The sequence below is a fragment of the Somniosus microcephalus genome, chromosome 2 (assembly GCF_052327205.1).
Source record: "Somniosus microcephalus isolate GS21.2 chromosome 2, FLI_Smic_1.0, whole genome shotgun sequence".
NCBI classification, from domain to species: domain Eukaryota; kingdom Metazoa; phylum Chordata; class Chondrichthyes; order Squaliformes; family Somniosidae; genus Somniosus; species Somniosus microcephalus.
In genome coordinates this window covers 271824386-271896474 of record NC_140988.1, presented here as the reverse complement: position 1 = coordinate 271896474, position 72089 = coordinate 271824386, and the positions used below count along the sequence as shown (strand labels likewise).

The window sequence follows — 72089 nt, the reverse complement described above, 5'->3', positions numbered from 1 at the left end:
GGAGGAAAATGCACACCTCACCCAAGAAGCTAGCGAGGGCAAAGGCCACGCGAGGCACAAGATAGAGTTCCTAAGGTGCCAAATTTACAGTTCAAAGAGTAACGAGATGAGACTGCGGGAAGAGAATGCCCGCCTCACCTCAGAAGTAACAGAGCAGGAGGAAAAGGTTAGGGAGGTAAAGGCAGCTTATAAGCTGGCCTGCGACCAAAGGTTTAGTGGAGCAGATCATACCCCATGTAACAGAAAGATAGAGAGTTTGGGTATGGAGTTATTAAGGACTAAAGGGATGGTATGTCTCATAAGTCCAAAGGGAAGTCTGTCGGACAGTACCAGCAGCCCAAATCAAACTGCCCCACAGGCAGCACCCAGAACAGAGCTGGCTAGGGAATTAGAGATCCCAAGACCGCAGCCCACAGCTCCGAGTTTTGAGGAGCTCTGGCAGCAGTAAAGGGGTGGACAGTGGGGTGGTAGGAGAACGCCAGCAGGTCCCGCTAGGCAGGCGGGGACCAGGACCAGTGTACCCCCTCCGACAACGGAGGTACGGTCCGCCTGTGAATGATAATGACCATGCGGCTGTTCAGCATACCTATCTGGTACCCTATGATACCCAACAGCTCAGAGGCCTGGTGAAACATATTCCCCTGCTCTCCGAAAAGGGAGACCCCTCAATGCATTTCCAAGAGATAGAACAGGCAGCCTGTGTTAACGGCTGTGATGATGAAGAGAAAGCCAAAATGTTGCTTTTCTCTGTAGATAGTAAGCTCTATCAGACCCTTTCAGATGAGGCTAAGAGAGGGCAGAAGGGTTTTGAGGACCTAAAGGAGGAAATACTGGAAGCCATGGGTGCGAATGACGGCAGTCCGTTCGATCGCATAGGGAAAACACTGCAGAAGGAAGGGGAGACCCCACAGGCATTTGCAGACAGGCTGTGGCCAGTCTACAACAGCGCGTGTACAGGGGGACAAGATAGGGCGCACCTGAACCAGCGGCAGCGGACCCAATGGCTTCGTTGCCTGGTGTCCAATTGCCTGCCCCAGATAAAAGCGAAGGCTGATACTTGGTTTGACCACCGAGACCCCCTAGCAACTGATGAGACTGTAATCCGGCAGCTCACGGTAGCATATAGGAACGGTAGGAATAGTGGGACCCCCCAGCAAAAGGGTAAGGTCCACGAGGTTAAACCTGGGGCTCAATACAAGAAAGAGTGGCGCCAGGAGGGGAGCCGTCCCTCCCAGAACAAGGTCACTTGTTACAGGTGCGGGGAGGATGGCCACTGGTGCAGGGATTGTGAAAAGCCTGGGAGAGACGGTAAAGCCAGGACCCCCGCAGCCCCAACTCAGAAGGCAGAGACAGAAACTCCTCCCGATACAGTCGAGTCCGTCATGGAGTCGATAAAATCTTTCCTCAGGGCCAATCAGGGAAAGGTAGCAGCCATCAGTGGTGCTGCAGCCCCCTCGCCCACCTCTGCCTCCCCACAATAACTGGAGCCCGTGCAGCCTGTCCGTCTGTGTAATCTCCGGTACGATGAATGGAAGAGACCGCTCATACAGATGGAGGTAGAGAAGGTTACAGGGACTTATCTATTGGATACGGGGGCATCATGCACCGTGATCCATACAGATAATCCCACCACCTCACCTCTGTCTAACGGGGTTCCATACATACTATCGGGATTCACCGGTCAGGAGCAGGCGGGGGTATACTCCAGACGCCTCTCAGTAATTTATGGGCAGGCAGCAGACAGCATGGGGAAGCAGCATCGGAATAACTGGCTGCTGCTTGAGCCTAGCAAGAGCCACCAGTGGGAGATAGGAGACCTAGTGATGGTAAGAAACTATGCCCGGGTGGGAAGTTTAGAGCCACTCTACATGGGACCCTATAGTATAGTTGATAGGGCCAGCCCCATGGTCTATGCAGTAAAACTACCCCGGTGCACAAAGTGGCTCCACGCCAACCAATGTAAATTGTATAAATCTGACCATACAAGTTCAAGTTCACAGGCTGTAAAGACAGGCGCTGTGGCTTGTTTCAAGAGGAAAGTTGTCCGGCCTACCAATTGGGACACTTCCTCGCCCTAGTGGGACCTAAGTTTTGGCCAAAGTTTAAATTTGAACCAGTTATTTAGTTCAGAAACAGAGAAACCGCAGCCTGAGAGTAGAAATCTGCAGGCTGCTGCAAGTTCATTCACAGAAAATTGCTTGGGGTCTCCAGGGAGGAGCCGCCCTGTGAAGAGACTGCCCGCGCATGCGTAGTCGCTGGTCTGGAGACAGGAATTCCCCAGTCTTTTGAACGGCCTGTTCGTACAGGCGCAGTTCCCCAGCCTGTGACCACAGCGGCTCCTCTTCAATTTTCCCGCCCAGGCACAGTCGCCTGTTTGAACACAGAGGTTTCACAGCCTCTGCCGTGGGATTCCGGGGAGGAGGTTCATGCAGGCGCAGTCGCCTGTTTAAAGGGACAAGCTTCCCAGCCCGCTTCTAGAGTGGTTCCCCCTATGGTGTGGGACTCTGGGGAGGAAGGGATAGCAATTCCTCTTGCAGGGGACATATGGAAGGAGCTGGTACCAGGTTTTGGACCTGGAGAGGAAGATTTTCAGCCACCAGCAGCGGGTGGTGAGGGGATACCTGCCCCCAGTACAGGAATGGGTAGGGAAAAGGAGACAAACCCGGATTACTGGCAGGCTGCCAGGTATATTAAACAGTGCGGGCTGTTTGCATCAGGGGGAGAAGGTTCCCAGCCAGCTAGGGCTGTGACACAGGCTCAGGGTCCGTCAGCCAAAGTTTCCCCCACAGAGACGCCCCTCAGAAGGTCTCAGCGGGTCCGCAAGCCCAAGATAAGATGGTCACCAGAGTACCCGCCACAAAGAGCAATCTCCCGAGCCCGGGAGGAAACAGATCACAGAGGTCCCCAACTAGCAGCCACAAGCTGCCAGGGACCAGAAGCAGGAGGTAGTCCAGCTTCGCTGCAGGCAGCAGTAATCTGCGACAGTGACACCAGAGATTAGCCTGGCCGTCCGGAGATGGGCGGCATTTGTATTATAGCTTTGTGTTAAGTTACCAATGTTAATAACTTGCTTTTACGGTGTTTAAATTTTAAGTTTAAAATGTAACTAGTAGTTTTGAGTTTAAGTTTAAAGTTTAAGTTTACAAGTGTGCCAAATGCTTGTATTTTGGTCCGAGGTCGAGGGACCCGACCCTGTCTCCACCTAAGGCAGCAGGTCAGTGAGAGACCTGGCTGCATGTCCTTTTAAGTTATTTTGCAGGAGAGTGGACAAAGGAGCAGCCCTGTTCGCCCAGCCCGAGCTGGGCATCGAATGAAGATATGGTTATACAGAATGTTGGGGATCACCTCGCCACTGGACAAATCCAGGAGGAGACCCCGCAGTGACCTTCGGGAGAAACCGGACAGGGTCTGGAGGAACCTGCCTACTCATCCTACGTGGAAGAGATGGCCCCAGCTGAACCTAGCACTATCCTGACCGAATTTCGCTTGCGGGAGACCTCGCTATTGAGGAGTCATGGTGGGGAAGCGCGGGCGCCTTGTCAGATAGGGACGTGTTCCCTGGGAGTGGGTGGTGATGGCCCGGGAAAGATTGTAAAGGGGAGGGGGAGATCCAAGAGTTGCGTGGGTGCATTCGGGGAAGGGAGGAACTCACCCGGGGCCCACGGGCAAGGTTAGAGTGTAAGTGTGGCTGGGAAGAATGAGTGGGTGGCCGGATCTGGGATCCAAGTTTGAGTGTGGGGCCAGTGAGAGCCGCCACACAGGCACCCATCATTTTCTGCAGCCAGTCGAGGGAAGACGGGAGGGGGAGGGACTGGGAATCGCGATCCCATACTCTCCGGCCTCGGTCTGTGAAACATGAGGGGTACCCCGCCTCCACAAAGGGACAAGGGAACGGCTCGGGGCTGACGGATCAGACTTCTGTAAAATCCATTCTGTATGTTTTAAAAGTTCAAGACCATTAAAGGGGGGGGTGGAAGGAACTTTTACTGCCCGGGTGGGAGGAGCAATACCCACTCGAATTTCACGACCCATCATTGGCACGTGATGGTTGGGGTTTATTTCAGCATTTTGTTTCAAATGTTTAATGAAGATTTTTGTATTTTGTTTTACAGTTCTAAGCGGTGCAGAGGCGTAGGACCCTCTCCGTGCTTGGGATCATTTTGATTCCATTGTACAACCAAGATTGCAACATTTTGTAATATGTTATAATGTAACAAGTGGTGCAGGGGTATCAGACCCCTTATTGTAACATTTTGTAATTGATATATCTGTAGATGCCTACCGTACCACGGGTTTTCTCGGATTTGAGGGGAATAGATGGGTCGGGGGATCAGTGATAGGTAGCTATAGGTAAATACAGGGGATGATTGTTTGTGGGGGGTCAGAAAATTTTGCTCACTTCTTCAAGAGGATACTACAAGCAAGTTGGAAGTATCCAAGGGGGGAATGTAAGGGTCGCAAAATCCCCTCAGCCCCTGAAGATTGGGAAATATTAATCCACATCGTGGACGAAGACTTGTGTGATTTAAATTGTCTCTGGGTTGGACAATGTTTTAAAACATACCCAGAACCACAAAAGACTGCGTTAAAAAGCTCGTAAGCTAGGCAGCACTTGGACACTGGAATCAAAGAACTTTGTGAAAATCGCACACTTTAAGATTGCACATTTTATTAAAAGATGTATTCTTGAGTTTTGGACTGTTAAAATTGGCTGAACAGACCTCATGGAAACAGAATTTCAAAAGGGCAGACAGGCTGTTAGCATATGAATGGAGCCCGAGCTGTCAGTCACCCTGTGGTATTGGGCGGGTCCGGTAACCTACTAGCTGCTTGTTTGCACTCGGGAGTAGCCCATTTGAATCTGCCAATCAAAGGCAGTTCGGGAAGTTAGATAATCGATTTGTTTACAGAAACTGCTACTTTGTGTACACAAGGAAGTAACCACTTGAGACTGCAGTCTCAGTTGACCACAGAACAATGACTTTCTGTTTACAATACCTACAAGGCTATTTACTCAAGCAATCAAGGAAATAGCTTTATTCGATGGCCCATCACAGACAATCAAGAACACATTCAAACCACTGCAGCTTTATTCAAAAGGCCTCACAGACAATGGACACATTTAAACTGCAACTTTATCCAAACCCATCCCAGACAAGTGGACAGTTTGGATCTCTTTTGTTTTAGTCCAGAAACATCAGATCTGGGCGGGCCCCAAAAAAGGGGTATAAAAGATAGCTTCCCAGAAGCATCACTCTCTCTTCTCTTTTACTCTTTGGACTGCAGGTGAGCAAGGCTTCTGACCCACTAGCAAGACAATCTAGTGAGAAGTAAAGGGGTGGTAATTTAAGGGAACTATTGCTAAGATTGTAAAATTAACATTGTAGCCATTTATCCCTCATTTTGCCATCTGCCTTCCCCTGTTAAGCAATTTTACTGTGATTACTTTGATCATGTGGTGTAGTTTTTTTAGTTAATAAAGTTTGACTTTCTTGCATCCAGACCATTTGTCCGTTTTTAATATATCATTAATTATAAGTTCCTCCAGTCAGAACTGGAGGGGGGAGTTTAGTGATTTGAAACCGCTGATTTGAATTGGTCACAGTGCAGTGGCAAAAGGCTGCCTGAGCAGGTAAATTACCGTAAACCAGGTAAAAGGATGCCCCCCTACAGGAGCGCCAAGCTGTTAGTCACCCACCTGAAGATGCACAGGCCAGAAGGCGCCAGCGCGTGACAACATTGCTGCCCAGGATGCAAGGGACACACTCATCCTGGCCATATTTGTTTAGCCTGCACAATCAAACACTATAGTCTCGCACCTTCTTACCAGAGCATTGACAATGGACAAGAACCTGTGGAATCCTATCACTCTGACCATCATTCTGACAATCGCAAGGCGCCCTAAGCTCTCAATGTGAAAGCCCCATTTGCAAAATGACACAGGCCACAACTTCAATAGTTTGCCATCAAAACACTTTATAATACAATCACAATGATGGCTGGTCCAAAAACAAAACATCACAGCAACCAAGTGACTACCCTTATGACTACTTGTGCTTTATCTTCCTCTTACGCATGCTCCTACGTGGTGCTTCCCCTGTGGCTTCAGCAGATGTGGAAGCCCCTTGCTCACTCTCTTGCTGCTCCTGTCTTGAAGCCTTTGGCAGGCGTCCTCTGGGTTGGCAAACCTGTGCAGACTCGCCACAGCCTGCTGCTTCTGCGGCTGAGATGCCCATCTCAGTTGGGTGAGGACTCTGGTGGGTTTCTGACTGAAGGCTTTGCTGTGGCTTGGTTGTGTGAGTGCTTGGAGAGGAGCCCCCACTTCCTTGTTGTCTGCCACCAACATCCCTCTCATGGGTCAGCCCCACTTCAGAGCTAGCAAGTGGCTTGACAGCACCTTGCTGCACTGCAGGAGGGCCATGAGGACCCGTTTCTGCACTGGAAGTCCTACTCCAGAGGACTTGCATGAAGTTCTGGTTTGTTTGCTCAATAGCTGACCATCGCTCCTCAAGAGATGTGTCATTCTATTCTGAACAATGACCATATTTTCAATACCCTGGCGACTAAGATCCTCCATGAATGTAGCCATCCTCTCAGCTGGTGCTGGGTGTGCTGAATTCTGCTGACGCTGCGCCCTCAGAGGTTGCAGCTTCCTCTGAGGAGTCTGGAGGCTCAGGCTGTTCTTCCTGGATAGTGGGGAAGGGGGCTTCCGATGGACCTGTGGGGGGTAAAGGAAAGAGTCAGAGATGTGAGGCCAAGGTTACATGCACATTGAATATTGCAGATGATCATAAGTCAATCTGTTAGAGCATCAGAATCATTATCAGTGACCCATGCTGTGTCTATGAGAGATATTCCAAACTATTCTGTCACCAACTTGCTGTGATACACCCATCTGTCCATCCCTGACTTGGGTATCTTCCTCGATCCCAGCAATTTCCAGGGCTGCCTCCTCCCAGGGGGTGAGCTGGGCTACTGAGGGTGGCCTTCCTCCTGTCCTCGCTCTTTCCCTCTTATTGTGGGCTCTCTTTTCCTGCAATGAGGGACACAAGTGGAGTTTGAGTGAGAATGAAGGAGTGCGTGTAGAGAATCCATAGCATAGATGCTTAGAAGGATACAAAGGACCCTCCCTGTGTGTTGAAAGTTGCTGTTTTCATGGCATCATAGTGATAGGGAGTGTGAGGGCATGGTCGAATAGTTAAGTGAATGTGACCATAGAGAGAGAGGGACTGGGTAAGGGTGCAGGGATGTAAGTGTCAAGTGGCATATGGAGGAAGAGGTTGGCATAGCAGAGTGCTGGTGAACAGAAGCGATGGGGATCAGATTGAGGGTGATGGGAAAGTCATACTCACTTTTCCTGTGCGGAGAAGGTCATGAAACCTCTTCCTGCATTGCAGCAAGGTTCTGTGGCTCAGCGAAATGGAGTTCACCTCCTGGGCCACTTGTAGCCATACAGCTTTTGTCTGCTGGGCTGGCTTTTTTCTCCCTGAGGAAGGGAACAGAACCTCCTTCCTGGATCTCGCTCCGTGCACCAGAGCTTGGAGGGAGGGCTCATCAAATCGAGGAGCCCAGTTTTGCTTGATCGTTGACATTTTCCACAATTCAACTCCTTCATACAATTTGCAGAGCCTTTGCAGTCTCCAGAAGAAGCAATGCTGCTTGCAGGCCTTAAATCCAACAGCATTGCTGACATCATTGGAGGTGACTTTCTGTATGAAAAGACTTATTGGGCCAAGGGTTCCTACACACAGGAAATCAATTGCCCAATTAGGGGAAATCCCACTTTTTCAACACTTCACTCAGGAGTCGGGGTCCTGACACGATTTCCACCAGACACGTCCCAGCCCGCCCACACTGACAAAATCCAACTCTATGGCCTAGAAATTCACTTTGGGCCCGCCAGCTGGCATGCGCCCAAAAGTTAGCGCTGAGCGCGGAGCCAGTTGCGACCGTCAGATATTCAGTTTTTGCGCCCCAAGTCGGAACCGGGCGCTATTCCAGGGTGTGCCCGCCCCCGCTTGGGGCGCTGAAACTGAATTTCAGTGCTCTAGGTGCCACTGCGCCACCCGCTGCGGAGCGGCAGGCTGCGGTACTGCAGGCCTCCTCCTTCTCTTAAGGGGGAGGTGCCTGCAACGGGGAGATCGCCGCTGGATAGTGCCGGCAAATGAGCCCGGCACCACGGAGAAGTGCCGGGTTCGCGGAAAGCAGCCGGCAATGCCGCGGGGGGGGAGGTGGAGGAGGCCGGGGAAGGAGGTGCGGGCAGGCGGCCGCCGAAAAAGCGGCCGGCCGCACCTCCACCTTAAAGCGCCCCACTAAGGCTACAGTACGGCCCCGTTTTCTGATCGCTGTTTGCGGCCGCTGCGGAAGAGGCGGCCGCAACTAAATATGGGGGTCGGGCCGGTATCGGGGCGGAACCGGGGCACTGCGCACACCGATGACGTCATCGGTGCCGGCGCAGCGCTAACGGCTACCGCTGCCATTACCGCTGCGCTGAATATCAGCGCAAACTCCTCTATTGGCGCAGAAGCCCTCTTTGGGCGGTAACTGGCCGCAAAGCTGGCGGCGCCTTACTGAATTTCTAGGCCTATATGTTTATAAAATATTTTAGGATTCAATTTAATGTTGCCTGCTAATCTTTTCTTGTAACTGTTCTTTGCCTTCCATATTCACTTTTTCAATTCCCTCCTGTACGTTCCACAATCTTTCTGGTTATTAACTGAATCTTGCTCCTGACATTTGTCATAAACCTTTTACTGTTTTATTTTAAGTTTTATTTCTTTTGTCATCCAGGGTGCATTAGTTTTGGATGCTCTACCTTTTCCCTTCAAAGGAGTATGTCTAGTTTGTACCTGAATTATCTCTTCCCTGAATGCCTTCCATTGCTCCGTTACTGCTTTACCCAACAATCACCTTTTCCAATTAAATTTAAATGTAAAAAATTCCTTCATAAATCACTAAAATTAGCTCTTCCCCAGTTGAGCATAGAAACATAGAAAAAACATAGAAACATAGAAAAATAGGAGCAGGAGTAGGCCATTCGGCCCTTCGAGCCAGCTCCGCCATTCAATATGATCATGGCTGATCCTCTATCTCATTTTTACCTTTGATATTTTCTGGTCTCTTTCCATAATTACTCTAAACCAAATTACGGTGTGGTCACCGTTAGCTAGATGATCTCTTACTGTAACACACTCCACTTCCCCTACTTCATTTCCCAGAACCAGATGCAACACTGCTTCCTTCCTTGTTGGAGTGGAGACATATTGATCGAGAAAGTTCTCCTATACACATACAGAAATTCCTCTCCTTCTCTATCCCTAACATTATGTTTTCCTATTCTATATTAGGGTAATTAAAGTCTCCTAATATTACTACTCTATTTTTGTTACACACCTTTGAAATTTACCAACAACTTTGCTCATCTGTCTCCTTCACACTGTTTGAAGCTGTATAAAAAATTCCCAGCAATGTAACAGCTCCTTCTGTTCTTTAGCTCAAGCCAAATAGATTCAGGGGGAGAAATTCATTGTCATCCCGTTTGGGGGCGGTAACCTTTGAAAGCTGGGAAACGTAGGTGCTAATGATTCCCAGCTTTCACAAAATTGGGTTTAGCGCTCCAGGAATGAAGTGGAGCGCAAAAGGATGCAGGCGTGCCATGCAGCGCTGCCGTGTTCTGGGGCTCCTTCACTCCCTTAAAGGGGAGGGCCATCACTGCAGGCTCTGCATTGGGACTAGTTAGCTGGTCCCCGACGGCGGCCGCGATCCAGCTCAATCAGCCCCATGCACTCCAGTAGAGTGCCAGGCTGATCGATCGTGGCCCAGGAGAAGCAAAAAAAATTGACCAAAACCATTTCAGAAAGTTATCCACTTGCCTCGGCAACCTCCCCTTTAAGTATCACCCCCGAAGCGCCCAGGCTCCTGCAGCTGAGCAACACCTCCTTCAGCTGTTGGTGTTTTCGCCCGGTGATGCTGCAGGGGGCAGAACCAAAGTTCGGGTCCGGGGCGCTACTAGGGCGATGCGCACGGTGATGACGTCACGATCTCCAGGCAAAGGAGATCGTGGTGCAATACCGTACTGCCGCCGCAAACCTCCCGCTGAATATAATGGGAGTCGATCTTCTTACCCCACCCGGTCGGTAAGTGCTTAGCGCCCTCCAGAGGTGCTAACAGGAGGTGCTAAGGTGCCCAATTTCTCCCCCTCAGTCCTAGAACCATCTAGTATATCCTTTCTATTTAGAACTGTAACATCATCCTTAATCAACACTGCCACGCCCCATCCTCATTTTCCTTCTCTAGCATTCCTGAATACTTGGTAACCAGGAATATTAAGAACCCATTTCTGGCCTTATTTGAGCCACGTCGCTGTTAATGCAACCACGCCATAATCCCATGTGGCACTATGGATATTGACGTACATACAATTTAACGTCTCCTTTGTCACTTTTGTTATTTTCCTCAATCTGCTTCCTGCAATTTTTGAGATATTTCTAATTTTACTGCTATTTATATCTTTCTGTCCTCTGATCTCATTGCTGCTCCTTTCTGCTATTTTCTGGTTCCCCACCCTTGCTAAATAAGTTGAAACCCTCCCCAACAGTACTAGTTAATCTTTCAGCGAGAACATTGGCCCCGGTTCTGTTCTGGTGCAACCCGTCCATCTTGTACAGGTGCCCCTTCCCCCCAGAACCAGTCCCAATGCCCCAAGAATCTGAAACAATCCCTCCTGCACCACTTCTCCAGCCACGCATTTACCTGCACTATCTTCCTGTTTTTATACTCACTAGCACGTGGCACTGGGAGTAATCCTAAGATTACTACCTTTGAGGTCCTGTGTTTGTAGCTCCTGAAACTGCCTGAAGGACCTCAACACTTTTTCTACCCAAGTCATTGGTTAAAACATGCGCCACGACTTCTGGCTATTCCCCTTCCCCTCGCAGAATGTCCTGCACCTGTTTGGTGATCTCCTGTACCCTGGCACCAGGGAGGCAACATAACATTCGGGAATCATGTTTAAGGTTACAGAAATGTCAGTCTATGCCCCTAAGTATCAAATCCCCTATGACTACTGCATTTTACGCTCTTTCCCACCAACCCCCCTCCCCCCGGCGTGCAGTCAAATCTCTTGCGGTGCCATGGGTTTGATTCTTACTACATTCCTCCAAGGAGTCGTCACCCTCCTCGGTATTCAAAACTGAAAACCGGTTAGCGAGTGCTGCTAGTTTGGGGGATTCCTGCACTATCTGTGTCATCCTCCTACCAATAAATAAAAAACAGAAAACGCTGGAAATACACAACAGATCAGTCTCTGTAAAAAGAAAAGACAGGTAAATGTTTCAGGTGTGGGTCCTTTATCAGAACTGATTCTGATGGAGGGTGCACACTTCAAAACATTAACTTGTCTTTTGTCTTTACAGATCCTGACTGAGCTGCTGGTGTTTCCAGCAATTTTAGGTGTTTTTTCTTTTTTGGTTCGATCAGAAATATAACTGGAATACCAAAATTAACTGCAAATATTGAAATACATTGAGGACTGAAGGCATTAGACACAAGAGTATTTCCTAGTAAAACCAAAAAAAATTGCATGCATTTTCTGATCAGCAAGGATATTACAAAGTAATATTTGATATCTTGGTGTCAGACAACCTTAATCAACATATAAACTAAGACAAACAAGAATGAAATGGATGAAAAGACCTAAATATAAATGCAACTTTCTTTGTTGTAGGCAATATTTATGTCTTCTATATAGCATAGTCCTTGGACAGCAAGAACTTTGCATGATATGACAAATTGTGTGCTACGATCAGTTTCTAATGAGAGAGTGGGTGTAATGTTGTTTTAAGAGCTATATCATTCATGACATAAAATTTTTTGATAAGACTGTTAAAAAAGTAACCGTTTAACGACATAAGAACACAAAATGTCATTTCAGTCCAAAAATGGCAAATACCACATCCTCCTCTAAAGACTACAAGAGCTGCTCTTAGACTAAACTTCTGCATTTGGACAAAATGATCAGCATGCTTCAGGTGGCGTTGGTTGTTTCAGTAATCAGTGTCTTAGCTGACCAGGGCTGTAAGTATATGATAAACTGGGTTTGTAACTTTACTAAAATGAGTGCTCTTTGTGATAATTATATGTTTTTTTCCTCCTATAGATGACTGCATGGAAATCATCGGGGGTCGTGATGTTAAACCTTATTCAAGACCTTACATGGTGTCGATCCAGTCTAACAACAAGCATTTATGTGGAGGAACTTTGATCCAAGCAAAATGGGTTCTGACTGCAGCACACTGTCAAAAGTAAGATATTTCATTCATTCTAATCTCTTTTGATTTACTTTCCTGGACAAATTAGAGGGAGTGTAACAATTTTTCAGGCTGTAAATTAGTAGTGTAATTCCAGTGTGGTGTCAAACTGGGTTTACAAATTTAATGGCAGAGACTAGAACTTTGCACATGTGCATAAAGATGCTTGGACAGAGCTCTCATTTGGATCTGATAGTCCAAATCACTCCCAGGAATGTGAACAAGGTACAGCCAGCTGTGAATGGATATTGGGGCCTCTAATCTGAAATCAGTGGTCACAGGATAACTGCACCTTCTGATAACATGGGTTTCTCTTTTTTATGTCAGGTCATCTTTAACTAGCATTTCCATTCTCTTATCTGTTTATATTCAAGTTTTTCAGATACTATGTGTAACAGGATTTCACTGCTATTGTAATTATAACCATACCATTTATGTTTGCAATTCCTGATTATACAGTCATTCCATTCTGTTTCTAAAAATTATATAAGAACATAAGAAATTCCTCCAATGCATGTATATCCCTCTTCAAATAAGGAGACCAAAACTGTATGCAGTACTCCAAGTGTAGTCTCACTAACGCCCCGTACAATTGTAGCAAGACTTCCCTACTTTTATACTCCATTCCCATTGCAATAAAGTCCAACATTCCATTTGCCTTCCTAATTACTTGCTGTACCTACATGTTAACTTTTTGTGTTTCATGTACAAGGATTCCCAGATCCCTCTGTACTGCAGCATTTTATAATCTCTCTCCATTTAAATAATAATTTGCTTTTTTATTTTTCCTACCAAAGTGGATAACCTCACATTTTCCCACATTATACTCCATCTGCCAAATTTTTGCCCACTCACTTAACCTATCTATATCTCTTTGCAGATTCTTTGTGTCCTCTTCACAACTTGTTTTCCCACCTATCTTTGTATATACCTAGGTACCTATTATGGTTAGAGGAAGTAATTTGGAAAAAATGCAAGAACGCATGGGATAGCTGCTGGGCAAATGGCAAAAATTGCAGGAAGTTACCTAGGATATTTTGCTTTATACATTTGAATCAGCCAATCAGATTCTCCACTCACTGGCATTTTAATTTTAATTACAGACAATGTTACGGTACTTGTGTTCTGCCTCTCATTACCACTTAACATTGAAGGACGTTTCCAGCTGGTTACTGTAAAGCTAATCTTTATAATGGGAAATGTCTTCTCTTCTTAGGCAGTCCCTCAGAACCAAGGATGACTTGCTTCCACATTAAAAATGAGTTCGCAGGTGACTGATGAGTCCAACGCGGGACCTACAGTCTCTGTCACAGGTGGGGCAGACGGTGGTTGAAGGGGCGGGTGGGTGGGGTGCTTGGGTTGACGTGCACTCTTTGCGCTGCCTGCGCTTGGCTTCCGCTTGCTCCCGGCGAAGAGACTTGAGGTGTTCGGCGCCTTCCCTGATGCTTCTCCTCCACTTTATGCGGTCTTGGGCCAGGGATTCCCAGGTGTCGGTGGGGATGTTACACTTTTTCAAGGAGGCTTTGAGGGTGCGCAGCTGTGCTCTATTCACTGGTACTTTAAAACAGGTTGGTGATTAAAATCAAAGCAGCTGCAAGTGGAGGAATGGATGTGGCAGTCGTTTTGGAAGGTGAAAATCATGGGGATTTGTCAGGGGAAATCATGCTGCAACAAATTGCCCGCCCTAATAATGACACTCAATTGTGTCATTTAAACTAATAAAGGAGGTAGGGGGGAAAGGACTCCAACAGAAATAATAACAGTGAACTTAGCTTAAAAGTAAGAAAAAGGGATGAGAGCAAAGTTCAGATCCTAAATAGTGTTAAAGATAATATAAATACTTCAGGTTCAGAAAACAATATAGAAAATAACAAAGAAATAACTGATAAAATGCAACAGGAGTGATGAAAAACAAGAAGTGTGATCAGTTAAAAAGTATGAGGAAAAACAACATCTTGGCAAAAGGGCAGGGTAGGGTCTGTTGCCCAATAAAGAGTTCTATATACAAATGCACGTAGCAAAAGTAACAAACCAAGTGAATTAGAAGCGCAAATTCAGCTTACAGGGTACAACCTAGTGGCCATCACTGAGACCTGACTACCAGCTGGGTATGACTGGGAGATAAATATTCCAGGTTATAAGGTCTTTAGAAAGGACAGGGAAATTGGAAAAGGAGGAGCCGTAACAGTGTTGATAAAATACACTATTACAGCATCAGAAAGAGGCGTTATCAATGAGGGTTTGCAGGCTGTAGAAGATCTCTTGGTAAAATTGAGGAATAGAAAAAATGCAAGATGTTGATGGGAGTTGTCTACAGAACTCCTGATAGCAGTGATGAAGTAGCAGGATGCATAAATACAGAGATCAGAGATGTTTCTTGCAAAAGCAGAGTGGTTATAATGGGAGACTTTAATTTTCACATAGACTGGGAGAAGCAGAACAGTTTGAGTCCCAAAGGTAGTGAATTATTTGAGTATATTCGAGGCAGTTTGCTGGAACAATATGTTCTTGACCAAACAAGAGAACAGGCCATACTAGATTTCATGATGAGTAATGAGCCAGAATTAGTCAACAGTCTAATGGTAAGGGAACACCGAGCTAACAGTGAGCATAATATGATTTAATTCGATATTAAGTTTGAGAGGGAGAAGGGTGAATCACAAACCAAGGTTTTAAATTTAGGTCAGGCTGACTATGAAGGGATGAGACAGAAATTGATCACAGTAAACCGGGCAGAACTGTTAACAGGTAAAACTACAGATGAACAGTGGGAGGTGTTCAAAGAAGTATCTGTTACAATACAAGACCTGTACATACCTCTAAAGGGCAAGAGCTCTGCCTTGGTCAACAAAAGTGGTGAGTGATAATATAAAACTAAACGAAATGCAAAGAATAGTGGAGATCCCGTGGACTGGGAGAGATATAAATACCAGAAAAGAGATATAAAGAAAGTAGTAGGAGCTGCAAAAAGGGGATACAAGAAAAAACTTGCGAGGCATATGAAAGATAACACTAAAAGTTTTTACGAGTTTAGTAAAAAGTTTTTAACAAGTGCAGTACCCACCACTTAAAACATCCACGTTTAAAATGGGCAGTCACTTACATCGGCCAAAAAGCGAAGACCATTAACCATATACATTAACATCAATTTCAAAGTTGCCGGTTATAGTGTCTTAGGGCCTCCGTTTATTTCGTCTAGAAACAACTGTGTTCACTCACCAGATTGCACCACAATTATAAGTACCTGTAAATAGCATCTCTTTGAAGTGCATCTAGCATAGGAACATAGGAAAATAGGAACAGGAGTAGGCCATTCAGCCCCGCGAGCCTGTTCCGGCATTTATTGAGATCATGGCTGATCTGCAACCTAACTCCATATATCTGCCTTTGCCCCGTATCCCTTAATACCTTTGGTTAACAAAAAGCTATTAATCTCAGATTTAAAATTAACAATTGATCTAGCATCAATTGCCATTTGCAGAAGAGAGTTCCAAACTTCTACCACCCTTTGTGTGTAGAAGTGTTTCCTAATTTCACTCCTGAAAGGTCTGGTTCTAATTTTTAGACTATGCCCCCTAGTCCTAGAATCCCCAACCAGCAGAAATAGTTTCTATCTAGCCTATCTGTTCCCCTTAATACCTTGAAAACTTCGAGCAGATCACCCCTTAACCTTCTAAATTCTAGGGAATACAACCCTAATTTGTATAACCTCTCCTCGTAACTTAATCCTTGGAGCCCGGGTATCATTCTGGTAAACCTACACTGCACTCCCTCCAAGGCCAATATACCCTTTCTAAGGTGTGGTGCCCAGAATTGCTCATAGTACTCCAAGTGTGGTCTAACCAGGGTTTTGTACAGCTGCAGCATAACTTCTACCCACTTGTATTCTAGTCCTCTAGATATAAAGGTCAGCATTCCATTAGCCTTTTTGATTATTTCCTGTACCTGTTCACGACATTTTAATGATCTATGTACCTGGACCCCCAAGTCTCTTTGGACCTCCACTGTTTTTAGCTTTTCACCATTTAGAAAGTACCCTGTTTTATCCTTTTTAGGTCCAAAGTGGATGACCTCACAGATGCTTACATTGAAATCCATTTGCCACAGTTCTGCCCATTCACTTAATCTATCAATATCCCTTTGTAATTTTATGCTTTCATCTACACTGCCTACAATGCCGCCTATCTTTGTATCATTGGCAAATTTGGATATATGACTTTCTATGCCATCATCTAAGTCGTTAATAAATACTGTGAATAGTTGAGGCCCCAACATAGATCCCTGTGGGACACCACTAGTCACATCCTACCAATTAGAGTACCTACCCATTATCCCTACTTTCTGTTTCCTGCCACTCAGCCAATTTCTTAATCAGGTCAATAATTTGCCCTTAATTCTGTGGGCTTCAACCTTAGTTAACAATCTCTTATGTGGGACTTTATCAAATGCCTTCTGGAAGTTCATATAAATAACATCCATAGACATTCCCCTGTCCAATACTTTAGTCACTTCCTCAAAAAATTCAATCAGGTTTGTGAGATATGACCTACCTTTCACAAATCCATGCTGGCTTTCTGTGATCAATTAAAAATTTTTGAGGTGTTCAGTCACCCTATCCTTAATTATAGACTATAGCAATTTCCAAACAACAGATGTTAGGCTAACTGGTTTATAATTCCTTGGTTTCCCTCTCTCACCATTCTTAAATGGCGAAGTGACATGCGCAATTTTCCAATCTAAAGGACCAGTTCCTGAATTGAGAGAACTTTGGAAGATTATAGTTAGGGCATCTCCAATGTGCTCACCTACTTCCTTTAAAACCCTGGGATGGAAACCACCTGGTCCTGGGGATTTGTCACTCTTCAGTGCCATTTTCTTCATCACTGTTACTTTACTTACGTTAATTTTAATGAGTCCCAGGCCTAGAAATTCAGTTGGTTGCGCCAGCAGTTAGCGCCTTAAGAGAAGTGAATTTCGGGCGCTATGCGTGTAGCGCCCGGGCGCAGCGCAGTTTGCGCCTCGCCCCAAATTAAGTTGACCCTTAGCGCCGGCGCAAAGTTTAGCGCCCGCCCGGCTGCGCGCGCAGAAAATGACGTCACATCCTCGTGCAACGCCCTTTGTGCGCCCCGATTCCAAACTTCAGTCGGACCGCCCCATTGTGCGGCTGGCGTCCAGAGCGTTTGTAAAATGGAACGCAACACAGCCGACACGGGCCCCAGGGAGCGCAAATTAAAGGGCACTCCTCCTGCACTATAAAAGGCACTCCGCATGTGTTGTGTGGAAGGGTCCAGTGTGTTGTTGTGAACGGTGTATTTCTGTTTCCGGCCACCACCACCACCACCACCACCACCACCTCCTCCTCCTCCTCCTCCTCCTCCTCCTCCTCCTCCTCCTCTTCCTCCTCCTCCTCCTCCTCCTCCCCCTCCTCCTCCTCCTCCTCCTCCTCCTCCTCCCCCTCCTCCACCTCCTCCTCCTCCTCCTCCTCCTCCTCTTCCTCCTCTTCCTCCTCCTCCTCCTCCTCCCCCTCCTCCACCTCCTCCTCCTCCTCCTCCTCCTCCTCTTCCTCTTCCTCTTCCTCCTCCTCCTCTTTTCCCCCCCAGACTCGGCCTTTGAAAAAAACACATGCACCCTTCCCCTTTAAGAGCTCACTGGCACCAGAGTGTCTGCCGTCAATCACCAGCTCCCCGCACCTGCGCTGCGTCCGAGCTCGGGTGTTGCGCTCCGGCCTGACGGCTTAGCGCCTGAAGATAGTCGTGCAACGCCTGTTTTAGCGCTCCAGCAACCTCTTAGGGCGAAGCGACTGAATTTCCGCAAAGGGGGCGCAACTTTGGGGCGGGCGCTAACATCGGGCGGGCGCTAACATTAGCGCCCCAAAACTGGCTATACTGAATTTCTAGGCCCCTGTCCCTGATTCACCATTAGTTTCCTTGAAGCAAGAACAATCAGAAGTAAATACAGCTGTAGCACCTCTTTAAAGTGCCTCTGGCACTGAAAGCAACAATCATAAATACCTGTAAATAACATCTCTTTAAGATGCCTCTTGCACTGAAGCAAGAACAATCATAAGTAAATACAATACAGTAAATCGACCCACAGGTATATCCACTAGTAGAGTACTGACAAAGCACAGTGCCATTTTACCGGCCATCGTGTATAGCGGGCAAATAGTGTTCGTACAAACACGTCCGCTTTAAATGGTGGGGACTGTATATTAAGAGGAAGAGGGTGGCTTTGGTATTATGGGCCCCTTAAAGACAGATGCAGGTGTTATTGTAATTGAAAATAAGGAAATGGCAGACTTGCTAAATATTTATTTTGTATTGGTCTTCACAGTAGAGGAGGAGGTTAAAATACCAGAGATATGAGGAAAACTAAAAAGGAATCAAGGGGAGGAAGTTACTAGATTTAATATAAGTAAAAAATGGTGATGGAGAAAATAATGAGACTGAAGGTTGAAAAATCTCCAGGACCTGATGGTTTCCACCTCAGGAAATTAAAAGAAGTCGGTGAGGAGATTACAGATGCGCTAGTCATGATCTTCCAGAACTCTCTTGATTCAGGAATTGTCCCCTTGAAATGGAAATTTGCCAATGTCACTCCATTATTTAAGAAGGGTGGGAGAGAGAAATCAGGAAATTATAGACCTATTAGTCTAACATCAGTTGTGGGGAAGTTACTAGAATCTGTTATTAGGGACAGAGTGACTGAGCACTTGGACAAATATGGACTGATCAGAGAGAACCAGCGTGGTAAAAAGTAAGTCATGTCTAACAAACCTAGTTGAATTTTTGAGAAGGTCACTAACTTGGTAGATAAAGAATATTGAAAGATTAAGTGAATGGGAAACACTGTGGCAGATGGAGTTCAGTGTGGGGAAGTATGAGGTTTCCACTTTGGACCTATAAAGATAGATCAGAGTATTTTCTAAATGGTAAGAAGTTAGGAATTGTGGAGGAGCAAAGAGATTACTAATAACTGGTGGACAGGTTCAAAAAATAATTTAAACGGCTAATGGAGTGTTAGCCTTTAGCTCAAGGGGGCTGAAATACAATGGGATGGAAGTTTGCTATGGTTGGATAAAGCTCTGGTCAGACCATGTTCAGTTCTAGGCACTGCACCTCAGGAAGGATATATTGGCCTTGGAAAGGGTGCAGCGCAGATCAACCAGAGTTATACCGGGCTAAAACTGTTAAATTATGATGACAGGTTAATAAGAACATAAGAAATCGAAACAGGAGTAGGCCATTTGGCCCTTTGAGCCTGCTCCGCCAATCAATATGATCATGGCTCATCTTCTACCTCATCTCCACTTTCCTGCACTATCCCCATATCACTTGATTCCCTTAATATTCAAAAGGTTGCATAGATTAAGCTTGTATTCTCTTGAGTATAGAAGATTAATGGGTGATCTATTTGAGATTTTTAAGATGATTAATGGATATGATAGGTAAGATGGAGAGAAACTAGTTCCTCTGGTAGGAGAGTCCAGAACAAGGGGGCATAACCTTAAAATTCGAGCTAGCCCGTTCAAGGGTGATGTCATGGAGGAATTTCTTTGCACAAAGGTTAGTGGAAATCTGGAATACTCTCCCCAAAAAGCTATTGAGGCTATGTCAATTGAAAATTTCAAAACTGAGATTGATAGATTTTTGTTAGGCATGATCTAATTGAATGGCGGAACAGACTCAAGGGGTTAAATGGCCTACTCCTGTTCCTATGTTCTGAAGCATGACATTTTTCATTGGCTGTATTGTGCTTTGACATTTCTCAATCACATTATTTTATCTAGTTTGCTCCAATCTTCTCCTGAAGGTGCTAACTCTCGCTGGAGTACAGTTCCTCAGGCCACCAGTACCTGGACCAAGTGTCCATTCTTCATGTGTGATAGTTGGTGTGGGTGAGCTATTTCATCTTGGAGGACACCTTTTAACTCTCCCACAAAGGCATTGCATCCGTTCCTTTCTTTCTCTGCGACACTTCCTTGGATGTTTTTCTACATTAAAAGTGCTATTTAAATATAAGTTGTTGTTGATTCACCAAGTAATGTTATTCTTTTCAAAATCTGCAGGTTGGGCAAGAAAAAGGAATACACAGTGATTCTTGGAGCTCACTCACTCAAAAATACGGATAAGTTAGGACAGAAAATTCTTGTTAAAAGTTTTTTTCCATACCCTGAATTCAAGAATACAGAAGACAATGACATCATGCTTCTTGAGGTAATTATTGTTCAATAAAGTATCTGTAACTATCTTCAATGTGTGGGAACTGGTAACCTACTACACTTAAAAAGAAGGGGGTAGAATTTTTGTGGGGTTCTCCCGCTGTAACTTTGGCAGACAATTGGTGAAAAACCCAAGTGAAAACAAATAGTCTTGATGTCGTTCATATATGTATTCATTTGCCTACATATTTAATTTTTATCTCTTACCATGTGATGTTCCAGGCAACTGATACTCACACTCACATCCAAAGTGGCCACTAGGGCCTTGAACTACCGGGCTGCAGGTACCTGTTGGAGCTACACATGAGCAACAACTTGTATCTCCTGAGTGGCCTTTCCACCTTTTGCACTTGTACTTGAATAAAACAATTGGCACAATGAATAAAGTTGATTATTTGCACGTTTTTTGTGCTTGTCTGCAGCCAGTATCTAAACATGGGTTTTATTGGAAGTATAGTGAACAGTGAGGAGGATAGTGATAGACTTCAAGAGGACATAGGCAGGCTGGTGGAATGGATGGACATGTGGCAGATGAAATTTAACGCAGAAAAGTGTGAAGTGATACATTTTGGTAGGAAGAATGAAGAGAGGAAATATAAACTAAAGGGTATAATCCTAAAGGGGGTGCATGAACAGAGAGACCTAGGGGTATATGTGCACAAATCAGTGAAGGTGGCAGGGCAGGTTGAAAAAGCAGTTGAAAAAGTTTACGGGATCCTGGGCTTCATGAATAGAAGTATAGAGTACAAAAGTGTGGAAGTTATGATGAACATGTATAAAACACTGGTTTGGCCTCAACTGGAGTATTGTGCCCAATTCTGAGCACGGCACTTTAGGAAGGATGTGAAGGCCTTAGAGAGGGATTTACAAGAATGATTCCAGGGATGAGGGACTTCAGTTACGTGGATAGACTGGAGAAGCTGGGGTTGTTCTCCTTAGAGCAGAGAAGATTGAGAGGAGATTTGATAGAGGTGTTCAAAATCATGAGGGGTCTGGACAGAGTAGATAGAGAGAAACTGTTCCCATTGGCAGAAGGGTCGAAATCCACAGGACACAGATTTAAGGTGATTGGCAGAAGAACCAAAGGTGACATGTTGAAAAACCTTTTTACTCAGCAAGTGGTTAGGATCTGAAATGCACTGCCTGAAAGGGTGGTGGAGGCAGATTCAATCACAGCTTTCAAAAGGGAGTTGGATAAGTATCTGAAGGAAAGAAATTTGCAGGGCTATGGGGAAAGCTCGGGGAAGTGGGACTAGCTGAAGTGCTCTTGCAGAGAGCTGGCACGGGCTTGACGGGCCGAATGGCCTTCTTCCGTGCTGTAACCATTCTATGATTCTATATCCTTACATGTATACTCTGAGAAGCAAGTGGAGACAGTAACATTTTCCTTATTTGTTACAGTTAGCACAAGCTGCAAATATTAAGAGCAAGGGTATAGAAATCCTCCAACTGCCAACTTCAACAAAAGACCTTAAATCTGGAGTAAAGTGCAGTATCATTGGATGGGGACAAACCAGTCCCAGGAATCCAACACTATCTGACACCTTGAAAGAGGCAGATGTAACTGTGATTGACCGGAAAACCTGCAATAGTGAAAAATATTACAACAGGGATCCAGTTATAACGGACAACATGATCTGTGCAGGTGACAAAAAGGGCAAAAAAGATTCCTGCCAGGTAAGTTACACACTATCATTTGAAGGATTTTTATAAATAGCAAATGTATTCTGCACTGGGACACAGCTGGGATATTTAATCAGTATGACAAAGACCAAGCACATCTCTGTATAAGAAAAAATGAACTAAGAACTTGCATTTATATGACGCCTTTTACAATCTCAGGATGTCCCAAAGCACTTTACAATTAAGTATTTTTGAAGTGTAGTCACTATTGTAATGTAGGAAATGCGGCAGCCAATTTGCACACAGCAAGATCCCAAAATAGCAATGTAATAATGACCAGATCATCTGTTTTAGTGATGTTGTTGAAGGACAAATATTGGGCAGGACACCGGGGTGAATTCCCCAGCTCTTCTTCAATTAGTGTCATGAGATCTTTTAGGAGGGCAGATATAATTAACTTGTTTGTAAGACATGAAGCACATGGATGGTCTTAAATGTGCATTTACTATTTAACCAATCAAGAATCACTGTACTCAAATTTTCTATTGTCTTACTCCGTCTCTGGAAGCGCGTGAGTGTAAACCTTCATTATTTTCACCCCAGCCTATATCCACTTCCCAGGATCAGCAGCATTAAAATATTTTGGGTAGGAGCTGACACCATTTGTGGTGCCAATGAGACCAGGGTGGGTAAATGCGATTAGAACTATTTGCTCGCACAGAGGGTAACTACTGACATGGACTGGTTGGGCCGAATGGCTTGTTTCTGTGTTGTAAACTTCTACATATTTCTAAGTAAGTGATTTAATAAAAATAGTGTACAGTCCTAAATTTGTCATTAACTTAGTACATTCTGTGGGTTCTTAAATATTTTATCAAAGTATTTTACGCATAACTTTTTAATTCTTTTGCCGCAGGGTGACAGCGGAGGCCCTTTAATGTGCAAAACAAAGACCCTGAGCCGGAAGAAGGTGATTGTTGGTATTTCTTCAGCTGGAAAGGGTTGTGCAGAGCCCAAATATCCTGGCATTTACACCCGGATAACAGATAAATATCTCTCCTGGATCAAGAACAAAATTGGAGTTGTAAATTTTAATGAGATAAAGGAACAAATCTAACAGAAAGAGGTTGTGCTTTTGCTTGTTTGATGCTATTTAAATTGTAGTTTGCTTGTAGTTTGAACGAATCAAAGGGAACCTGGAATATAAAATATATGTTACTGAAACAGCTTGGTCACTTGAAATGTTAAAGAATGCTTATTTTTAGTGCTACATGTGAAAAGTCACTCATTATCCTCAGGTATAACAGTGGTTTGTGCTTTTGAAGGCCCTGGTCATATAGCTTTCCTGTTCAATTTTTAGCAGATTTTATAACTATTGTCCCTCTCCTACACAATTATTGGCCCGTAATTTGCGGTCAGCGGCGAAGCAAAGACGTTCGCCGCTGGCCCCGAAGAAAGCTGCCCACAAAAATCTCCCGATCTCTGTGGCGAGAAGTTTGGCTTTTTTGACATGCAGTTGAGATCAGTGCAGTGTAGTGAGAATCCCATAGCTCGGGCTGCTGTGATGTCAACAAGCTGTCTAAGCAGCCAATCACAATGCAGAATTCACACAGACAGGGAACCAGGAAGTGAAAAAACTCCTTTTATTCTGACTTTTTAAAAATATTATAGAAAGCAAAACAAAGATTGGGGCTCTCACACAGGAAAAAGATAAACCTGATAGATATGAACAAACTTTTAAAAAATATATATTTTTAAAGTTTCTTAAAAATTGTAATTTTTAATATAATGGAGAAATTTGATACTCCACAAAATTTAAATTAGTTTTTCAGGGCCATAACATTTGTTTAGCAGTCAGTACGCTGTTAAAATGCCAGTTACACCTAATCCAACAAGGTCTAACTTTCAATGGGGCATTTAACAGTGCTAGTTTTAGTCAGTTTCACTGATTTCCATGATTACACTGATTGTCGGCTGTGGGAGGCGGAGGGGTTGGCAGGGGTACAGTGGAGCCAGTGTCGGAGCAGTGAATGACTGATCGCAACTTCAGGATTTCCGCGTTAGGATGCACAGGCACTAAATCCTGAAGTTGCGGTCAATTTCAAAGGGGTGATAACAGCGAATGCTGTTCGTTCGCTGTTATTACCCGCTGCAAATTCTGGGCTATTGTCTATATTATATCAATATTATTTTTATTTGGTCCAGCTTGTAGACAAGTCCATGGACATTGTTGATTTAATTTCCTCTGGTGATGTCCCCCGGACGTGCTATGAGCAGTGTGGCTTCATCAGTCATTGCTGCCAAAGAGACAGAGAAATTGAAAGCATTTGCTGAGCAGCACTCAACATAAACTGTCATTGATGCATGTCAGATCCCATCGCTCCTGATTGTGCAGCTGGTTAGAGATGTACGTGCCCAGGAAAGGGACAATCATGGCTGAATCTTGCTAACAAAACAAGAAACTGTTACACCATGGAGATAAACGGGCTTTATGTTTTTGCTACTTTTATTGCAAACTCATTCATTATTAATCCTTTTTGTGCAGTTATAGAATCTTATTTTTGTCAATTAAAGACATTCATTTATATTTGGATATGTGACAATTTAACTGCTACACAGTGTGAAAATTGACAATGATGCTGGAAACCTGTGTATAATTTTCTTTGTTTATTTGGCCACAGGGCTGTATTTACATTCTCATCTTATTTGGAACACACTTTAAACTGTTGCTATATCTTTTTTACAGAAAGGTAACAATGTTCATTGTAAAGATTTAATTGTAATTTGCAGGAAAACAATGATATGCTTTGATGATTACTGCATAATAACAGTTAAAAGCCTCTGCTGAATACTATTTTTGCTATGGTTCGAATTATTAAGAGACCTCCTCGTGAAATTCTGGGAGAAATAAACATGAAGAACAAATTAGGGACGATTTTGACTCAGTGCGCCGGGTGGGAATGGGGAGGTGATGCCCCTAGAATCGCAGCCCTGCTCTTATTGCACCGTTCCTGCTCCGCTCCCACCCGTCGCCATTTTGCCCAGGACCTTTCCCAGGGCCACCCAGGCACCAGCCTGGATCAGGCAGGGGCCTCCTTAAATTGTGAGGCTGACTTTTCTCTGAGATTCTCCCACTCCATAACTTCTGCGGAAAGCCATTTACACGCATAGAAACATAGAAACATAGAAGATAGGAGCAGGAGTAGGCCATTCGGCTCCTCGAGCCTGTTCCGCCATTTAATGAGATCATGGCTGATCATCCAAATTCAGTACCCTGTCCCTGCTTTCTCCCCATATCCCTTGATCCCTTTAGCCTTAAGAAATATATCTAACTCCTTCTTGAATATATTTAATGAATTGGCCTCAACTGCCTTCTGTGGTAGAGAATTCCACAGGTTCACCACTCTCTGGGTGAAGGAATTCCTCCTCATCTCAGTCCTAAATGGCTTACCCCTTATCCTTAGACTGTGACCTCTGGTTCTGGACTCCCCCGCCATCGGGAACATCCTTCCTGCATCTAGTCTGTCTAGTCCTGTTAGAATTTTATAAGTTTCAATGAGATCCCCTCTCATTCTTCTAAACTCCAGCGAGTACAAGCCCAATCGACCCAATCTCTCCTCATACGTCATTCCTGCCATCCCAGGTATCAGTCTGGTGAATCTTCGCTGCACTCCCTCCATGGCAAGAACATCCTTCCTCAGGTAGGGTGACCAAAACTGCACACAATACTCAAGGTGTGGTCTCACCAAGGCCCTGTACAACTGCAGCAAGACATCCTTGCTCTTTTATAATGGACTCTAGCATTTTCCCCACTACCGATGTCAGACTTACCGATGTCAGACTATAATTCCCCGTTTTCTCTCTACCACCTTTTTTAAATAGTGGGGTTACATTAGCTACCCTCCAATCCATGGGGACTGTTCCAGAGTCTATAGAATTTTAGAAGATGACCAGCAATGCATCTACTATTTCTAGAGCCACTTCCTTAAGAGCCCTAGGATGTAGATTATCAGGCCCTGGGGATTTATCGGCCTTCAATCCCGTTAATTTCCTTAACACCATTTCCCTACAAATACTGATTTCATTCAGTTCCTCCCTCTCATTAGACCCTATGTTCCCCGACATCTCTGGGAGGTTATTTGTATCCTCCTTTGTGAAGACAGAACCAATGTATGTATTTATAATTGGTCAGCCATTTCTTTGTTCCCCATTATAAATTCTCCTGATTCTGACTGTAAGGGACCTACGCTTGACTTCACCAATCTTTTTCTCTTCACATATCTATAGAAGCTTTTACAGTCAGTTTTTATATTCCCTGAAAGCTTACGCTCTTACTCTATTTGCCCCCTCTTAATTAATCCCTTTTTCCTCCTTTGCTGAATCCTAAACTGCTCCCAATCCTCAGATTTGCTGCTTTTTCTGGCCAATTTATATGTCCTCTCCTTGGATCTTATGCTATCCCTAATTTCCCTTATTAGCCATGGTTATTAGCATAAACGGGGTTTCTGCTGCACTCCCGCCGAAGTTTTGGTGGTGGAGCAGGAGAAGCTCCAAGGAAATTCACCAATGCAAATTAGGGTCCTATGACGTACATAGGACCCCAAATACAATTTTGAGGTACAAGTGTGCACAGTGCACAGGCCGCCCATTTGTACCAGGTGATGAGCAGCCTAATCAACTTTTCTTAAACAGACCACTAGAGGGCATTCACAAATATCTAAATATTTTTTTGGTGTGGTTAGGAGGAGCATGAGTCCGCCACCTGGACCCACAAAATGATTCATGCCACCCAATTCTATCCCAGGCCCCTCTGGGATCGGCACCCACCCCAGGCTCTGACTGTCGGTCAATTTTCCGAACTTCCAGCATCGGCGACCTGCAGTGGGGCTCCCATTTGACACCTTCAGTTCAGCAGTGGGATAGACATGAGGCCCGGGCCTCTAAATGGCTCGAACCTTCTGCAGCCAAGAATGAGCAGGTGGCTACGCTGGTAGTTAAAATCGGCCCTAAAGGGGGTGCTCAATGATTTCTGAAAGTTCTTAACCCTTTCACAATTATCAACGGGATGGGATTTTTGACCATATGTTAAAAAAACTATCCTCAAATGTTTTACTTTTTCCAACTACTGCCCTATTTCTAGCCTGTTCCTTCTTTTTTACCCTGGTGCCCAGCTCTCCCATTCATCCTTATTTGAATTCTTCTAATCTGGTTTCTAATCTGGTTTCTAACCTGTTAATAACACTGAGACTGTCCTGGTGAGTGTCACCAATAACATTTTGTAATCCTTTCTGGTCTTGCATGTCCTAACTTGCGCCAAGTCCCGTTTACCCATCACCACTTTGCTCGCTGACCTACATTGGCTCCCGGTTAAGCAACGCCTTGATTTTAAAATTCTCATCCCTATTTACAAATCCCTCCATGGCCTCGTCCCTCCCTATCTCTGTAACCTCCTCCAGCTCTACAATCCTCTGAGATATCTGCGCTCCTCCAATTCTGGCCTCTTGAACATCCCCTATTTTAATCGCTCCACCATTTGTGGTCGTGCCTTCAGCTGCCAAGGCCTTAAGCTCTGGAATTCCCTGCCTAAACCTCTCTGCCTCTCTAACTCTCTTTCTTCCTTTAAGGTGCTCCTTAAAACCTACCTCTTTGACCAAGCTTTTGGTCATCTTCCCTAATATCTCCTTATGTGGCTTGGTGTCAAATTTTGTTTGATAACGCTCCTGTGAAGCGCCTTGGGATGTTTTACTATGTTAATGGCGCTATATAAATACAAAAGCAAAATACTGCAGATGCTGGAAATCTGAAATAAAAACTGAAAATGCTGGAAATACTCAGCCGGTCAGGCAGCATCTGTGGAGAGAGAAACAGAGTTAATGCCCGGATTTTTGCCGGCGCTCAGAGGGCGGGTTCGGAGGCAGGTGCACTGTCAAAATCGAAAAGATTGACAACAGGTCGGGATCCCGCTGTCAACCCGCCTCCATGTCAGTTTCCCAACTGTCGAGTCTGTCTGCGCTTTACAGACCCGACACCAAGCAGCGGGTGAGCCAATTCAGATACTTTTGAGCTTGTTACTTAAACACCATTTTACCATGTACTTACCATTTTACCAGCTTTTTCCACGAGGTTCCCGGTGCTCGTTGATCAGGGCAGATAAGTAGGTTGGGCTGTCAATGACTCTCCAGTACTCTGAATAGTTGACAACTGCAAAAGTGTTATAAAAGCAACCATTTCACAGCTGTTTACTTTCCAATCTGAGAAGCTGGTGCCTTCAGCATTTGGAATACTCTTTCCAGCTTTATACAGTTTGGAAGTGTTTGGAGTAAGCTCTCTATCCACTGTCACCTCCTTGGAGCAACCTCTCTCACATTGACAGATCGCTTCTGTCATCTCAACTTCGCCTGCCATCTATTCTAGCAGCATCGGTACCCTTGAAAAAATCTCACCTTGGTCCTCAGAATCCCACCACAATCAGCCCCAACACCAGCATCACCAGGCACACCAGCATCACCAACAACAACACCAACCTTTTCCGCAATCCCCTGATGCTGCACAGAACATGGCATCAGCACCTGACAACATTGCAGCCCAGGAGGCCAGGGATGGCCCTCAGCATGGCCAGATTTACTTCACTTGATGCTGTACACCCTGGCTGCCACATGATGCAACAGGTTGGCACCACCTCACACCAGCACCATAAAGCATCCCTACAATGCCTAAGCCATTCCTTTCACACTCATCACCATTGCGGGTGTACCGTTATGTCTCACCATTTAATGCAACTCACTAAGCCACTTCCAAAGGTGCACACAAATCTGTCCAAGAAGGCAAAATGTGGAATATAAAGGTTTCAATGTTTGGCAACACATCAACAGAAACTTTACATGAACATTGGCGAAAACACCCAAGTCCCTACCCTTGTGTGTTGTTAGTTGGTATGATTGGACAAGGATGAGGGTGAGTGTGTGGGGTGGCTAGTGAGATGGGGAAGTGATGATGTAGATAGAGAGGGATGGGTGGAGGTGCAAGGTATGTTGGTGTGAGTAAGGATGTGCAGGAGTAGGGTTGGGAAGGCAGAGTGATGAGGATGTGATGAGTGGCACAGCAGGATGAGGTTGAGTGTAGCGTTGCAGTAACATTTTGTGATCTATTGAGATTATTGAAATGTTTGCGCCACTGCAGCCTGGTCCTCTTGATGACATCCCTGCTTGTGACCTCATCTGCAATGTGCAACCAGGCTGTGTTGATCTCCCATGGAGGGAGTCATGGGTATAGCCTGGGTGCAGCCGTGCAACTTTGTGCAGTGCTTGTCAGTGTTTGCAGCACCTCAATGCTGCAGGACACTGACAGCACAACTGTCAAAATGAATGTGGACATGGTCCCTTTAAGGAAACCGGCTGATGGCACGTCATCAAATGACGTCATCAGACCCGCTTCCTTTTACTTGGCCGGGAACCTCGCAGGGCGGTCTTAACAAGCCCAATCAATGGAAAATGCTTCTCACAGAGTGGGATGGAGCTGGGAGCGGGTTGCAACCTGCCACCTAGCTCGGCTGCACTGGGTCCGACTTGATCGGCGAAATCGCAGCCAACGTTTCAGGTCAATGACTTTTTGTCAGAACTCATAAATACAAGTTGTTGTTGTTGTTGCATGACCTCTCTTTTGCTTCTGAAACTTTTGGACATGAAGTTCTTTTCCATTGTCTTTCCTTCATGGTCCAACTCCATGAAACCACACCGTGCTGGCTCTGTTCCTATCTCTCTAAATGCAACCATTTCATCTTCTCAAATGTTCTTTCCTCCCATGTCTGCATGGTCACTTGTAGTGTGACTCAGACTCCATCCTTGGCCATCCCTATTTTATCATTTGTACCTTGGTGACGCATTCTGAAAACCCAAAATGACCTTTCACGTGTGTGCTGGTGACACCCAACTCTACCTCTCTGCGTTCACCATTGACTCCAAGGCTGCCACAACTCTATTTGACCCAGAAGAATGGTCATTTCTCCCAGCTCAACACAGGCAAAGCCAATGACATCCTTTTTAATTTCCACCAGCACTTACGATTCTCTGGAACTGGTTCTATTAACTTTCTCAGCTATCTGCTCTGACTGCATGAGTTGATTTATAACGTTAACGTCTTTTGTGACCCAAGCTAACCTTTATATCCTCATCAATTCAGTTTCTAAGAATGCATTTTTCTACCTTCCCTGTCTTCTTCTGCCACTGAAACCGTAATATTTTCCTATCATAATGTCAAGGTTTGACTCCTTGAATGTGCTCCTTACCAGTCACTCCTCTTTCAACTTTCACAAACTTCAGTCAATCAAAACTCTGTGGCCCAAATCTTTTCACCTGCCAGATTGAGCACTCCCATTATTCCAGTTCTTGTAAAGCTCTACTAGTTCTTTGTTTCCTCACATAACAATAATAACAACTATATATTTATAGTTCTTTTAACACAGAAAAATGTCTCAAGGCACTTTACAGAGGCATAACAACAAATTGCATTTATATAGCACCTTTAACATAGAAAAACATCTCTAGGTGCTTCAGAGAGGCCTAACCGCAAAAATAAACGCTTAGCCATAGAAAGTAATATTAGGAGGAATGACCAAAAGTTTGGTCAAACAGGTGGGTTTTAAGAAAGGTCTTGGAGGATGAGACGCAGGTGGAGAGACAGTGGGGCTTAAGAAGGAAATTCCAGAGCATGGGGTTTAGGTGGACGAAGGTACAGCCACCTATATTGGAACCAAGGGGGCTGGGAGGTGCGCACATGATTCCAGAGTCAGAGGAGCAGACAGGGCGAGGGGGGGTGGGAGGCAGGGCGGTTGTAGCATTGGATAAGGTTACAGAGATAGGAAGGAGAGAGGCCATAAAGCAATTTAAACATGATGATGAGGATGAGAATTTTACATAGGAGGTGTTGGGGACCAGTGTAAGTCAGTGAGCACAGGGGTGATGAACGGAGGTGAAAGTAGACAGATTTTATAATGGAAAGGATATGGGATCAAATGTACAGTTTGGAACAGTGGCCAGGGAAGGGAATGGAGTTGATGGCTAGGATATGGAGTTTGTGGATCCGAAGACAACTGCTTTGTCATTATGCCCCTGCTATCTGGAACTGTTACCCGAAATCAATCTGCTTCATCCTTCAAAAGCTTTTTACAAACCTACCTCTTTGTGCTTCTAGCTCTTCCCAATAGTCTCTCACTTGGTATCCTTGGAGAAAATTAACTATAATTCATTATAATTCTCATGTGTGTGTATGGGTACACTATGCTGTACGTCAGCAGATACAAAGCAAGGGGGTAGAAAAAGTACAACCTACATGACAGAGCCAGCTGTTGTCCATATAACCAGAGAAATTCACAACACAGAAGGAGGCTGTTTGGCCCATTGTGTCTGTGTCAGCTTTTTGCGAGAGCAATCCAAATCTAGTCCTACTGCTCCGCTCTCACTCTATAGTCTGTTCCCTTAAAAGATTAAATGGTTTCTGCCTCAACTGCTCCCTGTGGCAAATCCTTTCATGTTTCAACAACTCTCTACATAAAGACATTTCTCCTAATCTCTGTCCTCACTCTCTCTTAGTGATAATTTTAAATTGATGACCCCTCAACTGAACTCCCTAATCAGAGAAAATTGACTTTCCTTATTCACCCTATTGAAACCCTTCATAATTAAAAAAAGACCCTGTTAAATCTTTACTGGTCTGCTCCAGGGGAAATAACCTCAATACCTCAAATCTCTCCTCATAACTATAATTTCCCATGGCTGGCACCATGCTAGTGACTATATGCTGTATGCTCTCTATGACTGAATATTCTTTCTATAAAGGAGTGCCAAAACTGGGCACAGTACTGTAACTGAGGCCTAACCATTGTCATATAAAAATGATCATTACTCTTGTACTCTATGTTCCTATTATTAAACTCAAAATGCTAATAGGCTTCTTATGGCTTTATCTATCTAACCCAATGGCATTACTGTATAATGTATCAATACAGCAAATTTAATGTTTTACTGGTTACAACTGTTGCTGGCAAATCCCTTTATCCATTAACAAAACAGACCAGAAACACTTCCCTAATGGGAAAAATAAGGCTAATGACTGTGATTCTGAGGTAGCAAAGTATGGTAGAAAGAGTTTGCATTTATATAATCCCTATCATCTCCTTGGGCTTCATAAATAGAGGTACTGTATTGAGTACAAAAGTAGAGAAGTTATGCTGAACCTTTATAAAGCGCTGGTTAGGCTACAACTGGAGTATTGCGTCCAGTTCTGGTCATCACACTTTAGGAAGGATGTGAAGGCCCTTGAGAGGGTGCAGAGGAGATTTACCAGAATGGTTCCGGGGATGGGGGATCTTAGCTACAAGGACAGGTTGGAGAAGCTGGATTTGTTTTCATTAGAGCAAAGGAGGTTGAGAGGTGATTTGATAGAGGTTTTACAAGATTATGACGGGTTTGGATAGGCTAGACGGGGAAAGGTTGTTCCCACTAGTTGATGGTACAAGGACTAGGGGACATAGATTTAAGGTTTTGGGCAAGAGATACGGGGGGATGTGAGGAAAAACTTTTTTACGCAGCGAGTGGTGATGACCTGGAATTTGCTGCTGACGGAAGTGGTGGAAGCAGAGACACTCGGGGTGATTTTGCTAATGGGGGCGCATTGGAGGTGGGACTGCTGCTTGGCAGGTCGTTGTCCCACCTCCATCGATTTGTGGCCAACCCATGTTATTTTCCCTTGATTGACCTTGTGAAGCCCACCCAGTAGGCTTAGCAGACCAATTAAGGGAAAGCCGGTTGCAGAGAACGTCAACATATGACATTTCATCAGTCAAAAATTTTTGACAGATGAATTGTCATCGTTTGACAGCCCTGTGAAGCTGTCAAACAGTGACATTCTCTGTAGTTTGATGAGTTCTTGAATTCAAGACATCATCAAACCTCTTTCTTTTGCAGAAATGAGATGGTTGTTGCATTGGAGAATGCAGCAGCCATCTGTCATCTCTACCGCGGAGGTGCGAGACTCTCCGCATACCCATCAATTGAAGCCTGCAGAAAGAAACAAAGGTAAGTACACTTTTTCTAACACTTTCCACTTACCTCAGATACTCACCTCTCCACACTTGGACCCATCACTTACCTCCACAGCACACTTTTGGACCCCCTCTGACCCCCACAGACCCACTACTCGCTTCGGTGACCCTGGCGGGGTTCGGCGCCTTCGGGAAGCCTGCACTTGTGAGGGCAAAATGGGGATAATCCTCTTATCTACCTGTTAACTACCTGTTAACAGGCAGTTAAGTGGCTGTAATCCCTTCCTGCCTCCAAGGAGATGGGACCTGGAGCGGGACGGCTACCCACCTCCTGGCAAGATGGCATGGAGGTGGGTTGGGGGTGGGTTGGGCACCTGCCCCCAGATTCTGCCATTGTTCTGGCAGTCCCACCTCCCCAGGGCTGGCAAGATCATGCTCATAATGTTTTCAAGGGGAGACTGGATAGGCACTTGAGGGAAATAAACCTGCTGGGCTACGGGGATAGAGCGGGGGAATGGGACTGACTGGATTGCTGTACAGAGAGCTGGCGCAGACTCGATGGGCCAAATTGCCTCCTTCTGTGCTGTTATGACTGTATGACTCTACGGCCTAGAAATTCATTATAGCCACTTTTGGGGCGGTAAAGTCGGGCGGCCGCTAAAGTTTGCGCCCGGCGCAAATTCGAGGCCACTTCCCCGATATTCATTAGCTTCGCCCTAAGAGTTTGCTCGAGCGCTAAAACTGGCGATGCATGGCTCTCTTTAGGCGCTAAGCCGGCGGCCCGGGCGCTAACACCGGAAGGTGGGCGCAGGGCAGGTGCGGCGAGCTGCTGATTGATGGCAGACACTCTGGCTCCGGTGAGCTCTTAAAGGGGGAGGGTGGATTTGGTTTTTTGAAAGGCCGAGACTGCTGTATTTGTGTTGTTGGGGAGGGCTTCTCTCCATCAGTTTGTTATGTGGTTGTGGTACCGGACGACGACCTCCTCCTCCTCCTCCTCCTCCTCCTCCTCCTCCTCCACCATCATCATCATCCATCTTTGTCTCTCACAAAGTGTTGCAAAACGGCTGCCTTTTCTACTGCAGGAGTGTCCTTTAATTTGCGCTCCCCGCGGCCCGCTTCGGCTGTGTACCGTTCCACTTCACAGTCGTTAGGGCCGCCCGGCGCACAATGGGGCGGCGCGAGTGAAGTTCCGGTTCCAGGCGCACAAAGGGCGTTGCACGACGAAATGACATCATGATCTGCGCGCGCAGCAGGGCGCGCGCTAAGACTTTGCGCCAGCGCTAAATGTCTACTGAAGTTGGGGCGAGGCGCAGATCGCGCTGCGCCCGGGCGCTAAGCGCCTAGCGCTCGAGATCTACTCCTCCTAAGGCGCTAACGGCTGGCGCGCCCAACTGAATTTCTAGGCCCACGACTCCTTCATATGTCCTAAAGTGCTTTACAGCTGACGGCTTATGTTTGAAGTAGTCATTGTTCTGTAAACCAATTTGTGTACAGCAAGGTCCCACAAAAGCAAATGAATGAATGACCAGGTGGTGTTAGTCGAGGGAGCAAATATTGCCCAGGACAAATCCCTGCTGTTCTTTCAATTTTGCCATGGGAACTTTTATATCCACCTTAACAGGCCGATGGGGTCTTGGCCTAGCACCTCACCCAAAATGTGACATCTCTGACAATGCAGCATTTCCTCTGATTCGTTAGCCTGGATTAAGTTAGTATTAGGCTTGAGCACAAGCCTTCTGACTTTCAGTGGAACTAACTGAGCCAAGTTGACAGTCACGGAAGCGACTACTGGTGATTGAAATTTTGCCCCGGCTGAGTTTTTCTTTTATGCTTTGCTGAATAGCTAGAATGTGCAAAGGTGGTTGGTATTTCAATGTTTGTTAATCTTAATCTTAACAAAGAAAAAATGTAATGGAATTATTCTGTGTGATTAAAATATTCAAATACAATGTAGCAAAGCTCTTTTTCCAGTCAAAATATATTCCTTCCTTACTTTGGCATGGTCCTTGGGAGCCAAGCATTTTTGCACAACAATACAAATAGTTAAATAGCAACAGAAAATGCTGGAAAAACTCAGCAGGCCAGGCAACATCCATGGAGAGAAAATAGAGTCAATGTTTCGAGTGAACCCTTAGTCTTGACAAAGGGTTCACCCAAAATGTTAACTTGTTTCTCTCCACGGATGTTGCCTGGCCTGCTGAGTTTTTCCAGCATTTTCTGTTGTTATTTCGGATTTCCAGCATCTGCAGTATTTTGCTATAATACAAATAGTTATATTCTCCTCACAGCGTGGGTGTAATTTTGAACTTTAGTGGTTATGGCAATATGAGCTGTGACAAAGCTGTTAAAAGAATTATGGTCTTACCAGCGTGAAGGCATCATTTTTATACTTCAGTCGATAACTTGTTAATACCACATCCTCCCCTAACTAATATAAAACAAAGCTGTTTTTAAACAGTTGAGTAAAATGAACAGAATGCTTCAAGTGGTATTCATTGTTTCAGTAATCAATGCCTTAGCAAGTCGAGGCTGTAAGTATATAAATAACTTGGTTTTAGCTTCACAGAAATTTGTATTTGCAATATTAATGGTACTTTTTTATTGTAGGTATCTGTGTGGAAATCATTGGAGGTCGTGATGTTAAACCCGGTTCAGGGTCTTACATGGCATCCATCCAAAGTGCAAATGAGCACAAGTGTGGAGGAACTTTAATCCATGCCCAGTGGATCCTGACTTCAGCAAACTGTGCAGTGTGAGTATTGAAATATTTGTTGTTTATTAATACAGTACCTTACTTCTTATTTTAAAATCATAGAATCAGAAATTTACAGTGCAGAAAGTGGCTATTTGGTCCACTCACTTCACCTATACTAGCCCTTTATGTAAGCCATCCTGCCTAATCCCATTTCCCTGCTATTTCCCTGTATCTTTTTATAATTTTATTTTCAAAATTATTTATTTTTAATGTTAAACCATAGAAAATCTACAATTCTGTCTCTTCTATGCAGTACTTTTTAAACTGTTCTTTAAAGAGTTTTCAGAATTATACTTGAATGATTGGCTCCTACTAACCTTTGGGACCTGGATTTGGATTCAGTATGGGCTGATAGGTTTAAATCTCTTGTGTGCAATAGCTCCTGGGGGTTACACCATACATGATTTGAGCTTCTTTCGTCCAGAATCAAGCTGATTGCAGTACGTAACAGAAAACCAATCACATTTCAAGGTAAATTAGTACAGGTAGACAACTTTACTCAGATCATAAGGAAAACCTATTTGGAAAATAGAAGTGTCTTGTTATGAGGTAGGTTTTGTCCGAGGCAGTGTAAAAGCATCCATGCTCTTAAAATACACAACAGATCCATCAACATCTGTAAAGGGAAAAATAACTTGCTGTGTTTTTCTATAATTTTCAGATTTTATTACAGGTTTACAGCACTTGCAGTTTTTTTCTTTCTTTCTGAGAATATGAATGTCAAAATTTGGTTTGTTTTTGCTATACTTTTGGGGTGAGTTCTGTGCTATTCAAGATGTGTAACAACAATCCTAGGAAATGCACATTTTCCATACTTTTTCCAGTGATAGCTGCAAACCAAATTTCTAGTTGTGATTTTTTTCATGCTCCCAAGAAAGTTAGTGCTAGAAATATGCAACCAATTTAAAACAAGAATGTTTTTAATCTCAAAATATCATTAAGTTAATTTAACATGTCATAAAGTCATTTTTATAAAGGGAGAAAATGCATAGTGGTTCTTGGAGCCCACTCCTTGGAGAAAAAAAAGAAAGCGCAGGAATTTAAAGTGATCATGGCTAAACCACATCCTGAATACGACAATAAGATAGAATGGAACAACTTGGCGCTACTCAAGGTATTAAGTATGTAAATGTGTGTACATGTAGAAATGTATGGATTAGATAAAAAGCCTATAGTTTAATCATTAAAATTAAATTGAATGGTTGGCCCAAAATGCACTGAGAGTTTGTATTTGGGTTTATATACAAACACTTGAGATTAAATTGTTCACGTCACTAATCATAGGAGAATTGTAGATATTTATTGAAAATGAGGCTGTTGTAGATCATAGAATCATAGAATGATACAGCACGAAAGGAGGCTATTATGCTGGCTCTTTGGTAGAACTATACAATTAATCCCACTCCCCTGCTCTTTCTTCAAAGCCCTTTAAATTTTTTCACTTCAAGTATTCATCCAATTCCCTTTTAAATGTTACTATTGAATCTACTTTCATCACCCTTTCAGGCAGTGCATTCCAGATCACAACAACTTGCTGTGTAAAAACAATGTTTCCTCATGTCGTTTCTGCTTCATTTGCCAATCACCTTAAATCTGTGTCCTCTGGTTACCGAACCTTCTGCTACTGGAAACAGTTTATCCTTATTTACTCTATCAAAACCATTCATGATTTTGAACACCTCTGTCAAATCTCTTCTTAACCTCTGCTCTAAGGAAAACAACCCCAGCTTCTCCAGTCTCTCCACATAACTGAAGTCCCTCATCCCTGGTACCATTCTAGTAAATCTCTTCTGCACCCTCTCTAAGGCCTTGACATCCTTCCTAAAGTGTGGTGCCCAGAATTGAACACAATACTCCAGCTGAGGCCTAACCAGTGTTTTATAAAGGTTTAGCATAACTTCCTTGCTTTTGTACTCCATTCCTCCAGCAATAAAGCCAAGGATCCCATATGCTTTTTTAACAGCCTTCTCAACTTTTTCTGACATCTTCAAAGATTTGTATACATGCACCCCCAGGCTGCTTTGTTCCTTTATTACACAATGTAATAAATACATTTCAAAAAAATAACTTCAGTTCAAAACTTGCACATAAATATGGAAAATATGCACGTAGAGGGTGAAAACTTTGGGGATTTTATCTTCCATTTAACATAAGTTCTTCTTGTCACAAGAATCTGTTGCTTAGTGCTAACTTTTCTTCTCTGTGCTACAGTTGGATCGAGCTGCAAAACTGAATAAGTTTGTAAAGGTCCTCCCACTGCCAAAATCAACAAAAGATATCAAATATGGAACAAAATGCAACATTCTAGGATGGGGACAAACCACTGCTGATGATAATGATCCATCTGACACTTTGAAAGAAATAAGTGTAACTGTCATAAACCGGCAGACCTGCAACAGTAAAAACTACTACAACCATCGTCCAGTCATAACTGATGATATGATATGTGCTGGTGATGAAAAGGGTAGAGCTAGAGCATGTGAGGTGAGTTACAAATTTCATATAAACTCCATTAACATATACATATTAAGTATATGACATGTGCATAATTGATATAACAGAGTAAAATAATGAATTAGTGCTCGCACCTCCTTTATTTTATTTTTTCCCATCTGCAGGTCCCAATATTCCTAGTAGAATGGGGAATGGTGTTCTAGGTCCTGGTGATATGTCCAGCGATTTGTTCAGTGATATTGAGGGTGAACTTGGTCTTTGGCTAAAACGGCAATAGCGAATTGGCAGCCCGTTTCACACCACGCCCAATTCCCTTTTCCGTTGATTTTCACCAAAGACCAACTTAACCCCATCCTGTCAGGAAGTAAACAATAGCGACAGGTGATTTTTTTTTAATTTTCGCTTGCTGAAGCCTTCCTTATAAGAAAGCTTGGAATGAGAAAAGTCCTGTCAGCCTATTAGGCCTATTCCTTCCACAGATCCTACATGATCTGTCCTATTATGGATTCTATTTCACTTATTTAATCTTCAGAGGGAAAAGTTCTGCAAAATGTCCCCTTACATCCTAAAATAACTGAGTGAAACAGCAGAATATTTATATATCCTTATACCTCAGTTGTTCCAGATGTTTTCCACATGTAACATTTCCATGGTCCCAGCTTAAACTACTGAGAATCATTAATAATGTCAATGTGAAGTAGACTTTCCAACTTATACCATCTGTGCAGAGTTCAAGGATAGAAGTACAAACAAGTGAAACCAAAACTCAAGATAGTTTTCCCTGACAGAATAGCAGATATGGGGAACAGACTTTTTTCAAAAGTAATTAATGTTTATTATTTGATTCAAAAAAGAGCCTGATAAATATTTGGCTTGGCACTGATATTAGGCATAAATACAGACAGAAATAATCCAAAATGTTAGATGATAGCTATGAGCTATTGCTGGTTTCATTCATTTAGTGACAGGCTTTAATTCTCCGCTCCACTCCCACTCTGACCTCTCTGTCCTCGGCCTCTTACACTGTTCCAATGAAGCTCAATGTAAGCTCGAGGAACAGCACCTCATCTTTTGATTAGGCAACAATTTCAGACCATAGCCTCTTCCCCTATTTTTTTTCACATGGCAGCTGTTGATGATTCTGCCAATTCCATTTACACTTCATCTAGAGTCATCTTTTATTTCTTAACTTGTCCCATTACCATCTCCTTTTGCCTTGCACCATCATCCCTTTTGTCTCTTAATCTCTCCTGCCTTCCTCCCTATCACAGACCTTCCCTTTTGTTCTTTCCTCCCCTCCCGCCTTTCCCTGCCCCTACACCTGCTTAAAAGTCTGTTACATCTCCAGCTTTTTCCAGTTCTGACGAAGGGACATCGACCTGAAACGTTAACTCTGTTTCTCTCTCTACAGATGCTGCTGACCTGCTGAGTATTGCCAGCATTTTCTGTTTTTATTTCTGGAATTTAAATGTTTGGCCTGTGAGCTAATGACAGTAAAGCTTTGTTGTTTAGGTATATTAATCCTTTAAGGCTGGGGAGTGAAAGCTGTACACAATATTTTAAGTGTCACATAATTAATGATCTACATGTGTCAGCTTGGCTCAATTAGTAGAACTCACACCCTGGGTCTGATGGCTACAAGTTCAAACCTCCCTTCCAGGATCTGAGCTCATAGTCCAGGCTATCAATTCATCATAGTACTGAATGAGTGCTGTGTTGTTGAAGGTGATGTCATTTGGGTGAGATGCTAAACCGTGACTTCAGTTGGCTCTTCAGATGGATGTAGAGGTTTATGGACCAGAAGGGAGCCATTTAGATCATTGTGTCTGTGCCACACTTCGCCCATAAATCCAAATCTAATCATACTGCACTGTGCCGCACTCTGCCCATATCCTTGTATCTTCTTCAGCATCAAATTTTTACCAACCTTTTCCATGCCATGGTCTTTGCTCTCTTCCTTTGGCAAAGCATCCCATGCTCCAGTGATTCTCTATGTGAACAAACTTCTCTTAACTTCTCTGCTCACTCTCAGTGATAATTTTAAATTGATGACGCCTTGCCACTGATTCCTCAACCAGCAAAAGTCTTTCAAAATTTACTCTGTCAAAACCTATCATAATTTTAAAACCTTTGTTCAGTCTTCTCTTAGTCTTCTCTGCTCCAGTGCAAATGCCCTCAGTTTTTCAAATCTCTCCTCATAACTAAAAGATCCCCCAGCGTTATTCAAAGAAGAACAGCAAGTTCTCCTGATGTCCTGGCCAACATTCTTCCCTCAGCTAACGGCCACTAAAAACAGATTAACTGGTCATTCATCTCATTGTGGAATCTGGTTTTGTGCGTTAAAAAAATAAGCCTGAAGGCTTTGTGTCTTAATGCGAGGAGCATTTGTAATAAGGTGGATGAATTGGCTGCGCAAATAGAGGTAAACAAATACGATTTGGTTGGGATTACAGAAACGTGGCTCAAGGATGGCCAAGACTGGGAAAGCAACATCCAGGGGTATTCGATATTCAGGAAAGATAGGCAAAAAGGAAAGGGAGGTGGGGTAGCATTACTGGTTAAAGAAGGGATTAATACAATTGTAATGAAGGATATTAGCTCTGATGATGTGGAATCTGTATGGGTAGAATTGAGAAATACTAAGGGGAAAAAAATATTAGTGGGAGCGGTATATAGACCTCCAAACAGTAAGGTGGAGGTTGGGGATGGCATTAAAAGGGAAATTAAAGAAGCGTGCAATAAGGGCACAGCAGTCATCATGGGTGACTTTAATCTACATATAGATTGGGCCAACCAAATTAGTAACAATACTGTGGAGGAGGAATTCCTGGAGTGTTTACGGGATGGTTTCCTGGACCAATATGTCGAGGAACCAACCAGAGATCAGGCCATCTTAGACTGGGTATTATGCAACGAGAAAGGATTAATTAGCAATCTGGTTGTACGAGGCCCCTTGGGTTGGAGCGATCATAATATGATCGAATTCTCCATTAAGATGGAGAATGAAGTAGTTGACTCAGAGACAAGGGTCCTCAATTTAAATAAAGGAAACTACGATGGTCTGAGGAGCGAGTTGGGTAGGATTGAGTGGGGAATGGCGCTCAAAGGGTTGACGGTGGATAGACAATGGCAAACATTCAAAGACCGAATGGATGAGCTACAGAATTTGTTCATCCCAGTTTGGCGTAAAAATAAAACAAAAAAGGCGGCTCAACCATGGCTAACAAGGGAAATTAGGGATAGCATAAGATCCAAGGAGAGGACATATAAATTGGCTAGAAAAAGCAATAATCCTGAGGATTGGGAGCAGTTTAGGAGTCAACAAAGGAGGACAAAGGGATTAATTAAGAAAGGGAAAATAGAATATGAGAGTAAGCTTGCAGGGAACATAAAAACCGACTGTAAAAGCTTTTATAGAGTGAAGAGCTTTTATATGTGAAGAGAAAAAGATTAGTGAAGTCAAGCGTAGGTCCCTTACAGTCAGAATCAGGGGAATTTATAATGGGAAACAAGGAAATGGCAGACCAACTAAATGCATACTTTGGTTCTGTCTTCACAAAGGAGGACACAAATAACCTCCCAGAGATGCCGGGGAACATAGGGTCTGATGAAAGCGAGGAACTGAAAGAAATCAGTATTTGTAGGAAAATGGTGTTAGGAAAATTGATGGGACTGAAGGCCGATAAATCCCCAGGGCCTGATGGTCTACATCCCAGGGTACTTAAGGAAGTGGCCCTAGAGATAGTAGATGCATTACTGATCATCTTCCAGAACTCGATAGACTCTGGAACGGTACCCATGGATTGGAGGGTAGCTAATGTTACCCCACTATTCAAAAAAGGTGGTAGAGAAAAAGCGGGGAATTATAGACCGGTAAGCCTGACATCGGTAGTGGGGAAAATGCTCGAGTCTATTATAAAAGATGTAATAGCAGAGCACTTGGAAAGCAGTGACAGGATCGGACAAAGTCAACATGGATTTACAAAAGGTAAATCATGCTTGACTAATCTACTGGAATTTTTTGAGGATGTAACTGGTAAAATAGATAAGGGAGAACCAGTGGATGTGGTGTATTTGGACTTTCAGAAGGCTTTCGATAAGGTCCCACACAAGAGATTAGCATGCAAAATTAAGGCACATGGGATTGGGGGCAAGGTATTGACTTGGATAGAGAACTGGTTGGCGGACAGAAAGCAAAGAGTTGGAATAAACGGGTCGTTTTCCGAGTGGCAGGCAGTGACTAGTGGGGTACCGCAAGGATCGGTCCTAGGACCCCAGCTGTTCACAATATATATTAATGATCTGGACGAGGGAATTGGATGTAATATCTCCAAATTTGCAGACGACACAAAGCTGGGCGGGAGGGTAAGCTGCAAGGAGGATGTCGGGAAACTCCAGTACGATTTGGACAGGTTGGGTGATTGGGCAGAAACATGGCAAATGCACTATAATGTGGATAAATGTGAGGTTATCCACTTTGGTGGCAAAAACAGGAAGGCAGATTATTATTTGAATGGCAATAGATTGGGAGAAGGGGAAGTGCAAAGAGACCTGGGTGTCCTTGTGCACCAGTCGCTGAAGGTAAGCATGCAGGTGCAGCAGGCGGTTAAGAAGGCAAATGGTATGTTGGCCTTCGTAGTGAGAGGGTTTGAGTACAGGAACAAGGATGTCTTGCTACAGTTGTACAGGGCCTTGGTGAGACCGCACCTTGAGTATTGTGTGCAGTTTTGGTCACCTTACCTGAGGAAGGACGTTCTTGCCATGGAAGGAGTGCAGCGAAGATTCACCAGGCTGATACCTGGGATGGCAGGAATGACGTATGAGGAGAGATTGTGTCGATTGGGCTTATACTCACTGGAGTTTAGAAGATTGAGAGGGGATCTCATCGAAACCTATAAAATTCTGTCAGGCCTGGACAGACTAGATGCAGGAAGGATGTTTCTGATGGCCGGGGAGTCCAGAACCAGGGGTCATAGTCTAAGGATAAAGGGTAAGCCATTTAGGACTGAAATGAGGAGGAATTTCTTCACCCAGAGAGTGGTGAACCTGTGGAATTCTCTGCCACAGAGGGTGGTGGAGGCCAGGTCATTAAATATATTCAAGAAAGAGTTGGATATATTTCTTAAGGCTAAAGGGATCAAGGGATATGGGGAGAAGGCAGGGACAGGGTACTGAGTTTGGATGATCAGCCATGATCTCATTGAATGGCGGAGCAGGCTCGAAGGGCCGAATGGCCTACTCCTGCTCCTATCTTCTATGTTTCTATGTTTCTATGTTTCTATGTGCAAATAGGCTGTTGCAGTTGCTTACATAACACTATAGGAACATTTGAATTGATTGGATCGTAATTAACCAATGCCCATCCATTAGAGGATTTCTTAGTGGTCGCCATCATAACAAAGGGTTGTTAGTCCGGCGACAATAACTCCGCTTATGATTCACGCACAAGTGTTTTTTTATATAATAACAAGGTTTATTACAGTGACTGATTTGGTCTTCCATTTATATTAAATGACATGCAAACAATACAACCTGGTTCCCAGGCACCGACTACCTCAAGAATGCTCTCTGATATCATGGGAACAACACAAGTCCTGGAGCGACCATCTCCCGCCCTCCAGGCCCTCTGCGCAGCTGCGTTGCTCTTGACCCTCAGGAAAACTCTGCCTTAAAGGGGATTTGGTTCTATTCTTATACTATAATACAACCTTGGCCTGTGCTTATGTAATACGTAGGTACAAATACATAGTTTGCATGCTTAGCTGAGGCTGCATTTTTCGGTGTTTACATAGTTTATATCTTTCAGATTTTGCCTCTGTGCTACAAGCTATAGTACAGTAAGTGTGTAGACTAAATCTTATCTCTTACTGTGGTATCTGCTGTCTTGGAACTGTCTGTTGTTCATATATAGAGACAAGATTAAGATTTCCCTTTCTCCCATATTGCTATAATAATACAAACCTAAGAGAAAGGATACTTGATTAACTTGAGTAACTAAATCATCTTTAAGCATTCTAACACCATCTCTTATACGACTCCATCATTTTCTGCCAGATATCAAGTCAGTTCCCTCCTGTGTTAACTGAGACTATTCAACTCCACTGCCTCCCCAGGCAATCGCTTTATTACTTTCACCAGTTATTGTATAAAGTAATTACATTTAAATTTCTCTTCACCTTCCCTCTTCTGGGCTTGAGTCTGTGACCATGGAGACACTGGAGTTGAAATTTGGCAGGGCTCCACCAGTTCCTGCTGTAACTCCGGTGAGACACTGGTGGAAATTCCAGGAAAATGACAGAAATGTCTGTTTTTGCCATTTCCTGGGGGTTCGCTGGAGTTACAGTGGGAAGTTTGGGTGAACCCCCATGGAATTTCACCCCCACTGTGATTAGGTCAAAATTATTAGGGTTCTAGTTACTTATAACCATTAAAACATTGAATGACTCCATAGTTCTGCTGGGCCTTGCTTTCTATGAACTTTCTTAGTATGAACTTTCCCAGTTTCCATATCCTGCTTTTTTCCAGTTCTGACGAAAGGTCATTGACCTGAAACGTTAACTCTGTTTCTCTCTTCACAGATGCTGCCTGACCTGCTGAGTTTCTCCAGCATTTTCTGTTGTTATTTCAGATTTCCAGCATCTGCAGTATTTTCTTTTTGTTTTTGTGTCCATATCTGTCCTTGTAGCTTAATTCAATGTTCCAGTTTAGTTGCTATTTGAAGTACCCTCTTGATCATCAGCGTATTCCCACTGTTGTACAATGGCCAGAACTGTAAACAATATCTGTATGGACCATTGGTTTGAATAAACTCAACATGGGCTAGAAAAAAAGTTATTGTATTCAGGTATTTGTAATAATATTGTCTTTTGCAACAACGTTGTCATATATCACATAGGGTCTAATATATTTATCTATTTTTTCACAGGGAGATGCAGGTGGACCATTAATATGTAAAAGTGCATTTTTGAAAAAGAATCAGTTATGTGGTATTGCTACATTTGCAAAGGGTTGTGAAGTTCAGAACAAACCTGGCATTTATACACGTTTATCTAATAATTACCTCACGTGGATAAAGAAAACAATCAAAGGCCAAACCAACAACATCACAATTGAGCAAAATTGGTGAGAAACAATGGGCCACTTGATTGGAAAAGTAAACATTTGCATTTTAAGTAATGATTTTGGAATATTTAACATAAGAAGTGGTGAGACCACGTGTTTTTACATAGGATTACATAGGATATATGGCACATAAATAGGCCATTCGGCCCAACCAGTCTATGCTAGTGTTTATGCTCCACTCGAGCCTCCTCCCTTCTTTCCTCATCTAACACATTCAGCATAACCCTCTATTCCCTTCTCCCTCATATGCTTATCTAACTGCCCCTTAAATGCATCTATACTATTTGCATCAACCACTCCCTGTGGTAACAAGTTCCACATTCTCACCACTCTCTGGGTAAAGAAGTTTCTTCTGAATTCCCTATTTGATTTTTTGGTGACTATCTTATATTGATGGCCTCTAGTTTTGCTCTTCCCCACAAGTGGAAACACTCTCTGTATCTACTCTATCAAAACCTTTCATGATTTTAAAGACATCTATTAGGTCACCCCTCAGCCTTCTTTTTTCAAGAGAAAAGAGACCCAGCCTGTTCATCCTTTCCTGCATTTCTGGTGTCATCCTTGTAAATCTTCTCTTCACCCTCTCCAGGGCCTCTATCTCCTTTTTATAATATGGCAACCAGAATTGCACACAGTACTCCAAGTGTGGGCTAACCAAAGTTCGATACAAGTTTAGCATAACTTCACTACTTTTCAATTCTATCCCTCTAGAAATAAACCCTAGTGCTTGGTTTGCTTTGTTTATGGCCTTGTTAACCTGTGTCGATACTTTTAATGATTTGTGTATTTGTACTCCCTTTGCTCCTCTACCCCATTTAGATTCTTATTTTCCTCTCTATTTTTCTTGCCAAAATGTAATAACTCACATTTATCTGTGTTGAAATTAATTTGCCAATTATATGCAAATTAATGTATTCTTGTAATTTGTTGCAGTCCCCCTCAGTATTGGCTATGCCCCCCAATTTGGTGTTGTCTGCAAATTTAGAAATTGTGTTTTTGATTCCAACGTCTAATCGTGTTAAACATGTTAAAATGTCCCTTCAGTTGCAATAAGATACAGGTTTACAAATTTGGCCATGCAGCGCCTGGTTTTCGGGCACTACTAAGCCCCCAGTATGCTGCATGAGAAAAGAAAGCTCATTAGCATCAAATTTAACTCCATATCTTTCTAAAGAATTGGGATTCTGCTGCTTTTTAGTCAAGTACATTGTAGTAATTTTTTTTACACAGGGATTCTCTCCATTACTGAGGAAAGAGAACCAGTAGGACTGTGTGTTATTTTTTTAAATTGTTATCAATCACAAGCAACATGACGGTATTTAAAAATATATAACGATGCATTTTGATGTAATTTAGATCTATTCATTATGTCTGCAAAGAAATAAAAAAGGTTTGCCATTCATTTTTACACAAAGACAAACCTCATTAAATGAGCATCTACTGTTGTAGCCTTCACAACCTTATACTGCTGAATGTTGAACACATTAGAAATAGAGAACTACAGGATGCATCTTTTGACATACTGTGTAATGTGTGATATTATTATGTGTGATACCTTCATCGTAATCTGCATCATGTTCTTAGAGACCTTTTTATGTGGCATTGTGGAATCTTTAAACAATGACAGCTAAGTGGCATACTTTTAATTCAGTATTTTCCCCCCTCCCCTTATCCTCTTCCACTGCTCCATGGCTTCTAACTAAAGCATGGCTGAGATCAAGATGTGGTAAATCGCAAGTAGAAATTCACATCTACCAACTTTATTGCAACATATTATGCCACTGTACAAAATTCCCTTTTAAATCTGTATTTGAAATAGTAAATACAACAAACTAACTTAACATACTGCCTTTATCTACTTTGCCTACAAATTAGTGACTACACTTCAAAAGTAATTACATGTTTGTGAAGCACTTTGGGATGTCCTGAAGTTGTAAAAGGTGTTATATAATTCAAAGGTCTTTCTTTATTCATGACTGAATGGGCTATCGGAAATCCAGACACTGCAAAATTGCAGAGCCATCTGGTACTGCCGTTGATTGTCCATCTGACAGGAGATGTTTGCTCATGCAAACGGTGCATTGGACACTTGCTTTATAAAGACTTTTACCCAATCCTGCTATCCCAGTGGACAATGAGCTCAAAGGGAATGTGGGTTAGAGAATCAGCACTACAGTGTTGTAGCCCTATCTTCTTGACTGCCTGGGGCACAGGATTGGTGACTTTACCCAATACAGCTGTGGACGGCTGTTTAATTTATCTTTCCCATTTCCCCAGTGGCAGCTTGAAATTATCCTGAAACATATAAATTAAATCAATTTGTGTTCTTGGCAGCCAATGGCGGTGCTCTCCCTGAGGAACTGTTTGGCTGTAGATCAGATGGGAGCATGTGGCTTAACTTGGTCAAGGTGTCCCTTAGAAACTAAAGCCTCTGCGGGCACAGCTCCTCTTGACAAAAGGAGATACGTTTGCCTCTGCCTGTAAATTCTGGTTTGGACACACAACGCCTCTGGGGCAGCCTTGTCTGCCTGGCATCGATCAATCGCTCCCCCATTCTTCCTCCAAAAGCACAGACTGGTTGGGGTGAAAATCCCATAGGAACAATGACTGTGACATTATTGCATAGTGGGGGGATAGGGGGCGAGGGAAAGGCAGCAAATTCAAAATTGTCACAAAGGCTTTTGACTATATAAATGCCAACAGCAGACAAACCTAAGAAAAAGAGATGATATATGGTCTGAAGATTATCGAAAGAATTTCCTTACAGAACTCAATAAATTATCCTACACACCAACCTTGGATGCTCATTTGATCTGGACAGGTAGAGTCAATCTTCGACACCACTAATGTTGGGAAATTGAATAGTTGTCTAAATGATGTCATTGAGATGTCATTAAAATATTCAAATGAAGTTCCCATCTGTCTAAGTAGAGCTTTCTGCGCCCATTAATTCCTACCCATGAATCATGCAGAAAAAGAGCATTTCTGAGCAGAAAATCTCCCCTCATGTGACGTATACATTCAGTGCATGTGACATCAGGTTTAGAAAGTGCTCAGGCAGACTGCTTTTTAATAAAAAGTGGGCGATCATGTCTGCACTCTAAGGGGGAAAAATTCGGTTGATTAACGTCTCCCGTTTGTGCCCTAAGAGGACGCTAATGGGGCGCAAAGCAACTAGCGCCCGGACGCGGCGATGTTTGCGCCGCTCACGAAATTGACCAGAGTTTTTCCGGCTGCGCTAAACTCTACCGCCATGATCTCCTGCGCCCGTGGATCGTGACATTAGTCGAGCGTGCAGCGCTCCAGTAGCGCCCCAGACCGGATATTGAGTGGTGCCCCCTTTCTTTCCGCCTGCCACTAGCAACGACAGGTAGAGGGGAACGTTTTGCAGTCGGGAAGGGACTGGAGGAGTGCTATTTAAAGGCGGCCTCTTCCTGCCTTTTTTTGTCAGAGACATTTTTGCACCATGCATTCTGAAAGAGAGAGATTCTGAGAGAGAGAGAGAGACTTCTGGAGAGATTCAACGCTGTGTGAAGTTTTGGCTACTGAGCAGTGATGTGCCATCAATAACTCAAAGACAAGAAGTTAAAGGATTCAACTGAAGGCTTTTAATCGCTAAGAACATTGCACGTCATTCCACATCGGATTCGTCTGGTAGAATGACTCATACAGCTCTTGAGACCTTTATATGACAAAAGACAGGGGCGGAGCCAATACACACAATAGGGGAAAAGGAGGGGCGGTACACACAATACAATGCAGGTAAAATACAGGGGCTGATGAAGGCATATATTTCATCACATTCACCCCTTCTACAGATTTAGTCTGTCTGGGGGTGTGATAGTCCTTCCTGAACGTCGCAACAGTACCTTGGGTTCCGACCAGGAGTCCGTGGTGCCCTCCTGGGCATACCCATGTGCTGGGGGTGTTGCAGGTACTTCTGGGGGTGGTGAGGATACCTCTGGGGATGGTGGAGGTTCTTCTGGGGGTGGTGAGGATGGGTCGTCGTCACTTCCTGCCGAGGCGAGGTCCTTTATGGACACGGTGTCCTCACGCCCGTCGGCGTGCTTGACATACGCGTACTGTGGGTTTGCGTGGAGTAGGTGTACTGCCTCCACGAGGGGATCTGTTTTGTGGCCCCTCACATGCTTCCGTAATAGGGCTGTCCCTGGGGTGGAGAGCCACGAAGGTAGGGACACTCCCGAGGTTGATTTGCGGGGAAAAACAAACATCTTCTCGTGAGGAGTGGCGTTAGTAGCAGTACACAGTAGCGACCTTATCGAGTGGAGTACGTCTGGGAGGACCTCTTGCCAGCGGGAGGTAGGGAGGCCTTTAGACCTTAGTGCTAAGGTGACCGCCTTCCACACCGTCGCGTTCTCCCTCTCCACTTGCCCATTACCCCGGGGGTTATAACTAGTGGTCCGACTCGTGGCTATCCCCTTCGACAGCAGGTATTGGTGCAGTTCGTCGCTCATGAACGACGCCCCCCTGTCAGTGTGGATGTAGTTCGGCATGCCGAACGTGCAAAACAGGCTGCTGAGGCACTTGATGACCGTGGCACTGGTCATGTCTGGGCAGGGGTAGGCGAATGGGAAGCGGGAGTATTCGTCCACAATGTTGAGAAAGTACACATTGCGGTCGGTGGAGGGGAGTGGTCCCTTGAAATCTAAGCTCAGGCACGCGAATGGCCGTGTAGCTTTGATCAGGTGGGCTCGGTCGGGCCTGTAAAAATGGGGCTTGCATTCCGCACAGGTGCGGCAGTCCCTGGTCATAGACCGGACCTCCTCGATGGAATAGGGCAGGTTACGGGATTTTATAAAGTGAAATAGCCGGGTGACCCCCGGGTGGCAGAGGCCATTGTGGAGGCCCTGTAGCCTGTCCCCCTGGATGCTGGCACACATCCCTCGTGATAGGGTGTCAGGGGATTCGTTGAGGGCCCCCGGCCTATATATTATGTCGTGCTCAAACGTGGAGAGTTCGATCCGCCACCTAAGAATTTTGTCGTTCTTGATCTTCCCCCTCTGTTTGTTGTTAAACATGAAGGCTACCGACCGCTGGTCGGTAAGCAGGGTGAAGCGTTTGCCGGCTAGGTAGTGCCTCCAGTGCTGCACTGCCTCCACTATGGCCTGGGCCTCCTTTTCTACCGAGGAGTGCCTGATCTCGGGCCCTTGGAGGGTTCTTGAGAAAAAGGCTACGGGCCGCCATCCTGGTTGAGGGTGGCTGCTAAAGCGAAGTCGGACGCATCGCTTTCGACCTGGAAAGGGATGTTTTCATCCACTGCCCGCAGCGCGGCCTTCTCAATTTCGTGTTTAATGCTGTTGAAGGCGGCGTGGGCCTCGGCCGTGAGCGGGAAGGACGTTGATTTCAGGAGGGGACGGGCCTTGTCGGAATAATTGGGGACCCATTGGGCGTAATAGGAGAAAAACCCCAGGCACTTTTTCAGGGCCTTGGGAGTGTTTGGTAGGGGTAGCTCCCGTAGGGGGCGCAATCGGTCGGGGTCCGGACCGATTTCCCCGTTTTCCACCACACAGCCCAGGATACAGAGGCGCGTGGTGCTAAAGACACACTTATCCTCATTGTAGGTGAGATTGAGTCTGAGGGCGGTTTTCAGAAATCTCGCGAGGTTCGAGTCATGGTCTTGCTGGTCGTGGCCGCAGATGGTGACGTTGTCTAGGTATGGATAGGTGGCTATTAACTGGTTCTCATCGACCATGCGGTCCATCTCCCGCTGGAAGACCGAGACCCCATTCGTTACCCCAAAGGGGACTCTGAGGAAGTGGTAGAGGCGTCCGTTCGCCTCGAAGGCGGTGTATGGACGGTCCTCCGGCCTAATAGGGAGCTGGTAGTATGCCGATTTTAGGTCGATGGTGGAAAACACCCGGTATTGCGCAATTTGGTTAACCATATCCGCTATGCGGGGCAGAGGGTAGGCGTATAGCTGGGTGTATAGATTAACCGTCTGGCTATAATCTATCACCATCCGCTTCTTTTCGCTACCCTTAACCACTACTACCTGGGCGCGCCACGGGCTGGTACTGCATTCGATGATACCCTCCCGCTTGAGTCTTTCTACTTCAGACGCAATGAACCATCTGTCCTCCCAGCTGTACCGCCTACTCTTGGTCGCTATGGGTCGACAGTTGGGTGCGAGGTTGGCGAACAGAGAGGGCAGCGTGACCTTCAGGGTAGCCAGGCCGCACACTGTGAGGGGCGGCTGGGACCCACCGTAGGTGAGCGTGATACTTTGGTGGTGGCACTGGAAGTCCAGACCCAAGATCACGCTCACACAGAGATCTGGCATTATCAACAGTTTAAAATCTCTGTAATCAGTGCCTTTTACCGACAACATAACCGCGCAGAAACCTGTAATTTTTGAGGTGTGAGTCTTATCAGCCATGGCGATTTTGCCCTGTGTAGGGACTATCGTTAGTGAAAGTCGTTTTACCAGGCTAGGATGAATAAAGCTTTTGGTGCTCCCGCAGTCAATCAAGCACTTAACCTTGTTCCCGTTTACCTCTATGTCCATCATCGATCTAGACAACGGATGCGGCCTGGATTGATCCACTGTGATTGAGGCCACCAGTGGGTCCTGGGGGTCCATGTAGTCGGGACAAGATGGTGGACTCCATGAGGGTGGACAAGATGGCGTCCAAGATGGCCGCCCCCATGGCGCGCACGCGGCGGTGGTGGAGTTGGAGGCGGGGTTCCCTCTGCAGACTTTACTGAAATGTCCACTCTTCCCGCATTTAAAACAGGTGGTGCCCTTCACTGGGCACAGATGCCTGGAGTGTTTGTCCTGGCCGCAGAAGTAACATTTCGGGCCCCAATGCATCGCAGCTGTAGTGGGGCTCCTGGGTGGAGGCTTGGGCTCCGACGGTGCTGGGCTGTCCTGAGACCTGGGAGGTGGAGATGGCTTCCAAGATGGCGGCCCCCATGGCGCGCACGAGGCGGAGTGGGCCGCGTGGCCTGAGGAACAGGATTCAGAGTTCCTCTGGGCCATATCCAGTGATCGCGCTATGCCCATAGCCTGTTTTAAGTCCAGTCCCTCCTTTTCAAACAGTTTCTGCCGAATGTAATTTGAACTGAGGCCCGCAATAAAGGAGTCTCGGATCAGCTCCTCCGTGTACACGGTGGCAGACACAGCCTTACAGTTACAGTCTCTGCCCAGTACTTTTAGGCTTAGCATGAAGTCCTCTAGTGACTCACCATGCCGCTGCGTGCGAGTAGTCAGAAGATGCCTGGTGTACACCTCGTTTATTGGCCGCACGTAGTGGGCCTTCAGAATGGTGCAGGCATCCTCGTAGCTGGTGGCATCTCGGATGAGAGGGGAGACCCGATGACTCACCTGGTTTCAGGAGTCGATCCATCTTGGTGTTTTAGCGATTAAAATTGATGTGCCATCAATAACTCAAAGACAAGAAGTTAAAGGATTCAACTGAAGGCTTTTAATCGCTAAGAACATTGCACGTCATTCCACATCGGATTCGTCTGGCAGAATGACTCATACAGCTCTTGAGACCTTTATATGACAAAAGACAGGGGCGGAGCCAATACACACAATAGGGGAAAAGGAGGGGCGGTACACACAATACAATGCAGGTAAAATACAGGGGCTGATGAAGGCATATATTTCATTACAAGCAGCACTTTGCATGTTATTTTTGATTTGGCCTTCCTTGCAGTGATTTACAAGAGACTTGGGGGCTGCACTGATTTGGGGCGTCGTCATTTACCTGCAGAATCGGAGGCATCAGAGACACAGAGAGAGAGTGGCAAACATGGCCAGAGGGAGGAGGGCCAACAGGCCTCTGCACAGGAGACCTTACCCTCCCAGGGTATTCCGGGAACAATTCTCCTACATTCATTTGTCTGAGGAGCAATGTTTGCGCAGGCTGCGTTTCAGCAAGGAGGTGGTCACTGAGCTCTGCCACCTGCTGCAACCAGATCTGCATCCTCAACTGAGGACCAGGACGTCTCTGTCAGTGGCAGTGAAGATCACAGTGGCTCTGAATTTATATGCCACCGGTTCCTTTCCAGCAGCTACTGGGGACATCGCCAATATCTCCCAGTTCTCTGTCCATTGCTGTGTCTGGGAGGTGACAAATGCCCTCTATAAAAGGAGACGCCAGTACATCTCTTTCCCCATGACCCGGGCCAAACAGCATGAATGCGCATGTGGCTTTGCTAGGATAGCGGGCTTCCCCATGGTGCAGGGCGCCATTGACTGCATGCATGTGGCATTGCGGGCACCGCATGAAAATGCAGAAGTTTTCCAAAGCTGCGAGGGATTCCACTCCTTAAATGTGCAGTTGGTCTGTGACCACAGACAGCTGATATTCGCTGTCAATGCCCGCTATCCTGGCAGCAGCCACGGTGCTTTCATCCTGCGCCAGACTGGTGTGCCAGACCTTTTCCAGGCACTGCATCAGCCAAGTGGTTGGCTCCTCGGGGACAAGGGTTATCCACTCGGCACCTGGCTGATGACATTGCTCCGTAACCCTAACACCCCTGCCGAGCTGCGGTATAATGAGAGCCATATCGCCACCAGGAACATAATTGAGCAGACGATCGGCGTGCTCAAACAACGGTTCCACTGTCTGGACCACTCAGAAGGAGCCCTGCAGTATTCTCCTGAGCGAGTCTCCCTCTTCATAGTTGTATGCTGTATGCTTCACAACCTGGCAATCCTGAGGACCCAGCCAATGTCACCAGGGATTGATGCACCACCGGAGGAGGAGGAGGAAGAGGAGGAGGAGGAGGAGGAGGATGATCAGCAGCAGCACCAAGGCGGGAGGGAGGTCCACAATGTTGACACTGCAAGGACCACCCGTCAATGGCTGAAAGTAAGCCGCTTCTAGGCCCCTACTCAGAAGATGGCTTCTGGCATGGAGAACAACATCATGGAAAGCAAACCGCAACCCCTATAGCCAGCCAAAGCAGCAATGATTCCAAAGGCCAAAAATGTACATTTTGAATACAACAACTTTTTTATTTAACAAACTCTGTGTGTGTCATTTATTCATGACAAACTAATAGAAACAAACACAACAAATCATTAATTAACATAACTGGTTCTCGCAAGCAGGAGATAAAGGTCAAAACATTAAACAAAAGTTAGATGAACCTCGACCTTTAATAAAAATATTCCCACCATTTCTTTAGGCCTCCTACTGTTTGCCCTTCAAGGGTGATCTCCATCCCTTGCGCACTTTCTCCCTTCCCACCCTACTGCTCCTCCGTAATGGGGCCCCAGTGGCTGCAGCAAGGCTGGTGGAAGGCTGCTGAATGTCAGATGCTGAGACTACAGATGCCCTTGAAGGATGCCCTTGGCCAGCTCTGGGCTTGGAGGCCCCGGCTGCAGACTGCACCAACTCTGCATGGGCGGCAGCAGTCTGGGCTAGCTGTGTTGCAGGCGGTGGCAAATGCAATGGGGAAGTGCCAGTGGTGGGAGCAGGAATGCTGTCATCCTGAGAGAGCACAGCACCTCCCTGCTCGACCAACACACTGCCACTCCCACGGGGCAGTACCTCAACATCTGGAGCAATCTGCTCGAGCACAGATTGCTGGCCTGCTGCGGCGCCGTGAGAGCCCCGGGGCAATGTGGCCGAACCAGCGAAAATGGCAGCAGTCAGTGTTTGCGTTACCTCAATCTGAGACTGCATGAGAGCAGTCTGAGATTGGATCGCTGCAGCCAGTGACTGAATTGCAGCACTAAGCCATTGCATTGCGTCGGCCTGTGTTGCAGTGGAGTGCTCCACACTCCTTGCACGTCCATCAATGCTTTCGAGCACCCTTCCCATTGCACCCATGAGCTGAGTGTGCATGTTCACCGCCTAGGTGTTCATTTCAGCGATGAGCTGCTCCTCCTCTGCATCCAGTGCAGCAGGACTCGCTGCCCTGCTCTCCCTCCGGGGAGATGGTCCCCGAGCTTCCCTATCCTCATGGCATTGCTGCAGCCTGCTGGGTCCCGGAGCTTCTCCCTCATCAGACCCTTCCTCCCTGCTCCCCTCTAGGGAAGACGGGTCCCAGTGTGGGCATGGGCTCCCTCGGGAGAAGGTGGCGCTGAGGCTCCGGTTTCCTCTTCCTCCTCGCCTGGGCCATCGCTCCCACTGGTTGCTTGAGGGCCAGGCTGCTCAGATGGTGATTCACCATCTGAAAGCAGGGAGGTACAAGAGTGGCTTTAGTGTCAGGACAGGGGGGCAGTAAGGGAGCAAGGACTGGAGACATTTAGTAAGTTGGATTGAAAGTGTAAAAGGCTGGTGTTGTGAGGGACAAGTGGAATGAGAGAGGAGAGAAAGCTGATGAACTTACCATTACTGTCCCCAAGGATATCGACCTCTCCAGCGGCCACGGGACCTATCATCAGCAACGATCCTGCGGACACGCACCTCCAAATCGTTGAGGGTCTGCAGCTGAGCCGGCCCTCCACCTGTCCATTGCTGCTGCCGCCTATTATAAGATAGCTTGGCCTGCAAGGAAAAGGACGGCGTCTGAGTAAATGTGCAGCCATGTGCTTGCCTGATGTGCCTCCCATAGTTGAATAGCTCTTAATGTATGTAGTCATGTGCTTGCCTGATGTGCCTCCCATAGTTGAACAGCCCTTAATGTATGCAAGGTGTGGAATGTGTGTGTGGCATAGTGTTTAGCACTGTTGCCTCACAGCGCCAGGGACCCAGGTTCGAATCCGGCCTCGGGCGACTGTCTGTGTGGAGTTTGCACATTCTCCCCGTGTTTGCGTGGGTTTCCTCCGAGTGCTCTGGTTTCCTCCCACAGTCCAAAGATGTGCGGGTTAGGTTGATTGGCTATGATAAATTGACCCTTAGTGTTAGGGGGATTAAATACGTGGGGTTACAGGGATAGGGTGGGATATGTGTTGGTGTAGGGGTTACGGGGATCAGGTGGGATATGTGTCGGTGCAGGCTCGATGGGCCGAAATGGCCTCTATCTGCACTGTGGGGTTTCTGTGATTTCTGTGATAGGTCTTGAATGAGTGTTGGGCATTTGGAGTTTTTACATCCTCTGGCCACAGAGTGAGGTTGAGATGGTGGGATGGAGAGATATTGAAAAGCAGCCACTCACCCTGACCATCCGAGTGAGGTCGTTGAACTTCTTCCGACATTGTTTGTGGGTCCTGGGCACCATGCTCCTGGAGGAGACGTGCTGAGCCATCTCCCTCCACACTCTTCTATAGCCATGGGGCAATGGCCTCCTGCCACTCTGTGGGTAGAGTATTGATCTTCGGCGCTCCACTGCGCCAACCAGAGCCACCAAGGCCCAGTCGCTGAAGCGCTGAGCTTGTTCCCTGGGCCCTCTCCATTGTTCTTTGCAGCAGATTTGAAGTTGAGGTCTGTCCAGGCCGAGATTCAAGGCTGCAATGAGCAGGGTGTGGCTGGAGAGCAAGATCGACCCTCCCCTTTAAGAACTGGCCGGCGCCAGTGTGTCTGTGTTCCATTGCTGACTGACATCACATGAGCTTCGCCAGCGTTCTGAGGTAGCGCCTCACTCCTCGGTGTTAGCGCCTTAAGAGAGGTGTGTAGTGCCTGAATTAGCGCTCCAATCACCTCCCGGGGTGATAGAAGCCAACTTTGCAGTCGGAGGCGATAATTTACGCCAGGCGCTAAGCTTTGCGCCCCGTCGATAATTGCGCCCCAAACGGGGCGATACCGAATTTCTCCCCCTAAAGATATTAAACATTTTCATGCCAGGGAGTGGGGAGTCCACAGATGTGTGTAAACAGTTCTCTGCCCTGTTAGAGGGGCCTTGCCAGCTGCACTTTGTACTCTGAGCTGTCAGTCTCTGACAGTGGAATAAAATTGCAGCCTTATCTTAAGAGATTGTAATGAGACCTATGGGCGGGGCGGGGGGGTGGGGTTATTTTCACTTTCACTACATGACCAGTAATCTGGAGGAGCGGCTCGCCCGTCCATTATAGAACCCACCCAATTTTCATTTCTATTGACTCTGTCAGTTTACTGCCCAAGTGGTGAAGGTGAAAGTTACCCCCGTAGAATATAATCTCCTTTAAAGTTCGAGCATTGACTTTTGAGGATTCACTTATTAAACTGAAATATGCACAGAGGAGAAAAGAAATCTATCTCTGGAGAGAGTCCTGATGACACCAAGGAGTCAATTTTAACATTTGGCATAAAACAGATGATCAGCAGGTCATTTTGAGGCCTGGGCCTAATTTGCACGGACCAGCAAGCTGTGCGCACCAAACCAGTGCTCCAATGGAGCTTGCCAGTTGGGGAGGGTGAAGAATGGGCCTACTTCTGTACAGAAACAGCCAACAGTCGTGGGCTGGAAAGGTGAAGGAGGTGATCTCGGCAGGGCCAGGCATGGGCCTGCAGTGGGCCGGAGTAATTATGTGGAACTAGGCAGAGCATAAAAGGTGAAAAAGGTTCGGGGCTTTTTTCTGATTGGTATCCAGTGGTCCCTTTAAGAACCATTGGCTAAGCTGCTAAATTTTTTAAGGATTTTTTTTTTCAAATTATGTTTTAAAATGCTTCCCAATTGCGCTAGTTCATGGCAGATTTTGCATTTGGTGATATGCAAATTACTTTGAGTGGAAACTGGACGGAAAAAACGCTTCTCCAAACAGGTGCAATTTTGGGTGCAATTTGCACTCAGATCGCCAATAGCGGCCAAAGCAGAAGCTCTACCCCTTACTGTCAATCAACTGGGTATGTTGCATCAATCATAAGGTATTCTGTTGCCCTAATTTGGAGGCAGTCTGCCACACCTTTTGAGGTGAACTTATTGGTAATTCCAGCAGAGAGTGACTACCATTTTTTTAATAAGTGACGCACACTTGGATTACTCTGGATTACTCCCAGTGTTACGCGGTAGTGAGAATAGAAATAAGAGGATATGACAGGTTAATGTGTGGCTAGAGGCATGATGCAGAACAGAGGGCTTCAGAATCCTGGTACATTGGGACCAGTTCCGTGGCACGAGGGACCTGTTCAAGATGGACGGGTTGCACATGAATAGAGCTGGGACCAATATCCTCGGGGGCGGGTTAACTAGTGCTGTTGGGGACGGTATAAACTAATTAGGCAGGGGCTTGGGCACCAAGATGTAGTATTAAAGAGCAGAAACAAGTTGCACAGAGGAGTGTAAGAAAATGGCTTTTGATGTAATAAATTGTGTTAGGGTTTCATTTTAAAATTATGATATATTTTTCTTACTGCTGTTTGATTCTGTTAAATTCTGACCACATGCTCTCAGGCAATCCTTATCAGGGGTGTCTTGATTACTTTCGAATGCTCCCATTGTACTCCGTGCTTAGTCTGCTTTCTCAACAGTAAAACTAATCGAAGGACAGCTACCAGACAGGGAGAAAACAGGAATAATTAAATCATCAAATGGCTGTTGGTCACATTACTATAGGACTGATCAGCCTAGGCCATGTAGTATATTCTGTCCTCATGACATGATCAACACGTACTCAAGCAGGTCTAGGGGCATGATAAAAAAAGGGGAAGAATAACTTTGTTAAGGAATGGATGCATACATAAATGAGGATAAAATGAGTGATTTGGGAGAGAGATTTTGAAGAGGGAATGAGACAGGAACATCAGAAGAAGAAGAACATCAGAAGACTTCGCTCGAGACTGTGACCCCTTACCAGGCGCGGATAATATTAATCTGTTACGTGCTACTGTTAAACCACTGCTCAAAGCATTAATTGTGTACTTAGGCTTGTTAGCTTTTTTGCAATAAACACTTGCTACTGTTATAAATGATTAAATTTGTGTCACCCACTTTTAAGTCTTACAAGAGTTAGAAATAATAAAGAATTAGGTGGGATCATAGAAAATACAAAGAGGTCTAAGTTAGGTTGGAATGCATGTGTGTAAATGCACAAAGAGTGGTTATTAAGGTTGGTGAGCTACAGGCGCAAACAGCCATATGGGAAAAAGATGTAGTGGTGATAACTGAGACCTGGCTCAAATAAGGGGCGGATTGGATGCTTAATATTTCTGGGTACAAGTTATTTAGGAAAGATAGGGAAGGAAAAAAAGGAGTGGTAGCAGTTTTGATTAAGGAAATTTTACAGTGTTACAAAGAGAGAATGTCCATGAGGGGTCAAAGACAGGAACTGTTTGGTTGGAGTTAAGAAACAATAGAGAAGCTATTACACTACTTGGTGTATTTTATAGGCCTCTAAATAGTGGGAAGGAGATAGAGGAGCAGATTTTCAGGGAAATTACTGAAAGGTGCATGAACTATAGAGTAGTGATAATGGGAGACTTTAACTACCCAATATTGAATGAGGCAGGGATTGTGTTAAGGGCATGAGAAGGGGAGGAATTTCTGGACTGTGTTCAGGAGAACTTTCTTGGCCAGTATGTTTCCTGCCCAACAATGAAGGAGGCATTGATGGATCTAATCCTGGGGAATGAAGTGGGTCAAGTGGAGAATGTCACAGTGGGGGAGCATCTCGGGAATAGTGATCATAGTATCATAAGGTTTAGGTTAGTTATGGAGAAGGACTAGGAGCAATCTAGAATAAAAATACTTAACTGGAGGAGGGCTAATTTCAGCAAATTGAGGAGGGATCTGGCCCACGTAAATTGGAGTCAAAGACTGGCAGGCAAAAATGTAATGGAGGAATGAGCAATAGGTGGTCTTTAACAAGGAGACATTTTGAGTACAGTCTAATTACATTCCCACAAGGGGGAAAGAGAGGGCAACCAAAGCAAGAGCTTCCTGAATGGTAAAGGAGTTAGCGAGTAGGATGAAGCAGGAAAAGAGGGTGTATGACAGATGTCAGCTTGATAATGCATGGGAGAATCAGGCTGAATATAAAAAGTACAGAGAAGAAAAAAAATTAACATTTGAAAAAAAATTCCCAAATGGGAGTCTTCAGATCTTAAAGCTGAATTCCCTTCTGCACCTCAAAAAATGAGAAAAGTGTTTCAGCACTAACACAAATGGCTCAGCAAGCCAGGGAAGGGGAACCCAGGGTCTCGCACACAGCACTCCAGCTTTGTGCAGGGGGTCAACACTGCAAGAGAGGTCCTCTACCCACAGGGGCCAGGAGGCCCGCCAGAAAGAACGATGTGGGAGTACATTACCAAGGAGTACATTCCTATTGCTCATTCCTCCATTACCAGCAGTGTCACCCCCACCACCTGGCTCCAGTGCCCAAAGAAGCTTCATGACCTCAGACCACTGGTCAAGGTCAGTGAATGCATCTTCAAAAGCCATCTCCTACAAACTGCATCACTAGATTCACACATTGCTCAATGACGACTTCCACCCCCCCCCACCTTTGCCAATCACTCACCTACCAACAATCTGTACCAATCACGAGGCACACCTCACATTCCTAGCTTCACCTCACCCCCTTGGAGGTGCTGCCATTTTTGGGAGGGGCTTGGTTGAGCCTTTGGCCAGCAGTGGGCTGAAAGGATACAAGATGTTGGTATCCTCATACATTATCCTCCTTCTCGCATGCACCTCTTGCTTTCCTGCCCTCCCCTCACCACAACTCCACCCTTGTGCCTTTCTCATTTCACACACCCAAGAAATGGAGCCTGCCCAACCAGTGGGTGACCAAGAAGAGGGAGTGGAGGAAGAAGAAAAAAAATAAAATAATTGAAAAAACCACCATCACTCGATTTCACACTCCCAGCCACCAGCTCCTGAAGGTCGACCAGCAAGGCCATTTGCAGTGAAAGTCAGCAGCCTTCCACCAGCCATGCTGCAGCCACTGGGGTAGCACTGCATGACATCAGTAGGATAGGCAAAGGCACACACAAGACAGTCACTAAGAGAATATATAAGGGTGATGAGTTGATTTCTTGATGTCATATTGGATGGATAGATGTATAAAGTTGGATTGGAAAGTTTGCTTTGTGGTGGTTTTTATTTCAACATCATGGCCAAGAGGATGCTGTGATGACCAGTATCAAAGGGAAGGGAAGTGTCAGGGCGAGGCTGGTTCTGGACCCAAGTGCAGGCAGACGAGGCGAGAAGCGGGTATGCAGTCTTAAATAAAAGTACTTTACTAGAATCACACAGGTAAACAGTTACAAACATAGGAGCTCAAGACAAGCTACCACTAGGCAAACGGCTTGTCAAGACTGAGCACAGAGGGAAGAAACCACAGAACTTAAATACAAGCAAAAACAGGTGAAACCAATAAACCTGATGAAAGGCAGTTAAGTAATAAACACAGGAGAAACTAGTAACAATTAACAAAGGGAAAAAACAAGTGAAGGTGCCATCTAGGGGTTACTGAGGGAACTAACCGGCACCCTCACAGGACCGCCTCCCCTAGGAACGGCTCCTGACATTCCTCCTGGATGATCAGGGTGGCAACGGCGAAAATCCCTGATGAGTTCAGGATCCAAAATGTCCCGGGCCGGAACCCAGGAATGCTCTTCAGGACAATAACCCTCCCAGTCGACCAGGTATTGAATGCTCCTCCTAACCTGGTGACTATCAAGGAGGCGACGCACAGTGTAGGCTTGCTGACCGTCAATCATGCGGGGTGGGGGGGGAGGTCTGGAAGCAGGAACCAAGGGACTGGTAAGTACCAGCTTGAGGTGAGAGACGTGGAACGTGGGAGGTATCTTCATCGACCGAGGAAGGAGGAGCCGGTAGGCCACAGGGTTTACTTTTTCCAAAATCCTAAAAGGTCCGATGAACCGAGGAGCCAACTTGCGGGACTCCACATGGAGCAGAAGATTCCGGGTAGACAGCCAGACCTTCTGTCCGATCCGGAACCGAGGAGCTGGGCGACGGTGTCGGTCAGCCTGCACTTTCTGCCGAGAAGAAGCGAGCTGCAAGGCGGATCGGACCCTAATCCAGGTATGGCGGCTGTTACGTCCGTGTATAATAAGAAACGGACTGCGGAGAATGGTACAACAGGTGTTTACTCAACGTGGTTCAAACTGCAACTGAAACAACAGATTACTACTCAGCATTATATACAGGTGTGGTCACTGCCGGTACTACAGTATACATGAGCTGTAGAAAGTAGTTCCCCCCTTAAAGGTACATACATTACAATTCCTCCCCTTTTAGATTAACAGTACCATAACACTCATTTAACATTTAAATATCAAACTAATTACAATTAACACTTTTAACATGCAACATTAGCTGAAAATAGTCTATTTATAAATTCAGTCTTTGGGGAGGCTTCCTGATCCTTTCTGGATAGTGCCTTTCCCGAGTGTCTTGCTCTTGGTGCGGAGGCGATTCTGGCCCCCTGTTGTCGGTTGGTTCATCAGCTTCCGATGCTACTGTTTCTGGGGTAGATGCTAACTGTACGTCGGGTTCCTCACCAGGTACGTATGGGTAAGGCATGGGGTTGACTTGTTCCTGTGACTCTAGGATCTGGTCAGCATGGCATCTCACGATGCTCTCCCCAACGTCCACTGTGTACATTAGTGGGCCCTGCCATGTGCATATCGTTCCTGGCTGCCATTTTTCTGTTCGGTAGTCGCGGGCCAAGACTGGTTGCCCTACATTGAAGCTCCTTGTTGGCTTCTCATGGATGTGCTGGAATTGCTTACTCTCAACATCTCTTCATACATTTGGTCTGAGCAAATCCAGGCGAGATCTTAACCTTCGGTTAAAGAACATCATGGCTGGGGCCTGGTTGGTGACTGCATGTGTCGCATTCCGGTAGGCGAGCAGGAAATTGTCCACCTTGTGCTGCAGCGGAATGTTGTCATTGTACATAGCCTTTATTGCCTTCTTAAAGGTTTGTACGAACCTCTCAGCCAATCCATTTGTGGCTGGATGATACGGGGCGGATGTGTAATGCCTTACCCCATTCTTTTTCAAAAACCTCCGGAACTCTTCGGACACAAACTGTGGTCCGTTGTCGGAGCAAATCTGTTCTGGCAAGCCATTCCTGGCAAAAATGGTCCGTAGGACTGCAATAGTTTTCTCCGTGGTAGTGGAGGACATTTTGATGACCTGAGGCCATTTCGAGTGCGCATCCACGGCTATTAAAAACATTGAGTCCATGAATGGACCAGCAAAATCAATATGCACCCGTTGACATGGAGATGAGGGCCACTCCCATGGGTGTAGAGGGGCCTGTTGTGGTGCATTTTGGACTTTCTGGCATCCTGAGCAGCTCTTGGTCAGGTCCTCGATTTGTTTATCGATTCCCGGCCACCACACATAAGCCCTGGCTAGGCTTTTCATTTTTACCCCTCCCAGATGACCCTCATGAAGCTCATTGAGCACTCTATCCCTTAACTTGGGTGGAATTACCACTCGGGATCCACATATCAAGGTCCCCCGTCACACTGACAGCTGTTCTCTCCTTGTCGAGAATGCTGGCAACAGTGAGTCGCCATGTGCTGGCCATCCCTTCACCGTCAAATCATATACCCGAGACAGTGTCGGGTCATTTCGGGTTTCCTTTTCGATACAAGCGTTAGTTACCGGTAGGTATTCAACTATAGTCGAATGGAATATTTCGACAGGATCCACTGCTGGTGCTTCCTCCGCAGTAGGCAGTGGCAGGCGTGATAGCCCATCAGCATTTCCATGCTGTTTCGTGCCCTTATATTCAATCTCATAGTGGTGCGCCCCTAGAAAAAGGGACCATCTTTGTAGTCATTGCGCAGTCATCACCGGAATGCCCTTCTTCGGATTAAAAATGGAGACAAGAGGCTGGTGATCAGTCAGCAAGGTGAATTTCTGCCCGTGCAGATAGTGATTGAACATTTTCACTCCCCACACTAGGCTGAGGGCCTCCCTGTCAATCTGGGCATAGTTACGCTCGGCTGAGGTTAGTGATCGTGACGCAAAGGCTATTGGCCTCTCTGAGCCGTCCGAGAATTTGTGCGACAGCACCGCTCCAATGCCGTAGGGTGACACATCACATGCCAACCGAATTGGTAATGCTGGGTTGTAATGGGCCAATACCTCTTTCGATGTGATTAGTGTATTGCTCTTCTGGAAAGCTCATCTACATTCGTCACTCCACTTCCATGGCACCCCAGTTTGCAGTAAGGTGTTCAGTGGGTGTAGTATTGTAGACAAATTTGGCAAGAACTTATGGCAGTAGTTTACCAGCCCGAGGAACGACCTCAGTTGTGACACATTTTCTGGTGCTGGAGCCTTGACTACTGCCTCAATCTTCTCTGGGGACTTATGTAACCCCTCTTTATCGATAACGTGGCCACAATACGAGATCTGTTTTCTAATAAACTCGCATTTGGGGCGGTTAGCTCGGAGCCCATATTCCTTCAATCTAGTGAGCACCTGCTCCAGGTTGGCAAGGTGATCACTGTCATTTTCGCCCGTGACCAGGATGTCATCCAAATAACACTGGGTCCCTGGGATCCCTTGCAGGACTTGTTCCATTGCCCTCTGCCAAATAGCCGGAGCTGATGCTACCCCGAATACCAGCCGGTTGTATTGGTAGAGACCTTTATGGGTGTTGATTGTGAGGTATTTTTTTGATGCTTCTTCTACCTCCATTTGCAGATACGCCTGGGCCAGATCAATCTTAGTGAAGCGTTTCCCTCCAGATAGCGAGGCGAAAATATCTTCAATCCGCGGAAGTGGATATTGTACGGTGTGAAGGATCGGGTTCACTGTTACCTTAAAGTCCCCACAGATGCGAACCTTCCTTGGTTCCCCAGGCGTGCTGCTCAACGACTTTTTCATCACAGGGACGATGGGTGTAGCCCACTCGCTCTAGTCTACCTTGGACAGTACACCTGAACGTTCCAGACTCTCCAGCTCTGCTTCGACGGCTGGGCGGATCGCATAAGCCTTAAAAAATTTTGGGCTTGCGTTTTCTTCAATTTTAATCGTCGCTGTCATGCCTTTTAGTGTTCCGAGTCCTTGCTGGAACACTTCTTTCGCGTCAGTTAGGATCTTTGACAGTCGTCCAGGTGTGACGTCATCATCCTTTTTGTCAGCCACAGTCAGTGCCTGTATGGAATGCCAATCCAATTGTATTTCCCGGATCCATTCACGACCCAGTAATGGTGGTCCTCCATCTTGCAATACATACAGGTCTAGTTTTGGTGTTTCCTTACCGTTATATATAACGGTCACCCTTATTTTTCTTTTGGGGTAGACTTTTTGCCCCGTGTACGTCTTCAAAATAATTTTTGTGTCTCTCAAGGGTATGTGTGAGAATAGCCGCTCATAGTCCTGTCGGTTTATGACTGTTAGGGCTGATCCTGTGTCCAATTCCATCTTTACCTGGACTCCTGCTAACTTGAGAGTGACCCAAATGGTTCGGTGATCCTCCATTGTGATCACATTATGTAGTTTCTGTAGTGTATGTGCCTTTAAGAGCCCCCTGTGTACTGTAATGCCGGTAATGGCCACTCGGGCTATATAAGCCTGTATATTGTCTTGTATCTGTTAGTTCACCTCCAGACTTTGTTCAGTAAACACCTGTGAAACCAACTCCTGCCTTCAGTGTCTCTATTAACACACGGATACAACAGTGGCGACGAATTGGAAACGGACTTACCTGCAATTCGGCAGCACCTCAAGGACATCGATTCCTCAGATGTCCAAAGTCGAAGAAAAGCAAGAAAAAAAAAACAAAACTGTGGTTTCACCAGCTAGCCGAGCTGGTGGCAGGTACTGCAATAATCCTTCCTGGGTGGCGGGCTGGGGCTCCATCGGCTGGCTCTGCAGCAGGGCCGAGCAGCGAAGGCGGAGGCAAACAGAAACAGAGGGGGGGAGCACTCGGGAGACAGCCGGCGCTGCAAAGCAGGTCGGCGTTCGGACCAAAGAGAGGGGGGGAAAAGTCCCAGAGAGTCCAGCAGGAACGAGTCTCCACCTGTAAATAAAAAAACCGCAGAAAACAGCGTTGTCAGCAGCAGCAGCAGCGGGAAAGCGCGGGAAGCGCCTTTTTTTTCTGCAGGGAAGAAAGGAAAGCGCGGGAAGCGCCATTTTTTTTCCAGGATGCCTAAGGCTGGCAATATTGATGCTTTCGATAACGATATAGAGGATTGGACCACATATGTGGAAAGAGTGGAGGTATATTGCACAGCAAATGGAATAGAAAATGATAAAAAGGTGTCAGTACTTCTAAATCTAATGGGCGCAAAGACATACGGGCTGTTACGAAACTTAATCACTCCAGCCAAACCAAAGGACAAGAATTTTAAGGAGATTGTTGATACCCTACAGGAGCACTTAAACCCAACACCGCTGCTGATAGCGGAACGATTCAAGTTCTTCAAGAGGAATCAGCACAAGAATGAAAGTAACGCTGATTACCTCACTGAATTAAGAAAGCTATCAAAGCACTGCCAATTCGGGGCAGGACTGGCAGATTCTCTTCGAGACAAATTCGTCTGCGGTCTCCTAAGTGAAGGAACACAGAAAAGGCTGCTTTCTGAGAAAGATTTGACACTGGACAAGGCTTTCAGTATGGCTGTATCATACGAAGCAGCCGCAAGAGGAGCTGCAGAGATACAGCAAAAGACACAGGACTTCGGCACCCATGAAATGACACAGGGTTTCGAGAGATGTTATCGCTGCGGCAGATCCACCCATGACCAGAGGGACTGCTGGTTCAAGGACAAAGCATGCAGGCTATGCGGAAAGATTGGACACATTGCACGTGTATGCCGATCTGGACAAAAAAAATCCACGGACAGGAAAAAAATCAATAAGGAAAAGTACAGAAAGGTACAAATGATGACGGACAGTAGCTCTGAAGACCAGAAGAACGATAGCGACTCCGGAAACAAGAGACTAAGCTGTCTCAAATTACATAATGTAATCGCCAAAGAAGATTACCAGACCATTTGGGTTACCCTCACGATAGCAGGGTCCCCAGTTAAAATGGAGCGAGATACAGGATCAGCTCTGACCGTCATAAATCGACGGGATTACGAGCGGCTATTTCCGCATATACCATTATCTTGAAAACATATACGGGGCAGAAAGTATACCCCAAAGGAAAAATAAGGGTGCCTGTTGTATACAACGGTAAGGAAATACAGAAGTTGTATTTATACGTTCTACAAGATGGTGGTCCACCGCTGTTGGGACGTGAATGGATCAGGAAGATACGTTTAGACTGGCACTCCATTCAGGCACTGACGGTGACCAGTAAGAAAAAAAATGATGATGACGTTATACCTGAACGATTAAAAGACATCTTGGCCAACGCCAAGGAAGTGTTTCAAGAGAAACTAGAAACCTTGTAAGGCATCACCGCCTCAATAAAAGTGGAAGATGCGGCAATTCCCAAGTTTTTTAAGGCAAGGCCGGTGCCATACGCAATTCGTCCAGCAGTCGAGGCAGAGCTGGAGAATCTGGAAAAGGCAGGCGTATTATCCAAGATAGATTGGAGCGAGTGGGCAACACCCATCGTCCCGGTCATGAAGAAAACGTTGAATAATGATAAATCTGAAGAGCAGAGAAAAATTTGCATCTGTGGAGACTTCAAGGTGACTGTAAACCCGGTCCTTCACACGGTACAGTATCCTCTTCCGAGGATAGAAGATACTTTCGCCTCACTATCCGGAGGGAAACGTTTCACCAAAATTGACTTGGCACAGGCATATCTACAGATGGAGGTTGAAGAGGCCTCTAAAAAGTATCTCACGATAAATACACACAAAGGCCTGTACCAGTACAATTGACTGGTTTTCGGAGGAGCATCAGCTCCAGCTATCTGGCAAAGAGCTATGGAGCAAGTCCTCCAAGGGATTCCGGGGACTCAATGCTACCTAGACGACATCCTTGTAACAGGAGAAAATGACAACGAGCACCTTGCCAATTTGGAGCAGGTGCTCACTAGGCTGAGAGAATGGGGCCTACGAGCAAATCGCTCCAAGTGCGAATTTTTCCATATCATATTGTGGCCACATAATTAACAAGGAAGGGTTGCATAAGTCACCTGAAAAAATTGAAGCAGTCATAAAAGCCCCAGCACCTGAAAATGTCTCACAATTAAGGTCGTTCCTGGGATTGATAAATTACTATCATAAATTTTTACCGAACTTATCAACTCTTCTGCACCCTCTTAATGAACTGCTACAAACAGGAGTAATTTGGAAATGGAGCGAAGACTGTAAACGTGCCTTCCATAAATGCAAAGACTTAATCACGTCCAAGGAAGTTTTGGCTCATTACAACCCATCGCTGCCAATCAGACTGACGTGCGATGCATCCCCTTACGGCGTAGAAGCGGTATTATTGCATAGATTCCCTGATGGCTCGGAGTGGCCGATAACTTTTGCGTCATGCTCATTGAACTCAGCTGAGTGTAACTATGCCCAGATCGACAGGGAAGCACTCAGCCTGGTATGGGGAGTGAAGAAATTCAACCATTACCTACATGGACAAAAATTTACCTTGTTGACTGACCATCAACCCCTCATCTCCATATTCAACCCTAAAAAGGGTGTTCCCATTATGACAGCGCAAAGGCTACAGCGGTGGTCCCTTTTTCTAGGGGCACACCAATATGACATAGAATACAAAGGATCAAAACAGCATGGGAATGCTAACAGTTTATCGCGCCTACCGTTGCCAACGGTAGAAGAGGCACCTACAGTAGACCCAGTGGAGATGTTCCACTCTACCATAGTGGAATGTCTACCAGTAACAAATTCTGCCATTGAAAAGGAAACGAGAAATGACCCGACTCTCTCACGAGTCTACGATTTAACAGTGAAGGGATGGCCAGCACATGGCGAACCACTGTTGCCAGCATTCTCGCAAAGAAGAGAACAGCTGTCAGTGTGCCGAGGAACCTTGATGTGTGGATCCAGAGTGGTGATTCCACCCAAACTCCAGGATAAAGTGCTAAAGGAGCTTCACGAGGGGCATCTGGGTGGAGTGAAAATGAAGAACCTAGCCAGGGCGTTTGTATGGTGGCCAGGTATCGATGGAGACATCGAAGAAATGACCAAGAGCTGCCTAGGATGCCAGAAGGTCCAAAGCGCTCCACCACAAGCCCCTCTACATCTATGGGAGTGGCCCTCATCTCCATGGCAAAGGGTACACATCGACTTTGCTGGTCCATTTATGGACTCAATGTTCTTAATCGCGGTTGATGCACACTCCAAGTGGCCGGAGGTAATAAAGATGTCCTCCACCACCACGGAAAAAACCATCACAGTATTATAGACCATATTTGTCAGGAATGGGCTGCCTGAACAGATCTGTTCTGATAATGGACCGCAATTTGTGTCCGAAGAATTCAGGAAGTTCTTAAAAAACAATGGGGTTAAGCACTACACGTCCGCCCCATACCATCCTGCCACCAATGGATTGGCTGAAAGGTTTGTCCAGACCTTCAAGAAGGCCATAAAGGCCATGGGTAATGAAGACATAAAACTTCAGCATAAGGTAGATAACTTCTTGTTTGCATACAGGAATGCAACACATATGGTTACAAACCAAACTCCCGCCATGATGTTCTTCAATAGAAGCCTAAGATGCCGGCTGGATTTGATCAAGCCAAACATCAGAAGGGACGTGGAGAACCGGCAATTTCAAGGCATGAATGAAAGGCCAACTAGAACCTTCCAGATAGGTCAACAAGTTTTGGCCTGGGACTACCGTACCGAGAAATGGCAGCCTGGAACTATTTGCACACGACTAGGACCACTGATGTATACCGTGGACATTGGAGAAAGCATAATAAGGCGCCATGCTGACCAGATCATAGAGTCATCTGAAAAGGGACAACCTACACCACAACTCTATATGCCTAATGATGAAGTAGAGATACCCACAGTATCTACCTCCGATCCGGTGATACTGGAACCAGATGAACCCGACACTGGCATTCAAGCCGAATCGGCCTTGCCAAAAGAACCTACTACACCACCGAAAACTACTACACCACCGAGGCGTTATCCGGACCGAGTCAGGAAGCCTCCAGAGAGACTGACTTATAATTGATTAACTGCAGCAATGTGTAGATTATTGTTCTTGTAACATGTAATTAATGGTTACTTGAAATATTATGTACTGGTTGGCTAAAAGGGGAGGAATTGTAGTGTATGTGCCTTTAAGAGCCCCCTGTGTACTGTAATGCCGGTAATGGCCACTCAGGCTATATAAGCCTGTATATTGTGTTGTATCAGTTAGTTCACCTCCAGACTTTGTTCAGTAAACACCTGTGAAACCAACTCCTTCCTTCAGTGTCTCTATTAACACACGGATACAACAGTTTCAGACAACTCAGTTCCCTGCTTTCGGAGTCGTTATCACTCTTTTGTTCGTCTGAACTATTCTCCGTTATCTTATGTACCTTCTTGTACTTCCCTTTGGTCGGTTTCTTATTGCTGGTTTTCTTTCCCGACCTGCAGACTCGTGCTATGTGTCCTGCTTTTCCACACTGTCTGCACACTTTGTCTTTGAACCAGCAATCATTCTGGTCGTGTGTTGTTCTGCCGCAGTGATAGCACTTCTCTGTTCCATATGACATTTCGTTTGTGCCATATTCTTGCGGTCTCTGTTGTATCTCTGCAGCGCCCCGTGCTGCTGCTTCATATGATACCGCAATGCTGAAAGCCTTTTTCAGCGTAAGGTCCTTTTCAGATAAAAGCTGTTTCTGGGTTCCTTCACTTTGAAGCCCACACACAAACTTGTCCCTTAAGGTATCTGCCAGTCCCGCTCCAAACTGGCAGTGTTTCGATAGTTTGCGCAGTTCTGTTAAATAATCAGCATTGCTTTCATCCTTATGCTGGTTCCGTTTGTGAAACTTGAATCTTTCTGCTATCAGCAGCGGTGTGGGGATTAAATGTTCCTTTAGTATCGTTACGATGTCTTCAAAACTCTTTTCCATTGGCTTCATTGGGGTTACTAGATTTCGTAATAAACCATACGTCTTTGCACCCATTAAATTTAACAATACCGACGCTTTCTTGTCATCTAGCACCTCATTTGCCTTGCAGTACACCTCTATTCGTTCGACATATGTAGTCCAATCTTCGACTTCATTGTCAAATGCGGTGATACTGCCACTCTTCGGCATTTTGTGTGTGGTTTAAAATGGCGTCTCCCAATGGCTTAAAATGGCGTCTCCCGTGCTTTCCTTCCTCCCCCGCTGCTGCTGACGCCGCTCTCGGCGGTCCTCGTGGCAATGGTGGTGCCTCGCAGGTTTCTGCGCATCTCTCTCTCCCTCTCTCCGACGCTGCTTGGCCCCTGAACACCGGCTGCGCCCTGTGCGCTCTGCCCTCTCTCTCTCTCTCCCCGTCGACGCTGCTCGGCCCTTTGCTGTGCCGCTCGGTCGGGCTCTAGCCCGTCGCTGTCCGGGAAGGGTCTGCGCACTACCTGTTGCCAGCTCGTTTCGCTGGACCACCTCGACTGGAAAGCCAAGCCTGGCTCTCGACAGCCTCCCCCGCAATTCTCGAGTCTCTGCTAGATGACTGGGCGGTTGCCCGTGGTCGACGCCTGAGTCTCTGGCCTTGACCTCCAATCCACTGATCTCCAGGAACGAATCCCCGGGAGGTGATGCAGAGTTGCAGGTACGTTCGAACCTGCCTCATCGCCAATGTTACGTCCGTGTAAAGTAAGAAACGGACTGCGGAGAACAGTACAACAGGTGTTTACTCAATGTGGTTCAAACTGCAACTGAAACAA

At 45.5% G+C, this 72089-nt stretch overlaps 2 protein-coding genes across 2 annotated transcripts; both read left to right on the top strand.

Annotated features, from left to right (window-relative positions):
* Positions 1–12011: 12011 nt before the first annotated feature.
* Positions 12012–25006, top strand: LOC147123398 (granzyme K-like). Its single transcript, XM_085972338.1, has 5 exons — positions 12012–12075; positions 12158–12302; positions 20377–20524; positions 21931–22206; positions 23069–25006. Exons 1-5 carry the CDS (start codon positions 12012–12014, stop codon positions 23267–23269), a joined length of 834 nt encoding a protein of 277 aa, XP_085828464.1. The 3' UTR covers positions 23270–25006.
* A 10586-nt stretch (positions 25007–35592) lies between these two features.
* LOC147123397 (granzyme K-like) lies at positions 35593–46955 on the top strand. Its single transcript, XM_085972349.1, has 5 exons — positions 35593–35721; positions 35798–35942; positions 36909–37059; positions 38157–38429; positions 45325–46955. The coding sequence occupies exons 1-5, from the start codon at positions 35658–35660 to the stop codon at positions 45523–45525; spliced, it is 834 nt and encodes a 277-aa protein (XP_085828475.1). The 5' UTR covers positions 35593–35657; the 3' UTR covers positions 45526–46955.
* The last annotated feature ends 25134 nt before the right edge of the window (positions 46956–72089 follow it).

Bases quoted from the DNA above. Each gene is read 5' to 3' on its own strand.
- LOC147123398 (XM_085972338.1), top strand. From the start codon at position 12,012: ATGATCAGCATGCTTCAGGTGGCGTTGGTTGTTTCAGTAATCAGTGTC. The intron at 12,076-12,157 runs GTAAGTATATGA...TTCCTCCTATAG, and splicing joins TGTCTTAGCTGACCAGGGCT to ATGACTGCATGGAAATCATC. The intron at 12,303-20,376 runs GTAAGATATTTC...CAAAATCTGCAG, and splicing joins ACTGCAGCACACTGTCAAAA to GTTGGGCAAGAAAAAGGAAT.
- LOC147123397 (XM_085972349.1), top strand. From the start codon at position 35,658: ATGAACAGAATGCTTCAAGTGGTATTCATTGTTTCAGTAATCAATGCC. The intron at 35,943-36,908 runs GTGAGTATTGAA...CATGTCATAAAG, and splicing joins ACTTCAGCAAACTGTGCAGT to TCATTTTTATAAAGGGAGAA. The intron at 37,060-38,156 runs GTATTAAGTATG...TCTGTGCTACAG, and splicing joins ACAACTTGGCGCTACTCAAG to TTGGATCGAGCTGCAAAACT.